The sequence below is a fragment of the Anas platyrhynchos genome, chromosome 1 (genome assembly GCF_047663525.1).
Source record: "Anas platyrhynchos isolate ZD024472 breed Pekin duck chromosome 1, IASCAAS_PekinDuck_T2T, whole genome shotgun sequence".
In the NCBI taxonomy this organism is placed as follows: domain Eukaryota; kingdom Metazoa; phylum Chordata; class Aves; order Anseriformes; family Anatidae; genus Anas; species Anas platyrhynchos.
In genome coordinates this window covers 11,675,376-11,747,464 of record NC_092587.1, presented here as the reverse complement: position 1 = coordinate 11,747,464, position 72,089 = coordinate 11,675,376, and the positions used below count along the sequence as shown (strand labels likewise).

The following is a 72,089-nucleotide window of genomic DNA, read 5'->3' as shown; positions in this document are numbered from 1 at the left end:
GATCTTTTCTGTAGGAAACCTGGCTATCAAGCAACCTCTTTCTGGGCAAAATGGTGATTCTGTAGCCCTCTCTTTTTCTTCTGTAGTTTTGACTACTAAATTTCATAAACCCTAAACCAAGGGCAGTGCCTGGTACAGACTGCCCTGGGAATAGGGAAGTTGGACCTGTGTCAACACATCACAGCCTGTATCTTGTCCTCTTCCTTTTGCTAGCTCTGTGGTCATAATGGGTTAATTTTGTGTGATTTAAAGTCAGCTGTCCTGTCTGGTGAACTGAGAGACAGTTTGCTGTTCATGTCTAGGCAAGGAAAGGTAGTGCCACTTCAGCCAATATTGTCTTTGGAGAATCACGGTGACTGCTTCAGAACAAGACCTAGTGTTGGTTTTGTATCTGTCTCCTGCTGATGACAGGACTGTCAAACTTTCCATAGCACTTAGTGAGATTCAAAGAGTCTTGTGGAATGCTCTAGTTTTGGAACTCTTTTTTTTTTTTTTCTTTACCTACCTTTTCTATTAATTACAGTATGAATAGAGAAAAAAAAAAAAAAAAAAAAAACACTTTATAATTAAACACTTATTCCAAAATATCCATTGCATGAACCATTTTTACTAAGGAGTTTGTTTTCATCACTCATCCAAATGTGTGATATTTCAACCTTTAAAACATTCTGTCGCTTTACTATCAGAATAGAAATAATCAATTATTCTTTTGAATCTAGAGCACATGCACTTCTTTGATCCATAATACTGTGAATGTGGAAAGGCAGCAATCATATGGATGCCCCTATAGATATATATCTCAGTGAAAAGCTCTTAGTGGCAACCTCTGATGGATAAGGTACTAACTATGTGTTTAGCCTGGAAAGAGCAGGGAGCTCTTTGTTGCGAATATTAACTTTTTCTCCCCTCCTTTCATACTTGACAACTCTTTTTCATATATTTTCTTATTAGGGAGTACATCAATGCTGCACATAAATAATTAATATGTCATTTTAATAATTCAATATAGAAAATTCAATATAAACATTTAGAATTAATGCAGCTATTTTTCAGTGCAACACTCACTTGTGTATTGCAGAATATTAGAAAAACTTAATATGCTGGTGTTTACTCAGGGAATGACTTTTGATATTTTATTATCTGTTAAAGCAGAAGGAAAAAAAAAAAGAGAAAAATTGAAGATGGTATAATTGTTATAGCAAACTAATCCTAATGTTATCATGCTCCATCACAAGTATTTCAGAAGCACTTCATTAATTATAATTAGCAAATGGAAGAAGCACTTAAATCAGAAGAGCATTGAAAAAAAAATATGTTAGTGAGCTATAGTTACGGAGGGTATGCTGACACTGGATTTTCAGCTGGAAGTTTGGTTAGATTCAACTGAAGAAATGAAAATGGAAATATCCCTCAGGTGAGTCACTAGAACACTTTGTACCTTTAGGGCAGGATTTTATATTGAAACTACTGTGCTATGGATGCCAAGAAGGGTCTATACTTAGTTTATATTAGCCTAGCAGTTTGGCCATTGGTAAGCATCCAGGAAACCTGACACAGTCCCCTTTGACTTAGTTCACCATAAATAATGGAGTGCATGAGCCACTGGTACATGCTCATCAGCAGTCACGGGGTTGGGAAGGAATTCTGACATGCAGAGGGTAAGGAGCTGCAGACAAGGGACAGGCTTTCAGCAGATGCCTTCAGGACACAGGCTGCCAGAAGATCTTAGAAAAGTGCAAGAGACTCTGATTCTACTCTTTGATCTAGATAGACCAGTTTTCCCCCTCCTTTTACATCCTGAGTCCCAAATTAGCCAAAACTTAACATCACCTTGCTGTGATATATACACACAGTGTTTCTTAACACCATGCATTGGAAAGAGGAGTTAGACCTCAGAGTAAGCAGGAGTCAGGAGTGTGATGATGAGTAGAGTATCCTGAAGCTCAGTTGAACTTCAGTATTGATGTCAGCCTTTACCCGTGTGTCCAAAATAAAAAAAAAATCAATTTGTCTAAAGCGTGTTGTATATGCAGTCAGAAAGCATAAGGAAAATAGTCATTTTCAATAATAATAATAAAGCCTGGCTTCATCCACTGCAAAAATTTAGATTAATGAAACCTGAATGTTAATAAGTTGAGTGATACTCCAAAAGCATAATGACTATGGCAATTGAATGACGCTTAATTGTCCACTTTAATCCTATTACATCTCAGGCAACAAGCCTGCAGATACAGAAATAGCAAATGGAAATCATAAACATATCACTCTGTGTTTTTTTTTTTTTTCCCACTACTAGCTTATTTCAAAATTCAATGTCTAGCACTTCATGTGCCTATAAAACACATCTTAATTTGTTACTTTTTAAGACTGCAGCACATTTCATTTAGCTGTGATCTTTCGGCACTTCCTAGTTATTATATGCTTGTGCCATCCCTAGGCAGGGCATAAGGCTGCAGTATACCATTCTGGTAATTCAGAGAATAGCATTTTTCTCTTTCAGTTGGCACTGATGATAAACCATTAGGTAATGTAACATGGTAATAGAAATATCACCTTTAAGCCACAAAATGTATTTCTTGACTCTATTATTATTAAGGAGACAAAACTCTTTCATGGCTTGCAAAACTCTATTAGAGCTCTGCTTCTGGATATGTGGTTCTACCTAGGTGCATCTACTAGGCTTCTCTTTTTGCATTCAGTTATTTCAACAAGTCATTTAGGCTCTTTTCATATTTCTTCAACATTTTCTTCTTTCTCAGTAAATTTCCAAGTAACTTCACAGAATTTATTTCTTACCTGTCATTTGATTCCTACTCATCATTCAATATTGACAATGATCAGAATTTTGCATTCTAACAAAGATGATAAGCAAAAGCTTGGGAGATTTTAGAGGAGACCTAAGGTAAAAAAACAGATTCTTCAGAAGTTTAAGATGTGAAGAAAGTATGTTTTTGGCTTTTATTGCCTGAAGAATCTGGTTAATAGGCTGCATATACCACCACCAACAAAAATGCATTATCAGTTCATCAGTTAATCTCTCTCTGATAAGAACAATAGCCAAAAGAAATAGCAGGGAAAAAAAAAATTGTGGGAATGGGAAAAGTCTGAATATGAGACAAAATAATTTCATTTATGTAAGATCAGATGTAATGAATCGAGGTATTTCATATGAGTAGGTTGTTTGAAGTAGTTTAGTCACACTGTATATACCAAAAGTATCAAAATAAAAAAATAAAAATAGAAGGATCCACTTATAAACAAAACTGAAGGAAATTGTGTAAATATAAAATACATTTTTCTGTGAGAACTTGAAGATCAGATTAAAAATTACAAAATACTCAAATTCTTATTGAAAATTACTGGAATTATTTGTATAGAAAAAAATCTAATTACTAGAGAAATTTGATGGGACATTGTTGAAGCAATGAAAAGAAGGAAGTCATCATGTTTTGTATGTGCAGTCAGACAAGAAAGGAACCAAAGAAGTAAATTATTTAAGCATATGTGAAAAAAAAGAACACTTAGTAGATCATGGGGAAAAGGCGCAGAAGAGTGAATGGAACTGGAGATTTGGGGTTAAATTCAGAAGGTTGATAATGAGCAGCTGTGGAGATGAATCCACTTGAGTCATAAATGGACAATATGAATATTAATTGCTACACACAAATTTACAAGCACTGAAATTTCCTATCATTTCTTATGTACCCTTTTTTAGTGTTTTTTTTTTTTTTTCTGTTTGAAAAATGCCAATAAATAGAAAAAAAAAATACATAAAAAGCAGACTTAATAATACATAAAGTAGACTTCTCTTGTTTTATGTCTTTTGTAATGACAAAGCTCTCTAGTATTGTGCTTTCAGCTTTTACAAATATTTTTTATTACACCAGAGCTTACATGAAAATTCAACTAGATGTTATGGGAACCTCATCTTCGGTTTCATCCCAACATATCAAATATCGTTGCAAAGTCAATGAAGGAGAAAATGATTTCTCTATAGAAATATTTTGAAAATCCTCCTGGATAGAAGATGTTATGCACTTCTGTGATATATTAAAACTCTTCTTTAAATGACCAGTTTTTAATCTTTTGTCCTTCAAATTTCTTTTCAGGAACAAAGATATGTGAATCTGGAGTAGAGTTATTTGATAGTCATGACCTCACCATGTGTTCAGAGTAAATCATGGGAAAGCTGCTTGGAATGTAAATGTTGTCCAGCTGGACTAGCATCTCACCCAGCCTTCTTTTATGGTTTAATTCTTTGCTAAGCTTTGCTTTCATGTTCTTTTTTTTCACTACTTTTTGTGCAAACTGACATCCTCCTGATGTTATTTCTTTCTTGGACGGGAAACAAAAATTCTCACATATTAATGCTGTTACTGCTGCTGTTATTAACAACATTGTAATTGTTATTTGAAAATCCTAGTAATTAATTCACACAAAATCAAGGTGTGCAGGACACTGTGCAAATATTTGTGCATAATATTTTACACAACTTGAAGGCCTGCAAAATTGCCAGCTGCCTATGACCTCAGAGTTCTGGGGGAATTCCTTAGACAAAGGAAAAACCCAAACCATTGCCATAAAAATACTTTTCCTCTCCTTCTAGACCTGCAAAGACTGATTGCTTGACCACTTGCGCCATATAGAAGGGCTCAGTAAAAGCTCATTGTTTTCTCATACACTGCATGTGGAGGTTTATTTAGCCTTTTCACAATCTATGAACAATTCTGCAGCAGGACTGTGTGCTCTATTCCTCCCTCATGTCACTGTTGCAAAGTCAATTGACATTACCTACTAGAAAACAGAACTATTTTCCCTCTACTGCCCAACTAGGGACAGGGTTTTCTCATGTTTCGTCTCATCCACCCTGGGATTCCACTGAGCAGTTGGGTGCATAGTGTGTTGATTGTATTACTTTCGCCATACTGATTCTCAGTCAGTAAGGCTAATCAGCCTCATTCTCCTCTTTGTCAAAATTTGTAGAGTGAGTAGGGACAGCCCCGCATTTCTGTCATCATATTCAGAGGGCTTCCACAGACGATATTTGCCAAGAGTTATGACAGTCTCTTCCTTTGTTTCAAATTTCTTTCCCCTTGCTGGGGGAGGAAATATTTAATATATATAGTACATATAATAATAGTTAGCTATATTATGATCTTAATTGTCAGTCTAGGTAAACTGAATATCAACATTCATTTCAGCTGGACTACATTGTCTTACATTCATGCCAGAGTCGAACCTGGGCTAGAATTTGCTAACATGGTGCAAAAAATCTTCCTTTCATATAAGAATGTTACCTTTCTTTCATTGCTTCTGGAGTTCTCTTCGCTCTCTCGGTATTGAATGTTGCTGATCCATTATAGCTTTTTCTTGTCCAAGCACGTCTGTTATGGCAAATATGATGCTTGATTACTTTGCTTTGTTTTTTTCCAGGCACTGATCTCATTATGAAGAAGACAAGCTACTGCTTCATGGTGACATTATTAAATGAGAACATAATGGCAAGAGTAGTTAGTCATGTCACACTGTAGAGAGAACTTGAGGAAAAGTTGTGCTTAGCAGTGACAATGAATGATTAAATATTTACCATATCATGAGCAAGAAAACAATATTTCTGGTGCTTAGACTTACTGCTTAAAGTAAAAAAAAATATTTTTGGTACAGCAAAAATATTGTCCTGCCAATGCACTTGTATTGCTCTACTTGTTAAATAAATGTAAGATTTTAAATTGGCTCGTAATGGAGGATAAAAATAAAATAATCTTGTTTCAATCACAAGAATAATTACAATACCAGGAAAACAATCCCTACCCTTTCCCTTCCCCCCCCCCCCCTTTTTTTTTTTTTCCAAGAACTATATTTATTCTATGATATATTAAAGTGTCACTGGAGCCAGCACTTCCTCTGGTCTAATCTGGTCAGAAATGTGTTGATTTGAAAAGGATCACGGTCATCGTTGAAAAGAAAAATGTCAAGAATTCAAATAATAGTGAATTGATGTAACTTGAGCCAAAGAGTCAGAACAATGCTGGTTTCAGTGTACATTAAAATCATGAAAAGAAGCATACTTTTAAATAGAAATATATTAAACAAATCTCTAAAGTATGAAAGCCATGAAAAATGAAATATACATACCTTGTGCAATTTTCATTTTATTTTATTTTATAATTTTCCATAAACAAACAGATTGTTTTTTAAAAGAGATTCAAATATGTTTAAACTGGTCATCTACCAATGCAGACTAAGGCACAATTCTTAACTATGCCCTTTGAGCCCACTTATACTAAGAACAAAGACACTGCATTGCTACAGAGAACCTCCAAAACACACCTGAACTGTTCTTGTTGAACAATGTTTAGTCCTCCTGAATAGAGACAGCTTCTCTTGATATATTCAGTCCAGATGACCTTGATTTGTAGGTTAGGATTTATAGCTGTGAACCAGGATCTACAGCTGAGAAAGAAAATGTGCTAATCAGAGTGGCTTTGCTGTGCCCCAGGCAGAGGTTAACACATGCGGCAGACATGCAGGGTCTGTGCCAATAAATACCCAGGGTAGTTCCAGCACCTACGACATCCTTTTGTTAGGCTTCCATATTAATGGCTACCCCCATAAGACTGAACACCAGCAGGAGCTGGAGAAAAAATATATTTTCCAGCTCTATAGGCTGCAGTGAGGTACCTCACATCTTAGACAGCAAAAGTATGTGATAGGTACAGAGCAGCTCTATTGCAACACAGTAAACAGACAGTGTTTCTTGGTAGTAATGACCCTTGTTCCTGCAATCAGAGCCCTGCAGATGTGCTGCAGCCTTTACTGGATGACATGGTGGAAAGATACCTGACATGGAGGCAGAATCATCTACAGTGATGCTGGAAGGCTCAGAATCCAGTTCTCTGTGTATGAGACAGGGCCAGTTAACCTGCCCTTCCTCTCCATCCCTTATATGCCTGGCTGGAATATATTTCAAAAACTTTGAACTTCAAATAACAGTGATCCAACTCCTAAGAAACCTGCTGTGCTGTGAAAAGTATCACCATTCAATTTTTTTTTCTAGATTGTTAACTTAGATCTTCTATGTCCTCATTTAAACCTGTTACTTCCTGCCCAGCTAGCAGGAACTATTTAGGATGGTTTATTCCCTTCCACTCTGAGGTCATTTTTATATATTTGAAAACTGTTATACAGATATACAATGCAATATAAATTTCCCTCTCTAGAATATATAACTCCTGTTCAGCCACAATTTGTCTGCAGGTTATATATCCAAGAGCTGTGATCTTTCTCATTGTTCTCTAATCTTTATCCAAGCAGTCTACGCTTGAAGTATATGCCCAAAATTAAGCACAGGACTCCAGCTACTGACTTATCACAGCTAAACAAAGCAAGAAAATCACTTCTTGCGACAGTGCTGTTTCAGTTTCAGGTATAAATGTTTGACTTGCAATAGCAAACCTATTACATTTCTCTTCAGTTTGGGAAACACTATTACACCCTGACCTGATATTGCTGAGCTTCTACATTGATTAATAATTTTACCACCTGTATTTTTGCTGTTGCTTATTCTTCTCAAAGTATAGAAATTTATTATTGAATTGTATCTCAAATATTCCAAATTATTTCTCTAATTTGTCAAAGTCATTTGGACTGAAGTCCAGACTTACAATATCCTTGCAACCTCACTAACCTGAATAAAATTAAAAATAAATAAATAATAATAAAAAAGCACTCTATGTTCCATCACCCAGGTCATTTGATGAACATGTAGAATAGTACTGGAAACACAGCAGAACTGTGAGGAATGTCATTAGATATGTTTTCCATTTTGACAGAACACTGATTATTCTCCCACTACCATTATCTAACCCATTTACACTTTCGTGCTCAGTTTCCTTTAGTCAACATCTTCCTGTCTTGCCTAAGTGAAGATGTGTGGCAAGATCTCTGACATCTTCTGCCTCTTCTGTAAGCAGGCTGAAAAAGTTATTTATGACTGTAAGAGGCAGTCTTCTTCAGAGAGGTGTGTTCTTGCTTTACTGTGGAAAACACGGAAGCTTCATGAGCTATTGCTTGCTATGAAAATTAGCCTACAAGACTTCTGTATATTTTGGCCTGTGACACAGAAACGATACACTGATATTACTGAAGGGTTAAAGAGACTAAAGGCACGCCACATGGGTTTGCAACATCACCATTGAAGTCATCTCTCTCAACATGTAGAAGGAGATTTCAAGTACACCACAAGTCTTGTGTACCCTGAACTATTCATCATACATGAACAACTTGCATTTTTTGAAATTTTACACACTGGAGGAACTTATTCCTCCAGAATGGCTACTGCCATGAGAACAGACAGGTTTCTTTCACTGACTCCTTTAAGATGCAGTCATTTGTCTCATCCTGAATTTATCTGTTATTTTCAGTAAACTATTTTTCTTCCTTTTATTTATTATTTTTATTTGTTGCAAAAATTCAAAGTGCAGCATAGATAATCAAGTAAGAAAAAAAAAACACTATTATTCATATGCAAATGAATTCAAATTTTGTTGCTACAGACAATATTGTTTTCTTGATTTTAATGTTTGCAGCAATTTGTTTGCAATAATGAGGTAGTGTTAAGATTTTTTTTCTTCTCTAATGCTACATACTTTTTAAAAGACAAATAGTCTTTAAAAAGAAAGAAAATAAGCAGTAAAGAAAAAAAAATTTGAAATAATGTACACTTTAACAATAGCCCTCCATTTTGTGATGCTACGCATGCCACATTTAGACTACATGGACTGTTTTAGTAATGGATTCAGTTAGAGCTCCAAGTTACAAAACCAACAGCAGAAATTCAGGTCATCCATCATGCAGTGTACATGTACGACCACCCAAATAAAAGTATAAGTGACAGTTGTTGTAGGATGTCAAAACAATGATCTGAACCTTTCCTACAGTAAAGATACCACTAGACAGACATGCATACTTCTGTTTCTGAAGTTGAAAGACAGTAGTAGTGGATACAAAAATTTCATTATTTTAGTTTTGCTCAATGAACCTTTAGAAATGTGAGTGCGCAAGAGTGAACAAATTCCCTTGTCAGAGATAAAGTGACAGAAAATATGAACTTAAAGAGTGCAATATACATGTATATACTTACATATATTCTCAAGGCTCTGAAGTCCTCCCAGTTGGGGTGGGAATGGAGCTGGACACAAGTTTAGCACATTACCTGCTGTAATTCTTCAACAAGTGAACAAGATTGGGAAAGATAAAAAATCTCAATAGATTAATGGAAGAGATATTAACATAGAATTTGCTCCTAGGTATAATTTTGCACTCATTACTCTAGTGATCAGTGCTGAATCAGTGATTGTGACTTTTAATAGATATCATGTTCAATAAATACTTTGAAACATTAGAGCACATTCAGAGTACACAATAAACATTTCAATGGGAGCTCAGGACAATGTTAAGCATCAGCTACTGAATCCTGTTTTTCAGTTACTGTCTTTGGTTAACTTTCATCCAAATATTTTAGGAGAGATTGATAAGGAGTTCTCTGGCTCCTTCATGCTGATTTTCACTGAGCAGGAGTCTGGAAGTAAATGCTGCAGTCCTGTACTGTGTAGAGAGGGGTTTGGTGGCATGATCTCAACTGTCAGTCCTAAGCACAGTAATGTCACAACTGTTAACGTATTATTAATAAAGTAGCTGCTTAAAGTTAACTTTAAAAGGGTATATCTAAATTTCTCGAATGAACTTGTTACTACTTCTTGATTTTGGTTTAATGAAAGGGTCAGTTTTGAATACTTAGGCTTCCAAAAAGTATTTAAACTGAGAGCAATAACCATTTTTACTAAGAATCCAGAATCCACCTAGAATGGTTTAGAACCAAAGTAACGACTATGTCTCAAGATGCTACTATAAGTGAGTGAGTATCTCTGAATGCCTTTATCAAGATTTTTTAGAGATTGGGCCTTGGCTTCATGTATTTTATCTTGCATTGCTAACTTGAAAGAAAATCTCAAATTGCTGCTAACAAGGTTCACAAAAGGCACAAGTAATGGTAAGTAATGTTAAGTATAGGTTTCCTAAAATAAACAAACCATAATTATTACTTGATAAATTGGTCTGTGAAAAATTAATTTGAGCTTCAATAAAATCAGCTGCAAAGTTACCCATTTAGGAAAGAATACAGAACCTGCTTACAGCTTGGGTAGCTCTATCTACATTAAAAATGGCTTTGAAAAAGGTTTTCTGAGACTATAGCAGAATGTTGTCTCCAAAACAATTATTTGGCCAAAGAACTAATGAAATCTTGGTCATAAATTTAGGAGTTTATCAAAAAGAAAATTACAAGCAGTGATCCAATCACCATTTAAATATCTGCATGTGAAACAAATCTGATAACAAAGGAGGCACATCTTTCTCACAGAGACATGTGTAAGAAGATACAATTGCTTGAAATAAAACCTGAAGAAGCTAAGTCAATAAGAAGAGCAAACGTTATTAACAGAAAAAGACATTAATCATTGGTACAGTTTAACAAGAACTGTGGTAGATAGCTTCTCCATCACTGGAAATTTAAAAATTGCTGGCTAGTCCCCTAGTCTGTGCTGCAAGCAGAAGTTAATCAGGAAAATTCAATTCCTTATTTTATGGGAGCATTCAGGTTATAGTGATCTTGTCTGTCTTTGCCTTATACAAATATATAATGCAACTTTATAAATGCAAAACAGTCTATCGTTATGCTCCAGATTTTCATCTTTGTACCAGCCATTGAGAACTCAGTACTCTGCTGTGCAACAACAAACAAACAAACAAACAAAAAACATGTTGCATTCAGCTCACACAGCTGAACAATACAAAAAGGCATTATTTTGTTTTTGTCTGTTTTTGATGTTGTCTTGATGTAATGCAAACATGACTGTAACTAAAATATCTCCATTCTTAATTGATGGGAAAATGTATCTTCCTATTAAAATACTAGAGTTAAGTAATGGTCTTTGCTGTTGAACTTACACATTAACATACAGCCATGGCACAAGCTGTTCATAATAAATGTTTGGAAACATACATTCTGATATTTCCCTTGGGGCTGTGAACAAGAGCATAGTTCTCTTAAGTAAGTTTTACCACATAAAGGAGCAGCAACTGGTAAAAAAAATAGTGTATTGACTTTCCTTTGCATATATCACTGAACTGCGATCTTTCTTGTTAATAATATTAATGCTGTGTTAAACTTGTGTATCTATTCAGAATATGATCACATTGTGAGCTAACTACTATGGCAGTAGTCTATAGTAAGTGACACTAGAGACATATTTCATCTGAGACAATAATAAGGGTTGGGATAAATGAATTAAAATAATTGCACTGTCAGCAGTTCATAAGCATATTTTTGGAAACTTTTAAAAAATGTATCTCCTTTTCTTCCAGAAAATTTTCTTATAGAGTAGGCTAACTTGTGCTGCTGATCAATGATGTTATGGCTATGAGATATTTCCACTCTGCCTATGGAATTTATATGTCTGTTCTTAGAAATATGATTCACTAATGTGATGCCATGACAAGAAGTGACCCTGTGTGATTAGCCTTTCAGAAAAGCAGTAAGTGAAGGAGTCTGGGAGCTTTCTTTCATGGTCTAACATGCCAGGAAGCTCAGTGGAAAACTTCTTTCAAGGGACAAGCAACTTGCATCATTTAGAAATTGCCTTCTGCTAGTTCTAGCTAGAACTCAGAGCAAACAAAAGAGGTAGTAAAACTCAATTGCCTTCTCCCTGAATGCATTACAAATACAGACAGCTATGATCCAGAATATGAATCACATAAATATCACCCAGAGTGTTCCACCTGGTGTCGACAAGTTATAGTACCTTTGTCATCATTTAAAACATGCAACTTATCCTAAACTGTAGAGAATATTTCTGAATGTATCACTGCAAATTAATACTAGGAGGTATTCTTCAGCAGACTGAAAATTTATAAGACCTTTCTACTGAGAATGAAAAAGACAGCTACCATGCTAACAGATAAATACATGTGCAGTCTGCCAGAAGCTGCCTGAATATATGTAAATATATGATGATTAGCCAGTGTTCGTGGTACAACATTTTCAAGAGGTAATAAGGCATTTTTTCATCTGATTAAGCAGTGAATATGCAATAGTAAAAGGTCAAGTCAATGTGAGTCCGTCACATGATGTTCTAACAGCATCATGCCGATTTAAGAGGGTAGGTATCATTTAAAGTAGAAACTCATTTTCTCAGCAATCATTTTCCCTAATGTCTCACAACACAAGAGACACATTCAGGGAGTAGACAGAAATGTAAGTCATGACTTCAAGGCAGTTTTCATTTCAGACAGGGTGAAATACTGAGAAAAGTCTGATCAGGCACTTTCAATCTCTGTGCTGACAGCCTGTTTGACCTTGAAACAGCACAGGGTGAAGTGCATGTAACAAAGGGCAATTTGACAAAGCATACCTGCCTTTGAGTTTGAATTTTGTATTTAAACATTATTACTTTCATTTTGTAGGTGAGGAAGCTTAGGCAAGCAAATGACATGGCTACAATCACCCAGTGACTTACCCAGGCTAAAAAGCCTGCAAAAAATCTTCACTGTCAAATATCTGCATTGACTGCATAATTATGAGTTCTCAGTATCACTTCTCCTTCATCTGCAACTGGTGTAGAAAGTGCCTACCTGCCTGAAAAGGGAGTCTTCTGTAGTGTAGCTGTTTTATTGTAGATTGCTGCAGATTAAAACAAAGGGTATGATGGACAAGACTGAAGTCCTTTCAGACCCCTCTACCAGTGGACACATTTCTCAGAGCTGCCCTCCAGGAACTGCCGGGCCTACCTGTCTTAATACACCCTGTTTCAACTCCTTCCATGTCATTAAAATTCTAGCCAGACAGTCCCTATAGTGAGATAGAGCTGCCTGATATTGGAAAGGCATTGTTCATATCAGCAATTCTTGCAGGGATGGGCTTAAACATGCAACTTCCGTCTTCTGGAATCAGGGTGTTAATAAAAAGAAAGCACATTTTACACATCCTGCTCAAAGTTGGTAAAGAGAATTACAGTGGAGTGCTATGCAGTTGGCTCCACCGTTAAGCTGAGCTCTGTGTATATGTGCAATGCAGTAGTGCAGTTTTAATGAGAGCCCCCCTGAAAGTTATTACTGAGAAGCAAAGTATTGCTATGCAGTTTTATTGCCAGATCATAGAATTCATCTTCTCTCCCTTGGCCTGAGCTAAGCACACAGTAGAAGAAGCCAAAAAAACCCTTTTCATTCCAGCAGTGCCTTTGGAATGGCTTTCTTGCCTTGAAGGTTTGCAGCTTTAACTCTCGATCAATTTCTATGTCTGATTAGGTGGTCCACATCCATGTGTCTGTTCTATTGGTACAGAATTTTTTCTTTCCATACCTTCCCCACCGCAGCAACACCCTGGCTGTCTGCCAGCTCCTTTAGCTGATTTGGTCACTGCAGCATGTGATTTGCATTGTCAATTCTGCAGCATGAAGAAAATTTAAGTGCTCAGATCACTGCTGGGGCAGTCATGGCTGTTGTTCCAACAATTTAGACTTAAACACTCAGGTTTTGTTTCTTAAGATGCTGTCACACAGCAGAAATCAGCATCATTGTCTGCACTGGCAACTGATGGAGGACGAGGGGGAGGCTGGCAGGAGATGCAGCTGATGAAGAGCCCAGAATGAAGAAAGGAAAATTTGACAAAATTGATTGGGAAGAAAGGATGCAGATGCTGCTCTTTTGATTAATGAAGTAAAAGCTGTTAAGAGCTGCTCTAGTTAAAGACTGCTGAACTTCTCCAGCAAATCACATACTCAGCAACTCAGTATGTCTAGTATGAGCACAACATGGACAGTTTTTCTAATGCTAGGCAGGAGTAAAAGGGCAATAAAAGGGCATTGCTCCATTCAGGTTACTGACCGCTGACCTCACTTTCAATCTCAGTTCTTCACCTTAGGAAAGAACTTTGGGGTCTCTCAATGTCTATGTCTTCAGCAGTTCTGGTGGAGTGTCCTCCCAAGGAATATGCATAAATCCACTGAATTCTTGTCCTCCCTCTGGAATTGACTCACTGCATGTTCTGGAACAAGTAATACAATCTCTGTTTCAGTCTCTTCCACGTCATTATCATTACCACGACTAATTGGCATGTACACTTCATTCACAGAGGTATTGTGGCAAATCATTAATTAATGTTTGAACAGAATTCCTATAATATCCAATGCAATCTAAATAGGAAATATTTAACATTCCAGTAGAAATAAGAGGGACATGCAATATAAGGAATTTGCTGTGGCAAGAATCTATTTCATGAGCTATGTCTCCCTTTTCTGAAGCACTGCAGTTGTGGTCAGATAATCAACTGCTGTAATTAAGTATGATGATTAAGTACCAGAGAGGAATCTGGCCCAGATCCCTTGTTTTTGAAGATAATTTGCTAAGAAAATAATTGATCCCTATTCAGGGGATTCTTTTTTTTTTTTTTTTTCTGTGTTCCCTAAAACTTTTCAATATCTCTGTGTTCCTAATATATCCCATAAAGAATGCTCAGCTTCTGCACATGATCTCTGTTTTCCAGCTGTCAGATTTGAAGCTGTAAATATGCTGAATAATGAGCTGACATAGATGTCTATACTGCTACCTAATAGTCCAGATTTTCCACTGTAGGGGTGCTTATTTGAAATTTCCCCCTCTGTAGAGCTACCACTTCCAATGAAATTTATGAGAAATTATTTTTAGGCCATAGGCTCGAATGTCAAATTTGGTTGAAATTGGCCAATTGTTTCAAAAGTCCTCAGGAACGATAGATGGGTTGGATGGGTTGGCTAGAAACATTGAAGCAAGCATCCCTGGGATGATCAGTCCCCTGCTATATGTGCTGCTATATCAAGGAAAATGAATGAGAGCTCTTTTTTTTTTTTTTTTTTTTTTCTCTCTCTCTCTCTGAAAGTTAACTTTTATGAGCCATATTGTTATTTTCTCTTAAGTAATTTCTAATGAAACAGAGTGTGACTAAGCCCCCTTTCCCTTTTAATACAGTACAATCTGAATTAGAGTTTTCTTGTACATCCAGTAGCTTTCTAATCACAGGGCGTTACTGCAAAACAGGAAAGTGTACTTGACACAGACATGCACAACAGTGAAAATCATTTTCAGCAGAAAACTAGACTATCTTTTTATTCATCACATAAGAGCAAAGAAATATGTAACATATTTTTGTTCTTTATAGACATTTTTGTTCTTCATAGGCCACCTCTGCATTTGCATCCGTAAGTGAGAAAAATGATGTGATATAATAATAATCCTTATATAAGGATAATAATCCTTAAGGAATTCATATATTCCTGAAGAAAATTTCTCCCAAAATTCAGTCCTTTGAATGATAAATACTTTTGTTAATGAAATATAAGGATTTTTTTTTCCTGTATCTGTAAACTAGGAACAGCTTAAACTTCTTCAGGAACAGGATACTCAGCTCAGTGTGATGATAGGTAAACAAAGTTTTTGATTGTATGAGGTGCTGAAAGTTTCATAGCTGAGAACTCTGGAGGAAATACAGTTGACTTCTATGGTTGGCTGCAAGAAATGACACTACCATGCATTCTCTGCTTGCAAATAAATTACTCTATTACCTTAATCAGGCTAGTCAGAAATCCTCTTTCTTCTAGTACAGAAATACAGGCTTCTGCAGCTGCTCTCTGCTGGAGGAAAGGACACTCACAACTTCTATCGAGCAAATAAATACACTTTCTGGAACTGAATGAAAGAGGTTTTGAAGAAAGCTATTTTTTTCAGCAACTAGTAAGTGATCGTCTTTAACTTATATGAAACGGTTCTGTGTTTACACAGAGGATTCTGCTTTTGCTGCCACAACTTGGATGCACACAACTTTGCCAGTTTGCTAAGATGCATCACTTCAATAGTTTTTACATTGCCACTACTGTTGTCCTTTTTGTCCATTCATGCCACTGATTAACTCCTTCTTTCTGCACTTATTTCATGTTATTCCAGCAGGACTTGTCCCCAGAACCCCACAGCATGCTTGGTTCTCTAGTGCACAGCACATAGCCCAGGCTTACACTACAAAACCACCCCATAGGCTTGTGGCAACTTTGGCAACACCAACACCATGCTGATGTCTTTAAAATGAAAATCACAAAAGTTTAGGGCCTCAGTGTCACTAAGTGATGGTGGCTAGTGGAGCCCTGGCCAAACAGTGTGACACAGGTAGCGTGTCATAGAGAGGGCAGCCTAGAGCAGCACAGGTGTGAGCAGCTGTGTTACTTGATGAGGGACAACTTTGAGGTGAAAATACCTTCAGTAGTAGACAAAGCATGACTTTCTTTATCTGGAATACAAGTTCACTGCCTTTAGAGTGAACCCTGATCATGGGTTTAATATAAGTAGTTGATGAAGTCTGATGATTGGGGTGTGAAGAGATGTGAAGCTTGAGGCCACAGCCGTCATAGTGGTGTCAATGCAGCTAATCACAGTTATAGATGTTGGGATTCTGTTAGCATAGGCAAGAGCTTGTGTAAAGTCAAGAAGAAGTGGTTCCTCAGCAAGTTCCTCAACACTCCAGTGCCACCAAGCAACAAGGACAATTGTGAAGCAGAAGGAAGCCTGGAGCCAAATTTCCTTCTGCATGGCTGAAGGCTGGACCCAGAGAATGGGCAGCAAGTTGAAGAGACAGGAGGGGTGCCCTGATGCTCCCTTCTGCTCCTCTCCCATGCAAAATTCATTCAGGAAAAGCTTCACCCTGGAGCTATGATATTCTTCTGGCCCTGAAATTTGCTGTCTGTCTGAAACTTGTAGCCAAAGGCAGTCTGAGTACAGGGAAAAGCTGCACTATATGGGCCCAAGGCTACAAATAGATATTTATTATCCATCCAAGATTTATAATTGAAGTGGTTATTCCATCAGTGTGATAATGGTCCTATTGCAATTTTTATCACTGTTTCTCAGCATATCCAAAAGGCCTAAAAATGTAAAATTTATCTCCTCCATCCATATTCCACTGCACAGTCTGCCAAGGTGTGTAAGCCCCTGTGTGCTCTGAGGGCTTCTTGTGGGAAGCTCTGTGTTATCTCTGTGCTATGCCTGGGCCAAGAGGTTTCCTGGCCATTAGCCTAAACCAGAGTCAGCGAATGGCAGATTTCTCTAAGCTTGCCAGATACCTATTTAGTATCTGGTGTAGCCTTGCAACTATCAAGACTTGCCTGAGGCAAGAGATTGTTTTCTTGTCTGAAAAATGAAAGGACAACAATTTAACCATATGTTGTAGGTCATCAATACTGTTCTAAGTCATGAAGCAAAAAATAAAAGGAAATTAAATAGGGACAACATTTACAACATTTAAAAAAGGTTTGTATTAGTGCAAAAGGACTATGTAAATAACTTTGTTCTGCATTGACTCTGTAAGTATTTGATAGTTTGGACTGGTTAAAGTGTCATTTCACCTGTCAACAAACCTCCATTTTTAATTGAAAATGTAGATAAGGTTCCTGAAAAAGTTATTTTATTTATCTTAAAGCTTTACCTATTCAAAATATCAAAAATACTTAGATTTGATTGCACTTCATTTACAGTCTTAATTGAAGAATAAATAAATAATAACTAAATATTTATTTATTTATTTATTTTCCCATAAATAGAGGGATTAGAAATACAGGCAGAAAAGCTCATTTTCAAATGAACTGAAAAAAAAAAAACTGAAAAGGTACCTTGGGGCACACTCAGAAATCTCAGAATTTTGGACACCTTACTTTTAATCACAAGCTCAGCATATTTAAAATTATTCTTGCTTATAATAAAAATTTTTGCTTATCTCATAAAGTAAACTCAAATATATGAAAAAAAAAAAAAAGTTATTTGAGATAGATTTGAAATTCTATGCTCTTTTTATCAGCACATTGCCAGAGGGAACACAAAATACCTGATAATCTATTTCCTCTTACAGAGGATTTTTGATGACAGTGGCATTTTCTTCGCCCTGTACATATGGGGCCAGGTGTTTCTGTTTTCCATCACATATTGCAATGGGAGGCTATAGTGCTTCACAGAACAGGGATGGGTGCATGCCAGCATGGCTTCATCACTAGCCCTGCATCTGGCTCTCTGCAAACAGGAAGGGAACAGCAACCCCAGATTCAGAAGTGTTGGGTAGTGCAGAAAGGGCTTAAATCTGTACAACAAGCCTTGCTCACTAGCTCTTGAGCTTTTGTGTAGCTAACCCTATGAACAGCCCCACATAAATGAACTCTATTAATTCCAGATCCACGTTAGCATATTTGCAAGGTATTGCACACTCTGCTGGTTACATGCTTGGATCTGTGCTACCTTAGATATATGTACAATGCTCCACTGCATGAAACAGATTTTTCTGTATTGATTCTGATTGATAAACTTCATCTGAAGTGCCTCAGGTCATTTGCTTAAGGAACTAGGACTAGACAAATTTGTTTTGCAGGTGTGAGCAAAGCATAGCTGCCCATAAAACCAGGAGTTTCAAAGGGAGACGGCAGCTCAGCTGTGCTTGCTTTATTAATAAACTGCAGCCACACACCTGCAAAACTCTATCTTTTTGTGTGCTGAAATCTTCCAGCTCTGGGACCACCCATTGAAAATCAGTGTTTTGGAAAATCAGAAGAAAAAAAAATTTATATTCCCAAAATTAATTTCTTTAAATTAAATAGCCTTTTGGAAAATAATAGAAGCAGTGTGCAGCAGTGCAAAGGCTGGACCATCCAGAACACAGCCGTGTGTCTTTTTGATTGTCAGAAATGAGGCTCCAGACTTAGACACCACGTTTAGTTGTTACAGAGTCAGTGTTTATGTGTGTGATAGGCTTAGACAATTACAGACAATAGAAACCTAATCAACATAGTCAGTGAGTCCAGAGAGCTTTTCAGCTTTCCAATGTAGTTGTCTGTTCTCAGATGAGAAAAATAAATCTAGTGGCGAGATTCAGCTGCCAAAACATCGGTGTCTGGTGTCAAATGCTGTGTGGTCTGACCTGCGAGGACTCCAGCTGCTGCTCCAGCAAAGCACTGGTCTCCCACTGGGATGGGGTTGTATTGCCCAGTCCTGTGGAGATGTACTGCACCTATATATCTATGGTTAGGCAGCTGAGCCCTGTTTCATGGACTGTATCAACTAGATCTTCATTAGCTGTAGTATGGGTTGATAATCCCGACTGGTTTGTAGACACTATGCTGTAGACACCTTGGAAATTTAGGTGGAGGTGGTTACCACCCTGGTTTCATATGCACTTCTCATGGGTATGTCAGCTATAGTCAGAACAGCACAGGAATCACAGATCTTACTGGGTCAGACAGCTGCCCAGCCAAAGTGAATGGTACAGTCTGGGAGTTTGTGCTGGTGCACCATGACTCTGTCATTCATCCTAACATCTTAATCTTCATTAAGATGAACAGAGACCACAGAATGTGTATGGCATTTCATCAGAGTTCTTTAACACTGTGTACAATTTCTCCAATGCTCTGTAGGAGGGTGGCAAGTTTTTTTGGTGGTGGTGGTGGTGTTTTTTTTTCTGTTTGTTTGTTTGTTTTCCCAGGACTCTTTTTTCCTGTAGGTTTAAAACAACGCATCTGAGGACTGTGTCCCTTTGTGAGACCGATCGGTCTGCGTGCAGACCTCAGACATGCTGCTCCCAGCTCTGAGTGATAACTTGGGATGCCTTAATAGGTAGACAGCCCTACATGTCTATGCATCCAAAGACTATATTAGACACTACATCATACTGAGAACATATATCTTATTGATAATCAAGATATTTTTCTGATTCACTGATTTCTGAAATTCAATCTTTCCTTTTGCAGTTGTGATTGAAATCTGAATTTGCAGGTGCATGTGTTATATGAATGACTTTACTGTGCTCTGCAGAACTGCCCTGACATTTTTATCAGGTTCTCATATAGCGCAGTTAAAGGCATTGCTGGACTGAGATCTAAAATGCTAACATCAGATCCAGAAGCACAGGGGTTTTCACCAGAGCTCTGACGTCTATTTCTTTACCAGGCATGACTCTGCTTAACTTACAAAAGCTGACAAGAGCTCTGAGTTGGGAAGATTGATTCTTTCTTCTTTATTTTTTAATTAACCTATCCTCTGCTGCACTATCTAGTTAATATTAATGTGTTCTCCTTGAGCTCTGCTACTTACCTATTGTGCTACATGATCTTCCATTGCCAAACAATTAAAATACTCTCCCCTCCTCCCCTTTTTTTTTTCTTTTAATTTTAATTAACTTACTATCTGCATTTTATGAGATAGAGGTATTTTATTTTCCAAATCTAAGTACTCAAATTTATGCATATAGTGAAAGCGAGCAAATATTTGGAATACAAAAATTGTCTCTGTGGTTGTTCTCATAGAAAACCCAAATATTTGCTTAGCTCTAAAATGAATTAATAGCAATTGGATAGTTTGCTTTCTGCTACTTATGGTAAGTATTTCTGACAGATGAGTAAATGAATGAAAATTGCAGAGAAACCATATGTTTTATTTTAAAATTAGTTTGTCGGAAAATAGCCAATTGCTCATTTGAGTAATTTTTTTTTCTAAACTTAAAAAAAAAAAAAAAGAAAGAAAGAAAAATTAAAAGAAAAGGTATCCTTACATATCCTATAAGTTTTCCACTTATATTGAGTATTTTACCAAAAGTAGATACACATTTTTAAAAATGGTACAGAAAAATCAGTAATAATGACAAATCTGTTTCATTCCTCATAAAGAGAAAAGAACTTTCAAATTTAACATTTGCCAACATCTAAAGAGGTTGTCTTTTAGATACATAGCATGATATTTTGTACCATATATATATACTATATAATTGTACCTTGATTTTATGGTGCTCTATACTTAAAAGAAAGTGTTTAGTCATTGTAAAAGAAGGAAAACTACAAATATTTCATGGGACTGAATACATTTGACCATCTACACAGAAAGATTGAAAAATCATTCAAACTTGATGGGAAGTGAATTTTGAATGCTCAGATGCATACAAATACAAAAAGAATAAACTAAGTGATCTAAAATTTCTGTGTGCAAAATACATTATTAAAGATATTCTTATTTTTAATCACATGCTCCAATCCTACTGAATTTAAGGTGAAAGAAAGAAAAAAGAAAAAAAAGACCATGAAAGTGAAGCTCAGTCTATCAGACTTTCAGTGGAATAATGTTTTTACTTAATGGACATTGAGTTTATTGCAATTTTATGTTTTGTAAATAAATAAATTGATGCAAGATTTTCAGTTCTGTGGAACTAAATATTAATGCAAAATAATTATTATGTGCAAATAAAAGTATATTGCCAGTTTTACAAAACACAATATAGGGATAACATAAGACAAGACCTAGTAAGGTCCAATGAGTTTATTTCCTGGCTTAGAGCTGTAGAGCAGATCTGTGGCTGCCACCTAAAAATATCACTGCCAGTCTGCACAGAGCAGCCACTGAAAGCTGGCAGTCTGAAAGGACATGTATATAATAGCACATTCAATATCTGCTATTATTGTAATGTCAGACAATGTGCTGTCTTTAGGCACTTGCCACTTGCAAAAGCACTCTACCTGAGCACTAAGCCCCAGGGAAATGACTTTAACTGAAAAACTTGTTCTTGCTGTATTGTGTTAGACATAGTGATGACAACCATTTGCAGGAGTTAAATGAAGTTCAGCTAGTGATGGCTCTGATTTTAACCTTGTTTTAATCTCAGATTATAAGAGATCCTCTTGCTTTATAGCAGAGACTCAATAGAAGGGCAATTTCAGAACTTTGTACTTCATTTATTGGTAAGCAGAAGCTGAGTAGGAAGGTGAAACCTGTTCACACAGAGTTTACCAAACACCAGGACACTGAATAAATGATAGTTAAAGCTTACACCTTGGTGGTTTGCAAACTGACTGACTTTCAGAGCAGCTCATTTTTAGTTTTGCCACCTCCGCATACTGAGCAATATTATCTTTTGTGTATCTTTAGGAATCTGGTGCAGTTACCCTAGGGACTCATCAGATCATTTTTGTCCATAAGACTAGGAAGGAGAAAAAATGCCTAAAGTGTTTTTACGTTTGTAGATCTTCTGATTCAGGTTCCTTAATTATTTACTTGCTTTCTAAGAGTGATATGTTATAAATTCTCACTGATATGGGACATGCCTGTGGGGGAAAAAAAAAAAATTACTTCTCCCACTGATTTTTCTATGAATATAATCACACTTCTGCTTTATGATATACTTTAGCAATAATGGACTGAGTTGATTGTACCTGTGATACTAAGTAATCACGGGTAACCCCGTCATGAAAGATGTTATTATGGTATCTTTGGACTGCAATTTGGTGGGCATTTGCATTCAGCTTGACTACACTTTCTCCCTTGCCGATAATTAATTGTCAGTACACTGCAGTCCATTAAAGATGTGTGAGACTTTGAGACACAGCTTGGATCTCATATTAGCACTGGAGAGGCTTTATCTTACAAAGCAAAGAGAGCAAGTACTGGGTTTACAGGTAATTGAACCGCTTATCATTATCATGACTGATTCATATAAGTTGCTGCAGCAAGCAATTAAATAGTACAATAAAATGAAGGGTGTGATTTTGGATGAACTTTTAATTATAGTTGGAAATGTTCTAATCTGAATGAAATTCATGAATTAGCTGTACCTCCTTCCTTTCCTTCTCAAGCCACTTTTCCAGGTGGCAGATTCACCCCTGATATCTGTTGGGGTGGAAGTCTTTCTTTTATCTCAAAGCCTCAAATCACAGGACTTTTTCCACTATCTGAGATTTCACTTTCAGCCACTAGTTGGTTTGGCTCCTAAGCAGACTTCCATTCATGTAATGCTGAGGATAAAAGGCAGCTCTTTGGATCAACATGTAACTCCTGTAAATATCAGAGAAGGAAGAAAAAAAAAAAAATGAAGACAGAAGCACAGTTGCACAGTTAAATTTTATCCTTCCCTTGGCAATTTTGGAAGCCTCCCCTTTGACACACTTGTTCATCTAGGACTTTAGGCAGGGCATAGGAGATATATTCTTCAAGCTCTCGGTATATTCCTGATGGTGATCATGAACTCACTGGCTAGTGTGAGTTGGGTTCCATATATTTGTCTCAGGATAGACAAATTGTACTGAGGCTGTTGTAAAACCATTGGCTTCTTGACAGTTAAATCTGGAAAATGTAATAATATTAAATAGCTTGGTACAAGATTAACATTAACTGCCTGACACTGTTTTAAAGGGAGACTTCCTTGTACAAGCTGATTAATAAGTTTTCATACACAACCAGAGCTCAGCAGTTACCAGAGCTATCTATCTACAATAGCAAACGGCATCTAAAGTCAGACAAAAGGCATGTAGAACTGAGAACTGATTTATTCACAATTTTAAACAGAACAGCATGTATGTATACCAGATGTTACCATCAATCCAATCAAATAGGCTGATTGGATTACTCAATTTTGATAAGTGAAGTACTGTAGTAGATGTATTTGCCCAAAGAACGTATACCTTGAAGTATATTATTGTTCTTTACCAGTTTATCATGAAAGTCATTAAATTACTAATTGTATATTTAATTTATTGCAATTGGTATCATTGTTCTAAAGGCTGCCATTTTAAGAGCTGTTTTCTCTTTACAATTTACTGTTAAACAAGACAGAAAACAAATTGCTAACTCAGAAACATGTAAAATATTTTTATATAAAATTTCTTCCGTTCCTTCCAAATATTTCTGCCCATCTTAATGAAATGAAAGCTATATTCTTGTCCTGCCTGGAGACTTTGGGATAACTCTTGTAAATCATAATAAATGACACTTCAAGCAAATCACCATTATCAAAAGATTTGTTTGTTTGGAAGGAGGCTAGCAAAGAGAAGACAAAGGATAAAAATTCATTTTTCAGTAAGCCCTGTATATCCAAGTATTTCACAACTACCAATAAAGATATTTGTTGTCTCTATGAAGCATGTCCACATACTTTTTTTCAGTGTTGCCTTGAACCTAGCAAAAACTGTTCATCTTCTTTCTTGAGACTTTTTTTTTTTTTTTAACTTCTGAAAATGTTTGCAATGGCTGTGCGATTGCACCATATCAATCTGTTGAAAACTGGCTTTAAAAGTATCATTTGATTGTGCAGAAATCATTACCAAAGCACAAAAGCTATATCCTGAAACAGTGCTTGTGGGTTTGGACCGCAGTGTCTGTGGGTTTAGACAGCATTTCCCATTAGACATGAAGTATTATCTTGGGCCATCATGAATTTACTGAGTACAGACTACACTGAACCTGTATTCATTTGCATCCACAGACAAGCATTTGCCTGGAACTGGGCAGAGAACATACAAGTCTGTCAGCTACCTACAAACCTAATGTGCATCATCCTTTGAATATAGCATTACAGGTACTGTTTGCACTAAATGTTGATCTTTGCAGCTCAAGTGTTGGTCTAAAAATGGTGTTGATGTTATCAGTATACAAAGTTTTGCTGTTCATTCTTAAATTCTCCTCCATTGTTGCTAGGAAGAATCTACAAGTATTTGTGTTGTTTTCTTGATTATTGTAACTTCTGTTTAAAAGAAATAAACAAACAACAAAAACAAAACCTGAAATGTTGCACCAGAACCATAATGATTTGCTTATTTTGGATGTGTTTTGATAGAGTTCAGGAATTTAATCTCTTTTAGTTCTTTTTGAGTGATGGCTGTGCTGAAGTTCTGTCCCTGAAGGCACTGGAAACCAATCTAACAGACAAAATCGCACAACGTGTTTATGAAAAATACCCACAGTACACATCTCTCACATGTTCTTCACAGGGGCCTCTCTAGGAAAAAAAAAAAAAAAAGACAAATAAAAAAAATGAAATTTGCTGCTCTTGCCTTGCAGCCTAGTAAGATCTCAAGCTTGGGTTATGAACACCAGTGGGAATATTGGGATAGTAAACTGTACTGAGCCACACTGTTCCAAAGCATAACACACTAACTAGCAAGATCAGTGGCTCAACCTCCAAAAATTTCAAGAAAATTCTGACTGAGGAGATAGAGAGATAGAAGTGGAGAGTTATCTGTGATAACATGAAAAGTAAAGTTAATACTGGCCATAGTTCTTGAGACTTCGTGGAAATAAATAGCTAGTCTCAATTGGACTCAAGTTGGTCCCTAACTATGTGTGACAGTGAGATATCTCAGTAAGACTCAAATCTTTCCACATCTAATTTTGAAATAACATATATAACTAGAAAACTTCTTCCTAACCAACCCATTTTTGGAGCACACTAGTGGTTGACTCTCTTCATAATGTTCCTAAACAATGGAAGAGGCCTGGAACTAGGTCCCCATGTTTCTGCCTGGGTTTTCCTGGGTTGAATTGAAACAACACCTGTTGCACAGATGCCATCTGTGAGATAGTGAGCCAGTGTGCTGTAGACCTGTTGAGCTCACAGTGCAAAATCAGATCAGTTGTCAACTGTGTGTAAATGGTCCAAATCTTGTTCTCATATTTACAGAACATTTCCAGGGGAGGGAGGCTGTTTTGCCTGTTAGTCCCATCCAGGATCCAGGAATCAGAACTGGAATCAACCATCACATCTCTCCAGATCTGTTCTGTCAAGATTATAGTTCTGCATCAATTCGGAGGCAGATCAGCAGCCAGTTCTCTGTGATCTAGCAGAGAAATCAAGATGATGTACAGTGAAGACTTTGCTTGTGGAGTAGAGATTTGGATTGAATCCTTACCTCTTCATTTCTCAGACATTCTGGTAATGTGTTAGGTCTTTAGAGATTTTTGTCCTACAAAACAACACATGAGCACCTGCTCACAGTTTAGCAGTTTACACAGTTTTATTCCTCTGTGAAAGCGTTTCATCTGGACTTCAATTATTAGACTGCATTTTAATACCAAAATATTCACATTTCTCTCATTTTACTTTCTGAAGCAAATATTACCAGTGATGACTTTCTCATTTTTCATTTCAGTGGCTAAATTTGAGTTGAATCACCTAAAATCCTTTGACAGATTTTGTTAAAGTAGAAGAGTTCACAAAGTAATTTGAATAGAAATGAATATGAGACTAAATGGAAGCTATGGCATATAATTATATTCTTTGCAAAAGATAATATCAAGCATCCATTTTACCCAAAGCAAACAGGAAATAATTGACACAATTTTGAGACCTTTACTGCAACAGTGATACTTAATTTGGTAAGTAGCTACTCCAAAAGAAATGAAAATAAGCTTAGAGATCTCAGTGTAAAAAGGAGTGACAGTATGTTAACTGAATAAGATTTATGTAATTTTTGAGAATATGGACCAGTAAATAATAATGATAATTTTCTTATAAGTTATTGTTTAATCACCATTTTGTCTCTGAGGAAAAGTAGATCAATTCAAGATAAATATGTAAAAGGAAAAAAAAAATAGAGTTTAAGCAAACAGAAAAATGTAATGATCATTTAAAAAAACATACTGATTAAATTAATGATTTATAATGAACTGTAAAGTCTCTGGTTGCAATATTAACTAAATGAGTATGGTTTTACTCTGTATTAACCCACAGCCTATTTTAACAAAAAATATGCCACTGATCTATCAGATGTCATAACCATGTATTCATCATTACTAATGAGGTCTTGCAGAGGAGTCAGTATAGACTTTGGACATTTTTGTTTTTTCTTGATTTAGGTAAGGAATTTTGTCTATATCCAAGACTGAGATGTCTTTTTCCTCCTCCAGTATCCTTCATGAATCTCTTTGATAGACGAAATATTATACAGAGCCATTGACATAACTTGGATTTAAGAATCAGATTTGGGTAGTCTCAGCTGCCTTTGAGAGAGGCACCTATTTTCTTACTACTGACTTCAAAGAAAATTTGGCTTCCAGATTTATCTGCTCTGGATTTCACCTGAGGCAGATGCCTGAACTGACTGATGTGAACTCTCCTCTCTACAGGAGAGAACTTTACAGAACTTTGTGGCACATTTTACCCACAGATATTGCTAAGACAACACATTTCCTCTTAGCTATCCTGCCTGAATTTTGCACATCAGATTTCCATTATGTTCTGGTTCTGTTGTCTAGGTTATGACACATGGTTATAACAAAAATATTTGTTGGCAATCTATCTTGTCACAACCAGACACTTTCATGTTAATTGCAGAATATAGCACTAAAGATGTCCAAGAGATGTAAAAAGGATTTGAGAGAACTGGAGATTTTGTACATAATTTTCAGATTTCATTGTTCAAATTTAAGTTCTTCAGCTCCTGGATAAGCAATACAAATACCTTAATTTTCAAGGAAATTGATACAATTAAATGGATTCCTCTTTGAGGAGTCTACCCATGCATTATGTATGAAATTTAGGCATCTACCTCTGAGAACTCTTATAAAAGTTTATTTTGGCACCTTATCTTGCCACTCCAGTGTTGACCATAGAGATACCTTCCTTAAGATGGACAAATAATAGCAGATCTAATGAGCTTTACGTTAAAACAGCAAAGCCCATCTGTTTGCCTTACTCTTCCCACAATGGCACTAACAATAAATAGCACACCCCCCTCCTCCCACTTCTCAATATGCACTGTGAATGTGGGACTCTACTTCCCACCAATGAAAGAGAAGGGATGAAACCTTTGTGAACCATCCACCTGCCTGTTCCCTGGCATTTCACAACCATATAGCATGCACCTGAAAATGAAGGTGACTGGTGTAGCATAGCCATGGTATACCTAGTGATTATATTTCAGCTAAGATGACTCTATTTCTCCTTAGAACCCAAAGGAATTGCTATGACATAAATTGCTATGTACAACACTGAAGAAATTCTCCATACCGATCAATCTAAGTGCAATTTATGTGCAAGAACCATGAAATGAAGCTAAGTTATTCTGGCACCTAATAAGTGAATGAGATGACATTTTTCTCTGATTGAAAGCCCACAGTTCTTTAATTATAGAGCATCAGGCCAAACCTATCTTCATTTCATGCATTTTGGGTTGACCATAATGGTTTAAATTTTCAGCTTGCTTCTTCATTCTGAGCCCCTTGCAAAGACTTATAAAATGAATCTGACAGTGCAAATATTACTCTGTTACCTCTCCAAAAGCATGGGGGAAAGAACATAATATCCTTCTGACCCAGGAGGGTGGCTGATGTTGCTTACCAAAAAGGGTTGTAGGGTAGTAAATGATTTCAAGTATTTGTTTGTGATATTAACTTAAGTTTTAAATTGTGGATGCTAGCTGTAGATGATTTGCTACTGTGTCCTGATGTGATTTATATTGCTGCTTTTCTTCTCCTTTTTTTTTTTTTTTTTTTCATAGAATCATAGAATGGGTTCGAAGGGACCCTAATGGTCACCTAGTTCCAACCTCCCTGCCATAGGCAGCGATGCCACCCAATAGATCAGGTTGCTCAGGGCTGCATCCAACCTGGCATTGAATGCCTCCAGGGATGGGGCATCCACAGCTTCTCTGGGCAACCTGTTCCTGTGCCTCACCACCCTCTGAGTGAAGAATTTCCTCTAACCTCTAATCTAAATCTCCCCTCTTTTAGTTTAAAACCGTACCCCTTGTCCTGTAATTATCTGATTGAGAAAAAGGTTGCTCTCCAACTTTCTTATAAACCCCCTTTAAGTGCCGAAAAACTGCAATGAGGTCACCCTAGAGCCTTCTCTTCTGTAGGCTGAACAGCCCCAGATCACTCAGCCTTTCTTCATAGGGTTCCAGACCTCTGATCGACTTCATGGCCCTCCTCTGAGAGTCCTAAACTTTCCAGGTAGTTTGTTGTTCTGCCAATTACCTTGGTATTTCCAGAGGTCCATGCATAAATCAGTAAGTAAAAAGACCCACAAAATCAGTTTTTCCACTACCCATGGCAACATTATTCAATGAATTTTCTTACTTGTGTCTGCAGAATGCCTCTGACAAGCCGTCAGTATCACACCAACCATTTCACAATGCTGACAAACTGCTTCCAATGTACAAGGGACATCGAATGAATCAAAACAATTGGGAAGTGTGACAATGACTTCACTCTGTCAGGAAGATAGTTTGAAGGACATAACTGAGGTGATATATTTTAATCATCAGGGTAACAACATGTGTTTTTTGACAAGAACATTTTGTATTAGCCAGAAAAGCATAATCTTTATGGCAGGTTAGATTATACTGATACATGAAATGCTGTAAATTAAAAATGTGCCACTCATTTTAACAATTAATATCATAATTTAAAAGCAGGAGTTTGCTACAGCTCTAACAGAATTTTCATTTTATCTTTTCATCCTTTTTCCTTTTTGTATTGAAGTATGCTTTCATAGTTCTTATTATTGGAAAGTACCTGGCTTCAAAATATTGACTCATATTTTATTCCCTTAGGAAGGTGCTACCATTTCATCCAGAAACAGTTTAGAAAGGAAGTAAATTTTCCATTGGATTTTTGGATGGGTTTACTCTCACAATTAAAAATAAATGAAAACTTTCAGAGTACAATTTGAAGTCTGCTCTCTCAATAAAATGCATGCAGATCCATGCTGGCAACTTCTATTAATACTAATGCAAGTTATTAGGTATATCTTCCCCAGGCACTGATGGGAGAATTTCCTACTTATTTGCAAAGTGGAAAAGAATGATCCTCCTGTGATATAGCTTCTGGAAATGTGAATTAGACATAGTTAGGAAGGAAAATGAAAAAAGCTGTTTTAAGATGATACTGTAGAAAGGTAGTGGAAGTTAGAAAATCAAGGGATATGGCAGAGTACTAGATGAAATAGTGACCTTGGCTGATATATGTGTGGCAGCAGGTGTTTGTCTTGATAAATGGCTCTTGTAAATCAGGGGGAATGTTGTACCATCCCATCTCAGATGAAAAAGTTTAAGCACTCCTGATGAACTTTATAAATGCCAGATAGCAGATGCTCTTTGGGGCTGTTAACATTTGCACACTTTATTATACACCTGAAACATAGAAATCACCTTGGCAGAACTTCTGAAGCTCAGTGTAGAGTCCCAGCCTCCATTACCTGATGAAAGAAGACATATGCCTGACATATCATTAATAAGAACAAGTTTAAATAAATTGTACAAGTGTCAGAGGAATTTTGCATGTACTTTTGTGCATTGTATGTACGGCTCATTCACAGTATGAATGATTTGTGGGCAGTTATTCAGCAAGTCTTGTTCCTTATGTTTTCACAGCTCTTAAGGTATTTGATTTGCTTTTCAGTAACTTGTTTGTGCACAGGTCTATTCATTTTATCAAAATGGAAGTACATGTGTGCTATTTCATGCTACTGTATTGCTACTATGACCTGATTTCTCATCTGATTCAGACTGTATCAAACCCCTGTCCCGATTGGCTCAATATTGCTGTGAGAATAACAGGTAATCTGGGCATTTGCTTTTCATAGATCAGTTTGTGTTTCCACAATCTGATAAACCATAATGACACTTAAAATCTTTCCTCTTTACCTACATTTGGGGTAAGGCTATGCCCAAAATATCATTGCAAGAAAATGTATATTAATTTTATGTAAAATGGTGGAACTATACTTTAAATACTCTGTTATTCACTGGAGAGATTTATGCTTGTCCTCCAATCACATTATAGCTGATTTCTTTAAGACCTATTACTTAAAATGCACTGTAAAAGATAAAAAGTGAAGATCACAGTTATCCATAAAGTCTTGCAAGTTAATTGACAGATTTGGAGCTTCTATTAGCTATTCTCATCCAGAAAGAACTAGCTTGCAGAGAAAGTTAATAATTTCATAAGTTTTTAATGGACGTAACAAGAAACTTCTATCTTAAGGAAGAACTAGAATAATTTGAATGGTAATAACTTCACAATTCAGGATTTCAAAGTGTCTGTGGAACAAATATGGCTAGTATAATTGGTTAGCCATGCTGACAATGCAAACTGTTCTGCAACTTTAAGGCATGGAGACAACAAAAGACATCAAATTATTTCAAAATCACTTTGTTACTGAGCATCGCAGCAGGAGACAGCACGTGTGTGGTCTTGATCCTTCTGACAGAGTAACACAGAAGCAATTTTCCTTGATATTTTCCATAATGATCACTTCCCATCTTGATGGAAATACTTTTTTCTCTTAAATATTTCAGATTTTTAACATGAATATTTCTATTTCCTAATAAATATGAAAACCAGAGTCTATTTTTCAGAAGTCTACATTCTTTGCTTATGCCTTACTTTCCTATTTTCATGCAAATCAAAGTGACATTGAAAATGCCCATTAATATTACAACCTTTGTATACAGACTTGCTCTGTGCAAAAACTTTTAAAATAAAATTCTGATTTGGAAAGCTTCAGAATTTTCCATTTCAGAGTCATAAAGAGACTTCACTTCCCACCTGGGCAGCAAAGAGGCAATAAAAGATTTAGAAGAATAGGGAAACATTTAAGCATACTGAGAGCTTAAAGCTCTGTTAATTAAGGGATGCTTCTGCTTTTCATATACTTTATTGAATCTTACAATTATATGAATCTCATTTCCAACTCATGATTTTAGTTGGAGATGTGTAAGACAACCATGCACATGATGGTACTACTCCTGGTTAACTGGGGAGGTCCCAGTTGACTGGAGATTCCAGACTGTGACTCCCATCTACAAGACGGGCAGGACGGAGGATCCAGGGAAGTATAGGGCTATCAGTCTGACCTCAGTGCCAGGGAAGGTCATGGAACAGATCATCTTGGTGTGCAATCATACGACACGTACAGGACAACCAGGTGATCAGACCCAGTCAGAATGCATATATGAAAGGTGGGTCCTGCCTTACTAACTTCATCTCCTTTTATTGCAAGATGACCTGCTTAGTGGATGGGGAAAAGGCTGTAGGTGTTATTTACTTGAACTTCAGCAAGGCATTAAATACTGTTTCCCACGATATTCTTCTGGAGAAACTGTCTGCTCGTAGCTTGGATGGATGTAGTGTTTTTCAGGGTAAAATAACTGTCTGGATGACCTGGCTCAAAGGGTTGTTCAGTTTTGGGCCTCTCACTACAAGATGGATAGTTGCTCAAGCTTGTGCAGAAAAGAACAACTAAGCTTGCAAAGAGACCAGAAAATAAGACAACTGAGGAGCATCTGAGGGAACTGGGGCTGTTTAGTCTGGAGGAAAGGAGGCTGAAGGGAGACCTTATAACTCTCTACCAGTACCTGAAAGGAGGTTGTCACAAGGAGGGTGTCAGTCTCTTTTCTCAGGTGACAAGTGATATGATGTGTGGCAATGTCCTCACATTGCACCCAAGGGAGGTTTAGATTGGATACTAGGAAGAGTTTATTCATAGAAAGGGTGGTCAAGGCACTGGAACAGGGTGCCCAGGGAGGTGGTTGAGTCACCATCCCTGGAGGTATTTAAGAGACACATAGAAGTGGTGCTTAGGGAAATAGTTTAGGGGCGGACTTGTAGTGTTAGGTATATGGTTGGTCTTGACAGTCTTGAATGTCTTTACCAACCAAAATAATTCTATGATTCTATGGTATCAAAATATGTAGGTGTCATAGTTGAGTATTTCTGTTAGAAAAGCTTTAGAATGAGCTAGGATCATAGATCTGCTAGAGAGATGAAGAAAAACAAGTTACTTAAGAAAACAAAACTTCTAGTTATACCATAAAGCTCAGTTTTTGGTCACATATGAAAAAGATTGTTTTTATTAAAGAACTTAAGCCATACACTGAGTCTGAACTATACTGTATAGATATGTCAAGCAGAAATCAATATAGCAGAGCAAACCCACTCAGAATTGTCTGGGCACTGAAAGGGATCATGACTATGCAGTCAAACAAGATGAGAATGTATTTGAGACTCTCACAAGTAATGCCTTAACCAAATGCATATCTATTTAGGGATGGACTCAAAAATCAAGTTGAGAAAGCTCATGTTTGGGCAGACAGTAGCTCATAATTATTTCTCACATTCTCTGCATGTATGTTCAACTTGTTAAATTCTACTTTGAATTTCAAGCTCTAACTATCCCCATACCACAACCACTGAATTTCACTTGAATCTAATTAGTTTCACATGGGTTTTATATTTGACATAAATCTGGCCCATATTTGTTGACAGGACTGATAGTACTGGGCTATGTTCCAAGCAGGCAGTGAGACCCCAAAGCTGAGGGAATTTCCCTGGCTGCTGGTTGCCTGGTAGCTGACACATCCCTTGTGCCATGTCTTCACTTTAACGAGCTTTTCCTCATGGTCACACAGAAACAAAGTATAGCTCAAAACAATAAATCAAACCAAATCAGGAGTTACAGCTCATCTTCAGATCGCAATACCAATGAAAACTTAAATGCTGCAGTGACATGGCACTGCTGCATGTGAATGCAGCTCTGAAAAATAAATATGCAAAAAATATGATGCTGTGTTGTTTTTTATGGTGATGAATACTATCATGATGAATACCTACTTGGAAAGAATAGGCATCATAAAATAACTATTTTTAAAACTAATGCCATATAGATGAAAGGGACAAATCATTATAACCTAAGGCTGTAATTGGCCGGGTCCCTTTCTGGCCTGGGACCCTTCCTCTGACACTGGACAGTAACAATCGTGAAGGGCATAGGAATAGGGCAAATAACTCCCAGCCTCTAGCAATTTACACCATAGAGATTTGCAGGTGTCTTCATGTCTTACAGTCCTCAGTGGGTTTCTTCATTACCTTTGCCTAGTGATTTTCTAAACACCTGAAAATGTTTAGTGCCCAACAATATCCTAGGTGAAAAACATTTAACACATTTGTTATAAAAAGAAAAAGGTAGCAATATAATCAAGCAGTAGTAAAGCTACTGCACTCATGGATGATGCTGAATGCTAAACCTCAGCTAGGTGGACATGGATATCTCCTTTGGGGATTCGCAGCTGTGTCCATTTTCCAGCTCTTAAGCAGCAAATTCAAGGTTAATTCTTGCTTTACAACCAAGAAGGAAAAGAAATCAAGAGCAGAGACAGAGCCCAGTTTTCACCTTGTTGTCTGTATCCCTGTTGTAGTCATATGCATTCAGAGTTCAAGCAAACAACTTGATATAATTTTCTGTCTGATCTGAATTCCCTTCCCTCACGTAACTGGAAAACTTCCTTACTTTTAGACTAAAAAATAATGTTTCCTCCTGGCAGTGCTCTACTCCATACAAAGCACATCAACTTTCAGCAAAAGCAGGCTCTGCAGTTCAGGTGTGTCCAGTGAGAGATGTAAACCACAGACAGGAATATGTTTCTTAATTTTCCTGTTTTGGCCAAGAGCTGGAGAGCAAGCGGTATGCAGCAACCTCCAAGCATTAATAAATGCTTCCCTTGACTTATGTGAGGCATCTAGGGTTAGCCCCCAGACAGACACTGCAGATGAAGAAAGCAACACAACTGACAGAAGCAATTACAGTGATTGGTCTGTTGCAGGAACACTTACTACAGTCAGATAGGTAATATTTGCAAAGTAAAATTAAGCAAATTAAGGTTTTTTAAGTGTCAGAAAATTTTGGAGAGATGGCTGAATAATAAGAGTGTTTTATTTTGCATTCCAGAGCTGTCAGTGGCTGATACGAGAACACAGGTTGGTCTCATGGAAGGTTGATCTCCAGGCACATCTCAGTGTGCTTAAGATGGAGGTGGCAGGGGCACTGCCCAGTGCACCACCATGCCCAGCACCTCATATCCCAAATATTCTTACTGGTTGGTGATTGGTTAGTCACAATTTTATAAAACTGTCTGATTTTCTGCCCGTTTTCCATGCAAGAAAGTGTTCCTATATAAAAATATACATATCTATATATACATCTACATTTATTTTTCAATATATAAATATATAAGTACATATTCATATATATAAATTCACATAGAAGTAGATGTACAAATATGTATAGGTATGCATTACATTTGTGTGCACATTTTATATCTTTAGATATTTAGATATTTAACATAATGAAACATTTATAAATTCAATATATATATCCTTAAAAGTGTAGGTATAAAATGGATAACAACTAAAATGAACCAAGGCTACAGACCTGTCACAGAAGACCACCAAGGGACCCTGCACAACTCCTGTCTGGACAAAGAAGAGCGAAGGCCTCAGAGGGTCCTGCTGGTCCCCACCCCAAAGGACACTGTGGAGCGCCTGGGGCTCTGTTAGGGCATGCCAGGCACAGGCACCAAGTCAGCTGAAACGGAAATCCAGCACAAAATGCCAACAGAAGTAGAACATGTGAATATTCATTGAATATGAGCCAGCAGTGTGCCCTGGCAGCCAGGAAGGGCCACCGTATCCTCGGATGCATCAAGCACGGCATCGCTAGTCAGTTGAGGGAGGTGATTGTCCAGTTGTACTCTGCGCTGGTCTGGCCTCACCTCGAGTACTGTGTGCAGTTCTGGGCACCACAGTACAGGAAGGACATTAAACTGTTGGAGAATGTCCAGAGGGGGCCGACGAAGATGGTGAAGGGCCTAGAGGGGAAGACGTGCGAGAAGCGGCTGAGGGCACTGGGTCTGTTCAGCCTGGAGAAGAGGAGGCTGAGGGGGGACCTCATTGTGGTCTACAACTTCCTTGCGAGGGGGAGTGGAGAGGCAGGTGACCAATTCTCTGTAAACACCAGTGATAGGACCCATGGGAATGGTGTTAAGCTGACGCAGGGGAAGTTTCGGCTGGACATCAGGAAGAGGTTCTTCACCGAGAGGGTGGTTGCACACTGGAACAGGCTCCCCAGGGACGTAGTCACTGCACCGAGCCTGACTGAATTTAAAAAGTGATTGGACTGTGCACTTAGTCACATGGTCTAAACTTTTGGGTAGACCTGTGCAGTGCCAGGAGTTGGACTTGATGATCCTTATGGGTCCCTTCCAACTCGGGATATTCTATGATTCTATGTGAGGACAGTAAGAAAAAGCTCCAGAAGAGACCACATAGACCAGAAGAGCAGGCAGATGGACCTGTGACTCAGAAACTGCACTTGCAGATGAATTTTGACAGAGGGTGGGTGGTATGCATCTCTCTGCCCACGGCTGTGGGGAGCTGCCAGCTCCCTGTGAGACCAATATGGGGTGCATCCTGGTGCTGCATGTGCTTCCTTCTCCTTGGGCCAACAGGAACCTTATAGGGAGCTCCAAAAGTCTGGGCTGATTGAGATAGGATGAAGAAGTCAGTGGTGTGCACTGATCTATTCATGTTCCTGTCCAGCAGCACAGCCAAGGAAAGAGGAAGGGGCACGGCAGGGGTGGCAGGCGGGAGTTATTAGGGAGGCTGTTGAAGGCCATCAGCACTTAGTAGTGCCTCCTCACCCTGATGGAGCTTTGCTAGTTTCTGTCTGCCCCTCAGGACATGCTGCTTTTGCTGAAACCCCTTCCTATGCTGGAAAGGACCAGTGCATCTGTTTTTGAGCTCCACGCCACACCTACTAGGTTCTTCTTAGGCGCATGCTGGTTTCAGGTATGTCTCACCGTGCCCTTCAGGAGCTGATGTGTTTAACAGTTCCACCCCACCACTGTGAGTCATCAAAATTTAGTCACTGTCTCTGTTTCATATCTGGTTGTCCTGAGAAATGGCAAGTAGAGTGCGCTAGGGTCTTGATGACCCACTACTGCAGGTTTCCACAACACATGTAATTTTTATAGTCCTTTTCCTGATGGCGTTTTGCACCATGTGTTCACATTCTCCCTCCATTCATATCAATATAAGCAATTTTACTACAATTTTCCACATCCTAAGAAGATTCCCAGGCTTCTATTTCTAATACACTGTAGGCACTTTGGTACCAGCTGTCAAGAAATGACAGCTACCTCTAATGATTCATAAGTTTTCTTCTCAAAAGTCCCCAAGCCTCTGCTGTTACCTCTCAGAATTTAGCACTATATTATAAATTTTCCACTTTCCTGGCACAGAATTGCAAATGAATATTACAATTCATTTCCTTCTATGCAATCATTTTGTCTATAAATTCTAATCTGATCTGATCTTCATATTCTAACTATTTTATTGTATTCTCATGAGCTTTATGGTGTGCCTCCCTGCTTTCTGATTGTACATTATTCATTGTACATTATCCCTTTTTATCCATGAAAAACTGGAAAAAAAGTTTGAGAGGATGGGAAAGAGACATTTACCATTGCCAAGACAGACAGAAAGAAATCTACTGAGTAATGGAAAAAAATGGTTTCTTTCACTTTTAAGTAATATTGTAAACGCTTTTCCTGTGAGTTATAATACTCTTTCACTGACTCTCCTGCTACATATTATCAAGGGTTATCTCACTGGCAAATCATAAAATTATTGGTTATAATAGAGACGTCAGTTGATATCAGATACAGATCTTGATCCAGGTTCAACATGCCAGATTTATGGTTGGGAGCAGAAGCTGACTCTCTCCTGAGATTAGCAGCGTAGTGATCAGTGCCTTAAAGATAACATGAAATTCAGTTCCACAGATCCATTGTTATAAGAAAGCTGGGGTGTTCAGAGGAAAACTGAGCTGTGCAAGAATCAGGCAGATATTCTTCATGAGTTCACATTAATAAGAATAAAAATATTTTCTGTACATGATTCCATCCCAGAAGTTGTCTCAGATGATTTAAATCATTGAAACATGACTTAAAAAACTACAAGAGGTTTGTATCTTCACTCATGTAGTCTGTTAGTAACAGCTGGATAAATATTATTTCATAACACAAAAAAATTAAGCCATTTCAATCATTTATCATCAGACTATTAAAACAATTTGGAATACTGTTTCAGTCATTAGAATGATTATGAAAATCTGCTGATGAAATTATGTTATAAGACTGATTAAATAACTCAAGAGGCCTATACAGGCCTTTGTGTTAGGATCTGTTGTCTTCTACAGCAGCCCTGCCATGGCATCCATCTCCAGATACCAGAGTATGCACAATGGTTAAATAAATAAATAGTTAAAATATGTTCCATATGATTCTGTGTGTCCCTAGTACATCCTTTTAAAAATGGGAGTGACGTTTCCCTTTTTCCAGTCACCAGGGACTTAACCTGACTGCCAGGACTTTTCAAATATGATGGAGAGAGGCTTGGAAAATCCATCAACCAGTTCCCTCAGGACCTTGGGATGCATGGCACCAGGCCCCATAGACTTGTACCTATTCAGTTTTATCAGATGGTCTCAAATTTGCTCTTCACTTACAGTGAGATGGACTTTTCTTCTCAGCCTCCATCTACAGGATCAGGGAAATGACATTTCCAGAGATGTGGGAGGCCTCAGTGAAGACTGAGGCAAAGCAGTTGAATATCTCAGCCTCTCTATGTCGTTACCAGTTCTCCCTCACCATTTATTGGAGTGGGAACACTCTCCTTGGCCTTTCTTTTCTTGCCAATGTACCTATAGATATTTATGTGGAGAAAAAAAAATACATATATATATTTAAATGGACATATCTTTAGATGTGAGCAACTCCCAGTGCAAGGGAAGGGGGTGACCAACCAGAGGAAGTCCTTAGCTCCTGTGGGTGTGCTGGTTCCAAAAACTGTTCAGTGGAGAATGACAGTGTCACGGAAACGTGAGCATCACACAGGATGGAATGCCTACCCTGAGTGCACCTGGGTGAAGCGGGCAAGGTGTCGGGTCCTGCCAGACAACCACAGGCTTGCCTGAGGGAACAGGTGTGTGGCAATTTACAAAATGGTGGCTCCTGGGGGGGGAAGAGGTGGAGTAAATGAACCACAGGACTGGCAGAGGGGCAGGATGGGGCAGTGTCTGTCCAGAAATTGTCCTTGGAGTGGAAGAAGGGAAGAAGGAGACAGCCATGTCAGCCTGGCCAGGCTGCCTGCAGCTTCTCAGCGGTCTGATTTCTCCTTGATATCTGGGCTCCATCTTGGGTGCCTGCAGACTTTGTCCCACATGGGAGTGGTGAGTGGCTGCACTGCCTCCAGAGATACTCGTGTGCACCTAGCCTTCACCAAGCAGCTGAGAAGAGAAGGCCATCCTCCTGAGGTCGAGGCAGTTCCCTTTCATTTCCAAGTGTCTGTTGCTGCCTTCATGTTTTCCTGCTCAGCCCGAGTGGAAAACACCCCTCTCCTGTGGCAGCAATAGAGTTTGCTGGTTCCATCTGAGCACAGGGTGTGCTTCTGTCTTGTATTGGGTCAACCAGGTGCATTCAGTCATGGAGGCTATGTTGCATCTGTCTGTGTCTGTATGTGGCACCATGCTCTGTGCGTCTCTCCATTCACAGTCACAGAATCACAAGCTGGCTGAGGTTGGAAGGAACCTTTGGATGTCATCTAGTCCAATCCCCCTTCTCAAGTAGGGGACACATAGAGCAGGTTGCCCAAGACAATGTTCAGGTGGCTTTCAAAGATGTCCAAGGAGGAAGACTCCACAGCTGCTCTGGGAGGTCTGTGCCAGTGCTTACTCACCTGCACTGTAAAGAAGTGCCCACCTGAGTAAAACCACCACAGATGTTCACATGGCACCTCTGGTGTTTCAGTTTGTACCTATTGCCTCTTATCCATCACTAGGCACCACTAAAAAGAGCCTGTTTCCATCCTCTTTGCACTCTCCCTTTAAGTACTTACATTCATTGATAAGATCCCCCCTCAGTCTTCTCTAAGTGAAAGAGAAAAGCTTAGAGAAGCTGTTTACAGAGTTCTGAAAAGAGTTCACAACTCTTCACTCCTCTCTTGCCACTCTTTTCATTCTATATCACAGTTCTTTGAGTTTTGTTGAGTCTGCTCAGTCTCTCTACTGCATAAATGGCTTTATGTGGACTGCCAGGTAATGGTGAGAGATGCTGTGTCATGCATCCCTGTATTCATAAACTGCAAATTTTACCACTAGGAGAGAGTAAACCTCATTTCTCACAATCATCAGCTAGAAATTCTCTAAATCTGGATCACTCAACTTGCCAAGTCCCTCAGCAGATTTTTCTTAAAAAGGAACGATGTTTCTTGATTAAGTAACAGAAGTTCAGAGCTTCTTGCCTACCACAGTCCTCAAGTGTGAACTTAGAAAGTTACTTATCTGTTCTGTAACTTGGTTCTTTTATAAATTGGAGATACAGTTTTCCCTTGTCCATTAAGCTTTTCAGCTTCAGTGGACAAGGATATGTTACTAGGGGGCTATAAAACACCCTATGGAACGGTTATTCGTATTCATTTTCTATGTGCCATAATAGGTATAAAGGATAATATCAGTACATTGTGCTCTGGGATCAAATTGTGTAAAAGAGAAGAATGATAGCACAACTCCTCTGTCGTATCACTTCACAGCTGTCTGTGCTCTGAGAGCAGAGCAAAGTATGAGTCATTGAGGTGAGCTACATCACCTCTGTTTGTGTTGTTCAGAAAGAGAAATAAATTAACCCTGCATATATGAGGACATACTGATAATTAGTGTTTGAGGCTTCTGTAAAAATTACCAGGTCCCACTGTTAGCAGAACTCAATTTCTGTGCAAACCAGAAATGTGGTAGCATTTCTCTTGCAATGGCACTTGGCAGAAGTGTTGCTACATTGTGTAGTAATGAATTCCAGGCTACCTAATGGTGAAGATGGGCTATAAGAGATCATAACTACAAATGGGAAAACAGAAAAAACTGGGAAACAGGAAGGAAGAATAAGGCCTGTCCTTGCCAAGACAATATGTGTTAGCTAGCTTAAGTTCACATCCTAGTATGGACACAATGATTTGTGGTGTTTGCAAACACTCACTTGCAAGGTAAATATTAGGAGAGAGCATCAAAATTTACCCTGCCTTCACATTGGATGGCTAATAGCATAACCAACAAGTACTGTTACTAAGCTAGCAGTATTCCATGTTGCCACTTCCTCAAGGTAGATGTGGCTTAAAAATGCAATGTTCAACATCCCTGAGTTTCACTAAATAAAGTGGAGAACAGGATATTCTGTGGCATTGGAGACTGGGCTCTGTTCACCTTCTCAACCTTCTGTAATTGGGACTAGTGCTGGATAATGAAGTTACCAGACTAAGGGACTCATCAGTGTGGCCTTTTTTTTTTTTTTTTTTTTTTTTTGAGGAGCAAGAATGTGAGCTGCTGAGGATCAGCTGTGAATATGCTATTGATTTCTCTCCTACTGTTACCATGAATGAGAAATGCCTTGTAAAGCATTCTCATTTAGCTGGAAATGAGAGGGTTTTTTTGTTTGTTTGTTTGTTTGTTTGTTTGTTTTTGTTTTTGTTTTTGTTTTTTTTTCCAGCAAAGTGCAACAGCACCACCAGAATGCTTCCAGCACAAGGGAGGGTATTTTCTGCAAGGGATAGTTTTTGGTCAGCTGCACCATTGAGCCAATACAGAGCTCTGTATTTTTTAGCCTTACCTGGACTAAATTGCTAGATTTGAAATCAGTAATGTTGATCGTGCTATACAAATGCCACCACAGGTGTAGATCCAAGCCAGAGAAGAAGAGCATTTGTCTGAAGTGGCACATGGCAGAGTTGTCTATGCCAGCCTTCCCACTGGGCAGTGTCAGGCAGCATCAGATGGATGCATTTGCTTAGGAATTCCCACAGGGCAGCTAAGCAGACGAGGATAGTAAAGCCATGCAGCACTTAAATTTGAGCTGTGCCTGTTGTCAAACACCACAGCCTATTTCCAGTTTGAAGTGTACTTTGGGGAGGTTTGGAAGTGAATGGGGTTATGTTTTCCCTGGAGAGTCAAGGATTTGATGGGAAATAAACAGCTCATTTTGCAACCTGTGCTACCTTTTCTGTCTTTTAATAAAGTTGCCTAAAGTTTTGGACGCTGCTCTGAGTTATTTTACCATTTCTAAGGAATATATTGAAACATGAGATAAAATGCATCCAGTACTATTTCAGTATATTTCAAAATCAGAAATGTAACATGCTTTTATCTTAAAAGATGGGGCTCTTCATCAACTTTGTATGACTCTTGAACTGCATTTGTTGAGTTTAACATATTTTTTTCTAAGTGTTCACCTTATTATAATGTATGATTCTTTTGGCAGTGTAATTGTACTAAACTGCTTAAAAAATCATTTGTCTTGCTCCTATTACCTGTACCATATCAAAGAACAGCAATAACTAACCAGATGTTGCTACATATACATGTATTCATGTCTGTTTGTGAAGCTTTTTGTTTTAGACCATTTTACAGAAACACTATGTAAAACAGTATGATGGTGAAATAGGTCAATGGGAATAATGCAGCATTGTATTTTTATTGCTAAGATACTTAAATAAATAACTGTAAGCACGTCTACTTTATAAATATGAAGTCTGTGCCTTAACAGCAAATTGTTTCTTACAATCATCCTCTTCAAAAAAAGCACACGAAAATTTATTCTCTGTAGCTATTTGTATACTCAGCTATAATATTAGGTTAGTGTTTAACAGCAAATATAGCTATGAAAGCGTTTCCAATTCCCGTCTGAATGTGTTAAAGAAATCTAAAGGTTATGATACAGTGCCCTGGGCCTCAATGTGCTTTAAAAAGTAACAGTAGAAGGGTTTTAAATTTTACAGAGGAAATGATTCAGTAATAGCATTTTAGTTGTATTAAGTATACAGATTAAAATAAATTATGGATGTAGCAGTTTCAATAAAATGTGAAGTGTATGAATGTGTAATTAAACATACATGAATAGGAAGATACTTTACCTCCTTTGACTTTGCAATTTTACCAAAATTCAGGGGGATTCAGGGATTATTTCCATGAAGATGAAAAAATGATAATCGGAAGTATCTGCTTTTGAATGAAACCTTGCCTATTTACAGAAATTCCAGACAAAACCCTGCTTCTGCCAACACAGTAGGAACAAAGCCAAGAAGCCACTCCCCTCCATGTGGTTCTTAGGCTCTTTCCAGGCAGTGCCAAGGATGCTTTCCATGCCAGAAATGCCTGTACAGTATCATAGCTTTTCAGATTTGTTGCATTTTGGTTTCATATTTTTCCTGCTGGCTTTGTGCCTCTGCCTCTACAGAAACACACAAACATAATCTAATCAGTCCGCTATCTCCATTACTATGAAACATGAGGACACTTAATTACACCCCTCCTTAAGAATGAACTAGAAAACATTCCAGGCAGAGCAAAACAATAGATTAGTATTCCATTGTAAATTATGCCACATTTTTTCCTCATATTTCTGGTGGTTTGAAATGAATCATACCCTGACATTTTGCTCTTTCTGGCTACTGCAGCCCCATCTTCAGAGCTGGTAGAAGAAAAGTCTTTATCATTGTCACCATTTTACCAGCAAATGTCAACTCTGAATCTTATTGTAGGAGGCTGGTTTCATTATACCCTACTTTAATTGGGACCATGCTTGTTCTGTTGTCATCTGTGCTCTTCGGAGTCCACCTGAAAGCTAAGCAACCCTCTGTAAGTGTCCTCCCAAGAAATGGAATATCAAACAACTTATTTCCTAACTTGGCTCCCTCAGGTCAGTGTTTGAAATAAAGAGGAATGACTCCAAGTCATTATCTGCAGTTGGGGATCATATATTCCTTACCTAAATCATATTTCAGCAATTTTAAAGATTCATCACTTTTTTGTTTGTCATTTTAAATTCCAAGGTAATAAATAGATATTGTTCTCTTCAGGCAAAACCTGGTTTTGTATTTATATTTTATTTCTTTCCTTTTTAGCTCTTTAGAATTGGGCTGGGGATGGATTTTGGAAATGATGGAGCTTCAGATTAATCTTCAGCATTGTTTTTGCTGTATCAGTATCATCTAGAACCATTTCTTGTGTCTACCCTGTCTGAAACCCATGGGATCTGTAACTAAGAGAAGATGGTGTGAAATGACTGTATAGAAGGTATCTCATGACCCAGAGGTACAATGTAACTCCTATGGCATGAACTTTGTAACTATAGCAAGCACGAGCTCTTCATTTCTACCTTCAAACACCTGAAAGTACACAAGAATTTTTCCTATGAAAATACTTAGGCAACCTGAATAACTGGAACAATATATTTAAGGAATTTCCTAGGAAAATTTATTTTCCCCATTATATCAAAGAATGGCTCAACTTAGAAAAATTCTTAGACTTGGAAAGATTCTGCAATGCAGAAGAATGTGGGAGGAATCTTAGTATGAAAAAAAAAAAAATCACCACCAAAAAAGAATGGATAAATCAGAAGAATTATAAATGTTCTTTTTTTTTTTTTTTTTTTCCTTTTCAGGTGGTAAATACTTGTCAAAACTGAAGCTTTTACAAATGTATGGCAAAATGTAAGCCATTATGCATTTTCCTCTCAGAGTTTTCTGGTGTTATTTCAGCAATATTTTAAAGATGACAAAAAAGTAAAAAATCTCTTTTAAGATCTAAAAGGTAGTTTTGTTCTGGGTGATGGAGTGAAAAAAAATGGTCAAAACTGAAATTTTTAGAAACCAAGGTAATATTTTAACTGCTTTGAGCTCAGTTCTTCATAGTGGCTTTGGCCTCTATAAATGTATTTAATTTTTGGTTTTCATTCCTTTTTACAGTAATTATTTTCTAGTGTCTTGAAAATTTTCATTGATGTTCAGCCTGGGGAAGACTCCGGGAAGTCTTATAGCAGCCTTCCTGTGCCTAAAGGGTACAAGAAAACTGGAAAGGATTTCTTACAAGGGCATGTAGAGGTAGGAAAAGGGGTAGTAGCTTTAAAATGAAAGAAGGCAGATTTAGATTAAATATAAGGAATAAATTCTTCATCTTGGGGGTAGCACGGCACTGAACATGGTTTGTTAGACAAGTTGGTGATGACTGGAAGTATTCAGGCCCAGGTTGGATGAAGCTTTGGGAAGCCTGGTCTAGTGGGAGGTGGTGTCCCTGCCCATGGCAGGGAACAAGATGATCTTTAAGGTCTCTTCCAACCCAAACCATTCTATGATTCTATGATTCTATGATTCTGTGATTCATCAGTTGTAAACCTATTTCACAGTTGCATCTGCTAATCAAGTCAATTGTTGTTATTCTTTGGAAATTAATGATTGTGTTATGTATCTGAACTGTAGTATGCATGCCACAGACAGTCAACTAATCCTATGAAGCTACAAAAGAGAAAATCATTAGAAAATGTTAAATTAACCCAATGTTAATTTTTAATTATAAAACGTTGTGCTTTACTTTAACCTGGTCTGATTCTCTATTTTATTGCATATGTACTAAATGTTGTTGATAGATAAAAAAAGATGCTGTAAAGCTGATCTTTTGCTTCCAAGAGGGATGCTGGTCTCTCTTTAACCTAGCTTCTATTTGCTAAACACAAACATACTGGTAAATCAGAAATGTCTGTAGGTACAAAGAATATTTAAACCTGTTCTTTTTTTCTTACTCTATTAATCTATATTCCTATATTAATCTATAGATTATATTATATTCTATATAATATATAATATATTCTATATAATCTAATGTTAATCTATATTCAAATCTCTTTTGAAATTTATCTGTGCAATCCTGTTTCAAAAACCAGGCTCTGTTAATGATTCCAGAAACATTCCTTCTTTTTGCCTTGAAATATATCTCAGAAATTAAAATGCCAAAATTTTGCTAAGTGCACCTTCTACCTCTTCCTTCCATTGTGAGTCACTTTTGAGTAGTTCATTGCAGAAATATAATTTTCAGTAGATGGAAATACCAATGCCATGTTACATAAATTAAAAATATTTCAAAATTACTTCAAATCTGAATAGACTTGCTGGCTTCCCATACATTTACTGACAGAATTTATGTTTTCCTGTAAAGCACATTGGAGTAATCAAGGAAGAGCTCTAAAAGTATTACATATTTTTCATCCAAAACTATGCAAAGGAAGTAGTAGTATCACACAATTAACAAGTGTTAAATCAGGAGGCAGTAATATAAAAGTTTCCAGTTATATCATGGAACTAATATGAGACAATATATCTATATTTACCTTACCTGAATTTCATTCTGATTAATTTTATCTATTTTCTTAAGGTATTATTCATGGGAAGTTTTTCTTTTTGTCAATGAAACAAATTTTTTTGAAGAGAAGATTATTGAGTGAAACATACAGTGGAAAATTATTTATTACCATTTATTCTAGAAATGTGGAGAATGTTGTGTTGCAAATAAAAAAAAAAATGCAAGTAAAGTAACCATATAATTATGAATATTCATTTGATCTAGACAAACTATATTCCTGTACAATATTTCTTTAAAAATTTAGCATTTTTTCATGTTTTTCCTTTCCTCTAAACTTAATTTTATTTTCCTAATTATTAAATGATTTTTTTTAATGAATTTAAGGTGAAAAATATTAGGCAATAGAAAGCCTAGAAGTCTAGTTGTTCATTGTCCATACACACTTAAATGCATTTGTCTGAATAGTGTCTTCAACATAAGCAGAATGACTGACATAATTTTATAAAATGTGTTAACTGGTAATATTTTAAAATATTCATAGATTTAAGTATTTTCAGGACTGGGCCATGACCTGTTCAGTGCCATAAATCTCTAGATACTTAGTTTTTTTATTCTTTGATTTTGCTATGTAATGTCCGTAAGTAAAGCTCCCATGTTTCCTTAGCATATTCTGACACAGAGTGGTAGCAGAATGTCTCTTTGCGTTTTTCATCTTGTAATTCATATTAAATTTCTCTGAATAATGCAAACATATAGAGTTCTGTGGCAAACTGACTAAAAGTCTTTCGAAATCTGAACTGACTGATGTAATCAAAATTTGCTTGCTAAATCTGATTCCCTCCCAAAGCTATTTATACATTTGTTAATGTCTCACTTTGTGTTACACTAGATAAGTCACTTTGCATTACAGTTGTCTGGTGGAACATGTCATAAATGGCATAAGCAGGTGTGACATAGTGGAAAGTAGTAACTGGGACATGATATTCTAAAAAGTTACCCTAAACCACTATGCAAGAAAATTCATACTGCCTTTTTTTTCCCCAGTACCTGTATCTATATAATGCAAAATAATTATGTAATCTATTTAAAATTAATGAAGCTTTAGTACCTTTTAGTACCTTTTGATGTACTAATATGCAGATCATCAGATATAAGCAGTGTTTTGGGCCTGGATCATGTGGTGAAAGCCATAAAAATGTCAGTGCCTGTATGATGTGTTAGTTCTTATACACTTACTGCTGTATATCTGCTAGTAAATGGATTGGGTCTTACATTGATATCACTTATTTTATATCACAGGCTGGAAGACATGTAGCTGTATAAACCCTTGAATACTGGTGTAACAGGTTTTCTCCTTATATTTATCATTACCCTTAAATCAACACAATTCCCTAGTAAAGACAAATTTTATTTGAATATGTTCTCTCATATATATGTAACATGACAATGAAGACATCATAGATTTCTCTTCATGATCAGTTGTGTTGTCACAGGGATGTATATGAATTTCCATTTACTTTTATTGTAATGTCATTAATGAAAACTGTTTCATGTAAAAACAATTCTGAAACCCATGGTATGGCCTGAAACAGTGCAATTCCCCATGGTAATGACACTGGGCCTCCACAAACCCAGCAGAAAGATGCTTTTGGGAAGTACATAACTCTGTAGTCCTTGGCTGCTTGAATTTCTTTCATAGCTTGCCAAGGGCAGAACACCACAACTTTGTGACTGTGTCCTTTATGAACATGGCAGTTTTCACTTGCAAAACAAAATGAAGTTATTAGGTAAAAAATATCCTCATTTTAGCAACAATTACTTTCATACAACCTTTACATAGATAACATTCAGAATAGAGGCCTCCATTTTTACAATATATTTTTAAATGAAAGGGGTTTTGTAGCTATATAAAGTGCATTTGTATTGCTTTAAGGTATTTTCTTATTGAATGGGACCACAGAAGAATTTTTCATAGGGAGTTGTGCACTGTTTTGTGACACACAGTTGGTGTTCATATCTTAAAACTGAATACCTAAATTTTGTTACAATAGAAAAACAACTATTTCATGTGGAAGGTATTCATTACCAATCACAGACTGAGACCTAGCAGGAATTATGTTTAGCATAGTTGATACTAGATATGTAATTGGATCAATGATAAATACAATATGATTGAAAAATATGAGGAAAAAAAAAAAAAATGTTTTACAGTAAATAAACACCTGGCTACTGTTATCTCATTACACAGATTATTGTAATCAGTTCAGAATAAGAGTAACGCCTTCCTGTGGCTTAGTTGTGAAAGGATTTACATGTTTTTTCAAAAGGTCTAAATAGGAAGTATTTGAGCACAAATCATTTTGGTACAACACAATTTTTAATATCCAGTTGCTAAGGTATCTGATTTTTTTATTTATTTTCTTTAAGAAATGTTAGAACAGCAGGATATGCTAATTAACCATAGGATTAAGAGTTGCTTACAGTGATGTCACATGACAATCCAGTACTTCTCTTTGTACCACATTTTCTCTCAACAAACATTTTAGCCCTCTGGAATGAAAGGAAGGAAAAGGGAGAGAGGAAAGCCTAGAAGAGTCAGTGAGTATAGATAAAACAACATTAAACAGGCTACATGAAATATGCACTGCTTTTCTGCAGATAAAATAGCTGCTATATTTATCAGTGTACTCTTGTGTTTTAAAATTTCTTAGTTAAGTCAGCGCTCATAAAAGGTGCAAGACTGACAGCAGAAGAATATGAAGTTCTTTGTCTGTCTCCTGGAAAAGTACTGAGTAGGCAGCAAAGTCCTGGTTCTCTTTTCCTTTAAAATTATTTGTCATTTGTGTCACTGTTGAATTTACTGCGTGATTTACCTTTGATTGACAATAATTCAAGGAGTATATGCCTCTCTGCACTGTATTACCATTATATATCAAATATGTAGGAAAGGCAATATTAAAAGAGAAAAAGTGGTTTCTGTAGCTATTCCATGTCCACCAACACTGGGCTGTAAAAAGAACCTGATGTGTGCAAGTGCAAATCTGTTCTTTCTCCCACGTGCAGGAAGAGGATGCTGGCACTTGAGTGTGACACAGGGCTATACACAAGGTCCCTCAGGCTTGTATCAGTGGAGAGGATGCATGGCAGGCAGGCTGCTGGAGGTCTGGAGATGCAGCAGAACACTTCCCAAGGTGGCGTGGAAGAGCTGGAGACAGTATGGTAACTAGAGCTGCCATTCAGTCCTTGGGCTCTATCCAGATACTCCCTCTGGGTGTTACTGCACCCACAGTTTTGCCATGTGGATGTTTTTCTCCAAGAAAATGGGCTGAAACTGCAAATGTATCCCACAGAGCAGGAGAAAGACAACAGTCCCCGTTGCCTATGCCAAAAGCTTAATAGGCATCTTAAGTGTTTCTATGATAGATGCTGATCTCCCACCAGCTGGTGCATAGAGTGCAGTGTGTGCCAGATGGGGGTGCAGCAGTTATCCCAGCATATATCTTTCTTATCCACTTCATGGTATTTTGTCTCAACTGCCAACATTTCTGGAGTAGAGGATTCATCTGCCAGTACTCCTGCTCCTCTCTGTAGTGTGAAGAAAAGATTCATATTCTTGTTGATACACAGTTTCACACTCTAGATGCACATTTTGATGATGCCCAAAAGGTTAAAAGTGATTGTGAAGTGATAGGGAGCCTTTGTTTCACAAGTGTAGAGAACAATGCCAATATCAAGGAAAAGGGGAGTCAAAAGCGTGGGGCTGTGGATTAGCCAATGCCAAAAGTAATGGGCTCCAGATGTCAAGCAAACCCTATAGATACTTAGAGGGAAGCAGATGGCAAATTTCAATACATTCTGAATTATGAGGAATGTGCTTTTTTTTTAATGCACTGCTAAAATCTGGAGTGAAAAATTGCAAAAGCAAATAAATCATCTGCCTGGATTGTCTGTCACCAAAGCAGGAGGAATGATTTGGCTGCACACTGAAGCAGCACAGTAGTTGTTGCAAACCTGTTTTTAGAGTTCAAAACCACATGGACCATTGGACCACATGAATTAAAAGTTCAGCTAAGCTTGAATGAAATCCCAAGATTTAAACTACACTTAGATTTTTATTTTTTTTTTGCCTGAGGGACTCTTCAACTTCAACATCCCAATTGCTCCCACAGCCTCTGACACTGCTCCATCTGCTCCATCTGTTGTTGTCCAGTTAACACTGAGGGAGGTTAAAGCTGTGCTCTAGCCTGCTAAAAGTGATTTTCTAACCTGATTATAAGGCCATTCATAGAGCTAGATAGAGCAGAATGGTCTTTCTGTATTATAATCAACAGCATTTTATTTATTTATTTTTTAGGTAGTTGTCTCCTGACCCTCTCTGCCTGTCAGTTAGTTAATGAAGATCACAGGCCCTCTGTGAAATCTCTCTTGTTAGTGGTAGAAATATTAGCTGAGGTGGTGAACACATTTTCTTTTTAGTTAGGAGCTAAATCTCTGGTTCTTCAACCTAACTAAGCCACCCTCTGGAACTATGTGCTTATTTCTTGGGAGAGATTCATGGGTAAGAAAAGAGTCGCTCTGTTTTCTTGAGACTTCAATGAAATAATTTATCAATAAAGACGTACAGGAAAAAATCTACGTGTTTCATTCAGATTTGGACTCAAGACAGTAATTCAGATTCTGGGCTGAATTTACTTGTGGGCAGAATTAAGGCAGTAGCTTTCTGCTCCTTGCCAAATGCTCTTGGGTGTAATTGAATGACAGGGGATGCCTGCAGGGGATGAAGGACTGCTGCTTATCATTGATTCCCTTCTGCAGGACTTATTTCTTTGAGACACTTTAGCCTGTGAGGATACTTGCTTAGTCAGCAGCATCACTTCCACCTGGTAGCTTTAATTTCAGTTGCCAAAGGAAAATAACAACAAAAACAACAATAATAATAATAATAGTTTTTGACTCCCGCATACATGTATATCCAAAGCTGCTTATAAAGGGTCTGAAGGAAGTGAAGGAATGAGTGAGTGGGAAAAGTTCACTGAAGGGTGATTTTTTAAGCCAGATTTTGATCTTAAACCAAACCCACTGACTTACTTCCCTTTTATCCTGCAGGAAGATGTACTTGAGTCTCTCTTTAATGTCATTGCATCAGTTTAACTCCATTAACTCCATAGAGGAAAATTGCTGTTCTTTGGATTAGCATGGGTGTGACTCCAAGTGAATAGAAAAATATATGCGAGAGGGATTTTTTTTTTTTTAATGCAGAATCTTACCTTGAGGAAATTTAGAGTGACTGATGATTTGTGCAAAAATGGATTCAAGACTTCTGCATGAGTTTGCAGTCTTGGGAGTAGGTAGTTGAGAGGGAGTAATCACAGCTGTGAGTACAAATTAAGATTAACTTCATAAACACAAAGTTTCAAGTGAGATTAGAATCAGTCCCTTTAGCTTGGAAACACAGACCAGCATTTTGCTAAATTTTGGATCAAGCCATATAGACTTGACACCTGAATAAGAATTCACAGATGCCACCTAACTCTTCAGGAGGAAGCACAGATATGTGATAAAACCAGAGTGACATACAGTATTACAGAATGCTAAATGCATTCCCTAACTCTGGAGGAGTTTAGTTCACTAGGAAAAGGCTTTGCATTCCAAGTAAATGAGATCCTGCAGCTCTGTAAGGAATGGCTTTAATTGAAAAGTCACATTCTTTGCCTCTCGTGTAAATAAATCATAGTACTTGAATTTGGTCATGGCCTTTGTCCAGCCTGAGGCCAACATCAGTCCAAGGTAATGCTCTGAAGGTTAGAAATAGCATAGTGGACGCAGTCCTCACTTTAACATGTTCTGTAACACTGTAGGTAAGGTACATGCAGGGATATCTCAAGCTGAATATTTACTTCATGCCTAGCTGACTTGGATTGAAATCCACATGTGTTTATGGATGCTTGAATCATTAAATAGTTCACCGTTATATATGATCTATATAGCAGATTGCTATGCCCAAATATTTAAAAGCAGGTAAAGTGACCCAAAAGAATTGAACCTTACAGTTTAAAGCGGCAAAGGAAGTAATAGAATAGATTCTTTTTATCATTGTTTGAAATCATAGAAAAAGATATCTAAAATCCCACAGAAATTCTTCTTTATCATTACAGCTGTTTTGCTATTTGCTATGTAGACGTGCTCTTGGCAATACCATGGGGAAATATATGATTTTTCCATATCTCCAGTCCCCAAATATTCTTAATAAATTAGGGAAAATTGTTAATGAAGTTACACTTTGAAGCTTCTGTGATAAATTTGTAAGAGGGATTTAGTTAATCAACGGTTTCAGACCAATTTATATGTTGGAAAATGTCATGCTTTCCATAGTTATATAAACTTACAGCTACATATTTACTTAAATGTTTTACATAAGAAAGTACTTATGGAAGTTTATGTTACTTTTCCCAAGAGCACAATCCTATCAAGTCATCATTCATTTCCCTTAACTTTCTAAAATTTAAGTATGCGGTCTAAATCAGTGCTCTAATCTTCCTTTATAGCTAACATACATCTGCAGTGCTGATTTGAACAAGTTTCTCCACCAGCATTTTAGATGACCTGTTCACAATGACACCTAACTTTCACATCATCTCCAGTAACTAGTGGAATGGCAGAATGCTGTGTTTGATTGAAGACTGGGAAGCCTTCTGCTATATGCTGACAGCAGTCAAAGGGAACTAGTTCAAACAGAAAACATTCCTCTTGAACCTAAGAAACACAAATGGGATCAGAAATTACATCCCTATGGTATTCTCAGTAAGCAGTATTTCATCATTCATAAGCACCGAGTCTATGTGTGAAAGAGCAAGAACTTTATTATGGAAATGTAGAAAACTACATGAATGATAACTAAAATACACTCCATAGTAACTTTGTCAGCAATTCCTTTCCATTCTGATGATCATGTAACAGGCAAATACCCTTAACCGTGTAATTTTTTTCTTTTTAGGGCATGTCTACACTACCAAATAATTTACCTCCTGAGTTCACTGCAGGCACTGGATCCTGTGCCCTTACTGCCTGTATTGCATAAATATTAGCTTACTTTTGGGATTTCTTTTACAGTGAACCAGCTGAATTCTCAAGACAAAATTGTGTGCAGTCCATGCCAGGACTGTTTCCACCCCACACTTACAGGGTTGCACCTCCACCTGCTCTGTTCATCAGTGACAGATAAAAGTCCTGATATATTCCAGGGCTTGAAATGCAATAACCTCAGTACTAGATTATTAAAAGTCCGATTAAGTGGCATGCAGCACAATTCAGTGCACATTTGAATTAAATTTCACTGGAAAAAAAAATCTCACAGGAAAAGAAAAAAAAAAAATATATATATATATATATATATATATATATATATCATATATATATCAAATATATATATATATATTACAGTATATTACAGCAAGGTTACTACCTAGGCAAAGCTACCCCAGAGCCTACTTAAAAAGGGCTGGCCCTGATCAGCAAAAATATTTTCTATTCTGCATCAGGGCAGTGGATAACTCCTTGGGTTGGATTAATTTAGCTGCAGGGATGCAACCTGAGCATATCAAGCCCTGCACCTCATTTGTAAGTAGGTAGTCACGTGAGGTGCAGGCAAGCAGACCTGTCTTCAACTCTTCACACTGTGCTGCTCACTTGTATTTTTTCACTACATAAAAAAATGCAGAATTCAACAAGCAATGCTGCTCATTTCCATTAAAGGCTCACATTGGTGACCAGAATCCTCTACAGATGTAAATCAATTGCATACAATACTTTGAGATAAGAAAGTAATTATCAAAAGCAAAAACAATTTTTTCCCTTACATAAGTTACACTGTTTAATCAGTTCTGAATTTCTTGCTGTTTGTGATAATTCCCAAAGAGTTTTGGAGATGACTGGGAAGCAGACCCCTCAAAGTAAGCTTTTTCTGGAAGACATTCAAAGTCTCTCACCCATACTGGAATGTGCTAGAAAGCAACTACTATCTGGAGTTCTAACTAAGAGGAGCTATGGAGAGGAAAAAACTATGATGAAACAGGTGTGGATTTTTGTTTGTTTGTTTGTTTTAACTGAAAAAAAAACATTTCGTAAACACTAGAAGGTTAAGTTGAAAGACATTTTCAACAGTTTTAAACAGCATTTAATTTTCTTTATTTTTGTTTTGATTCTATTTTTATTTTGCTTTCTTTTCAACATTGCATTATTCAATTATTTTTTTTTAAGTTTGATTTAAATGGTATCATTGTATGTTATATTTACAGTGACAACATGAACCACCTTGACTCCAATAAGAAAGCATTTTGATAAATCGTAGAACTTTCTAAAATGTCTAAAAGTCTTCATATTTTTCTTCCCCATAAATTTAGAAACAGATGTACTCCAGTGGGTTTTAGGAGAAATATGAAAATGTCAGAGTCTTTCATTGGAAGGAAAATTGTTTACAATGATCTTAATAGGCAGAGAAAGCAGGTTGATACCTGTCCACCCACTGGTGGGAGTCCATCTCCTTACAGACAGCAATCCAGTCTGGCCCTAGGCAGATGGGATTTGAGTTACCTCACTGAAACAGGGATTGTCCAATACACCAATGTCCCAGTGCACATTCTTGTCACTCACAGTAACCACAAGGAGGTTTAATGCAATGTAATGAAGTGATACAGAAACTTCTTTGGCAACTATTGAGATCGAAAGGGCTGAAGGGAGCTGAGGTTCATATTTAATAAGAAGATTCAGCCATAGGAATAGGAAGCATTTTAGGAACATAGTCAAGACATTTATATGTCATAGAGCTTTTGGAGGAAAATCATCTCTCTGGTATAGGTAATGTTCAGATTTGTCCCCTAAGTCTTAGAAACTATGTAGTCTGAGCACAAAAAGGGGTAGGCACAGGGAAGTACTTTTGGGATGGGATTTTGAGGCACAGATTGAGGAAGATCATGTAGGAGGTTTCTCGCAGTAAAAGGACCTGTCAGAATTTATCTCCAAAGAAGCTGAGGGCCTGCAGCACCATGGCGTGGGAACAACCCTCACTGCCACAGGCAGGTGAGCACCTTCTGGGCAGGAGGGCTGTCCTTGGGCTCAAGGACAGTGTAACTGCAGGGCATTAAATCTGATGTATAGACAGATGAGGAATGCTGTACCACAACTTCTCTTAACCAGTTTTAGCCAGAGAAGGTATCTCTCTCTTAGTTTCTGTGCCAATGCATTACATTTTGCTAGTACCGGTAGGAAAATGCCTGCTTGGCTCCACCCCAGAGGAGGCAGCATTTCAGACAAGTGGTCCCTGTGGCATACTAAGCCTGATGGCTTGTAAAGTACTCTGGAATCCCTCCAGGGGAGAAAGTGGATATTTAAATGTAAACTGGTTATTATTTCTCCTATCTTCACTGCTGTATCTCATGCAAACCTTTAGAACAAAAATAATTTCATAAATCTTGATTAAAGTAATGTCTAAGCTTCTTCCAAAATGTTTCTCCTAATAGCTGGTCACTTTAAACAATAAAAATAAATAAAAAATAAACTAAAAAAAAAAAAGACTTTCAAAATAAAATGCTCACTTTTCACAGTTCTTATAGTCCCTGCCTGAAAGGGGCCTACTAATCTTAAAATAAAGCACATTGGGGATCCATAAAACTTCAAGGTATGTAATATATTTCAGAAATACTGTTCATAAGCTCTGTTTTTTTGAAAAACAATATTTGTAAGCACAAGATCCTTCTGTCCGTGCACATCACTCCTATCTCCCTCTGGCACTTGCAGCAAAATTAAAGGGAAGACTCCAAAAACCTGGGCAAAGGCCAAACATCAGCCTAGGACTGAACTCTGCCATGAGTTCAGCAGCACAGAAATACTGCAGTTCCTTTTGCTTCTCTTCCCGCAGCTCAGTGATACAAGCTATGTCATGTATTTTAAGACTACCAGCAGAAGGAATTTTTATCGTTTGGGTTTGGTGAGAATTCCTAACAAAACACAGCAACAGCTCTAGGTACAAGTCATTGCTATGCTGTAAAAGTGCGCAGACTATAAAGAAGACTGTTATTTTTTGTCTAGTGGTTATATTATAGGAAGAGGCTGGTAAACTGAAAACATTTCATTTCAAGGCTGGTCCATAGAATGCTCTTTCTCTGTGTAGTGAGGGTTTCCCTGTGCTTTGAGGTCTGCAGTAAAGACCCTCTGTAAGTATGAAAGCACTGCTACTGTGTTCATTTCTAAATAAGCCTCCTGAGAATTTTTGCCCCATTTGATACACTGCTGGGGAATGCACTAAAGAGGTAGAGGCCAGTCCTCTTGGCTTCCATGCTAAGGTTTTATTCTCCACTGCTTTTGGTCCTTTGAAAGGCATCGCATCGTGGCATGACCTGAGGAAGGTTCAACCTTGATTCTTGCTGATCCTCTGTGTGAACCTGCATGGCTGGAAACAAGCTGAGGAAGTTTTGCTTTCATGGGGAAGTTTCTTAGAGGTGATCAGAGAGTAGTGAGCTCTAGCTGGAGCTCTCAAACCACACTTTTGACTTCTGCAGCAAGGACACTCATGAGCATGGGACTACTATTAGCCACCAAAGGATACAGCCTCATAGTAGCAGTACCTGTCTGAACAGAATCCATCGCAGTCAGAGCTGCTGGTGGTTCCATAATGTGGCAGTGTGTGTGGTCTCTAAATGCCAGAACATCAAGCAGCAATTAGCAAAGTATTTTATGTACTTAAAGATGCAATCCTTTCTCTATTAAATTGCAGGACTCCTACTGAATCCCAGCACTGAGCTTTGAATCATGATGGAAGTAACCATTGCAGGAAAAGTAGTCATTTATTCCTGGAAGTTTAATCAGCTCAGGCATAATTACGGTATGTCTGCTGTTACTAGATTATTTGCTAACACACATGTGCGTGCACACAGCCTGATAAAATACTCACATGCTGACATTTCTCTGAGATGTTGACAAGCAGTACGTGCAGGCTGAGGCACAAGGTGTGCTCCTCTCCTAAATTTATTGTTCTAACTCTCTGCATTGCTACCAAGGACCGGGAATACATTAGGTCAAAACCAAAGGTTATTGAGCCCTATGGCTGCTCTGACTGAGAATGTTTTAAACGCCTCATTGCAGAAACAAAAGGAAATTCCTGCACCAGTGCTGAACTGACCACTGTGTATCATTCTATGCATTAAAAATGCTGATTTACTTCAAGCCCTTGGTTGTGGAGTGCTATTTGATGATTTTTATTCCTGTATACATCATCCTAAAGCTATAGCTCTGTGGTTAATTTGCAGTTAGTAGGCAGATTACTTTTTATGATTTACTCTAAGACATAGATTTTTATTAGCAGATGCCGAAGGACAGCTGGTGTGGGTTTTTTGTTTTTGTTTTGATTTAATTTTTCTGTTGTTGTTTCTTTGTTTTCATTCTTTGCACTTTAAACAAATAGTGAAACAATTCAACAATGAAATTTAATCAAAATACAATTGCACCATGAAAACATTTCTATTTCTATGTTATATAAACTTATATTCTTCAGTTATTTTATTATATGGTATAAATAAGCAACTATGTACAGATCAGCAATAGTATTTGTAGGAGGCCTTAGATATTCAATATTTGATTCTGAATGCCTGTGAAATAATCCCTTGCAGTAAACATTAGGCATATTTGTAGTAACCATTCCCTGCAACTCATTTCTGAATAGCACCTCCACTTAGGAGCTAAAGTATGCCAATTTAGGCTCAACAAAATGCTAAGGGAGTGACTAGAAAACTGCAAGCCTCTCATCAATCTGCAGTGCTTACTTTCCCACTGAAACCATGTTTCAGTTTCTGCATATGCTCATAACTTAAAATAGCACCAGAAAATGGTAAAATACTACAAGTCCAGTGATGAATATATCCCCAGGTGTGCTCAGATCATCTGAACATTTCTGTTTACAAAGCAGTCAGCACCATTGTTTAATAAAATATAAATCAGTGTTGCCTTTCCCTTGATAAATGTAAAAAGACAAAGCGAGTTGTGTAGGATCACCATAATCACAAGTTTATTACTTATGGAAAATAAGTGCTTGGCTTATGCTTGGCACTGATCCCTTTTCAAGGTGATAAAGGATAAAGTTACTTAAGGGATTGATCTAGTAGACAGAAAATCAGCTCTTGCCTGCATGCCAGGAGAAATTCAGTTAGAAAAAAATCTGCACATCCTTGTTGGAGGCAATGATTCAGAATTAAAGCTGCATAAATAATAGAGGATTCATTGTGGGATAAATCAGAATGTTTTGGTTGATTTCAGTATGAAGTATAAAATGGGTTCATTTATGGGTTATTTAACCTTCTTCCTAAACCTTTTTCCTGCAATTGCTGTCAATTTTAAATTAAAAAATATTGTTTTAAAAAAGTTAGCTATTTCATTTCATAAACATAAAAAGGCATTTCCTCCTTGAAAATTCATTTTAGCATTTGTCATTTCCCATCATTTAAATAGAATCTTTCTACTGAAGTACTCAAAATAACATCTCTGCTGAATGCATTATTCGGAGGAGAAAAAATAGTCATCTACTCTTTTTGATTCATTGCTGGTAAAACGCTAACACTAGAAGAGAAGCTAAGAAGACCACAGTGTGTTTTTTGTTTGTTTGTTTGTTTGTTTGTTTTGTTTGCTTGTTGTTTTTCTAATACTCAGTATTTATAGAACTGTGCCTATCCTGACCCACAGGGGCATGACCATATCTCTGTCACAATTCATTTCCACAGACGACCATCATTAATTGTCATTGTCAGTGCTAGACTGGTAAATGGCAAATGCAGGCAGCTCATCTGGGCACTGGAGTGACTGATAACTTGGGTCAGAGGCCCAATATTTTAAGCCCAAATACATGTATATAAACACTTCTGATTAAATTTAGATATGGGAATACAAGAACTATCCACAGTCACAATCACCTTAGGTCTTTTCTAGCTGTAGAACAAGTTTGAATCACTCTCATTTATACCCATATAATCTGAGTGTTTTCCAGAGTGATAGTTTATACAGCTATGGCAGAAAACAAAATAAAACAACAAAAGTGGTGTCAGAGAAGCTTAATTTTTCCTGAGACTGTTTTTTGTGCTTTGCCAAGTACACCTTTTATTTGCAAAATGTTAATATTCCATGTTCATCATTAGTGCTTTTCACAAGCTAATGAGTTATGCTTTGACACATCCTGATAACTGTCCCACACATCATCTTTACTCTTTATATCCCATTACTCCTAATTACTGTTTTGTGCAGCTTGCTAAATAAATATTCAACATCATTGCAATTTTATTAGCCAATTAATTTTACACATTACTACCAACACATTTTTTTTTTTTAAACTCAAACTATATATGTTTTGATCTTATAGCCTTTTTGTTATAATTTAAGCTTTCATCTGCTAGAACAATTTTACTGCTTTACTCTGAATACTCTAAGTTTGACACAGATTTCTGGTAATGATGTGTGCAGGTGTGGCACTACAGATGTGAAGATACTAGAACGGCCAAGGGAAAGCATATCAGTGTGTTGCTTTTTGATGCCTTGTTTTAGAATCAACAATTTTTGTGTGTCCTGGTAGCAGTGCAAGCTCTCTGCCTATGTGCTGCTGCATTTGGGCTTTTCCCATCCATGTTACACGGGGGGGATTGAAGGCCTCACCCTTTCTCTTTGAATTCTTTTCCCCAGAGTGAGAAGCCTGACAAACTCAGTGGGGGAACATCTTTGTTTGTCTTCTCTGAGTGCATTTCTGGTCCTTGCATGTCAAGCCACCGCATGGGCATTCGCACTATAAAGACCAACAAAAAGGATAAGATAATGTACATATAATTCAACACCACATAACATGTTCTCTGGTATCCTCCTTTTGACTTTGGGATCTTCTAATAAAATTAAATCAATGCCAAATTTGATACCTTCATTTATACATGAACTTGGACAATAAAATGAGTGTGAAGTGGGATATAGAAAGCTGGATTTTTAAAGCACAGCTTATGAAACTGAAAACAGCTGAGTTTTCATGCCCTGTGCAACAGAGGAAAAAAAAATCTTTTTTTTTTCCAGACCAATTAAATTCCTAAGACACTCATAAAAAATTGCTTAATATAGAATAATATTAACATTTCATTTATTGAATACTTATCACAATATATGTATTTACACTAAGAAAGTTTAATAGTTATTAAATAACTACAGAAAAATTATTTGTACAGCTGGTAAGTAGAGATACTCCAATAACCCGGGCCTTCTATAGCAAAGGAGCAAGCTATGGGGCTGAGTGGATTATTTTTCCCACAGCAGAGACACATTGTAAAAAGTGTAGTTTACTGCTGCAAGAAATCTTGTTGACCAAATGTAGAATGCAGGTTTCATTAAAGCCAGAAATGAAAGTCCTAACAGCAGGCCCTGGGTAGCATCCTCTGTGAATTGGTATTGATTCTGGATATCCCATAACCATCTACATCTCTGGATAGCCTGTAACGTACAAGTCGCATTTAGTTACTGGGATCTAAATCTGTTCTGCAAGTAAATTAACTGAGAGCTAGTGGACTGGTTTATCAATTAATTCTCACTTGAAAAGTACGGGCATCAATGCTGCAGACACTTTTGGATAAGTCCGTGGCACAGGGCCAGCTCAAAGTGTTTTGTTGGTCCCCGTGGACAGGGAGATTGAGGGGAGGCACAAGGAAGGGGAACGGATGCAGCATTTGGAGGAGATCCTGGTGGCCCCAAGGAGAGCAGCTTTCTCTAGCCAACAGGGCTTTTCCATTTTTCCAGTGGAGCTGTGGACCCTAAAGGGCAAAACTGACAACAGTTCGCTTTTCACAGCTACTTATTGTAAGCCCCTTAGTAATTGTTCATGGGTGCAGCTGACAGTTGAAAGCAAGATGGCTTGGAGTGGGGCTCAAGGTGCAGCTGCACAGCAGCTGGGTATCATTGCAGCTGCTGAGATGCTGAAGTTCCTTATGACAGCCCTCACTGGGCCTTGTGTTGGGTCTGTCTGAGCTGGAGTCACCTTTTCCCTGCAGCAGCCCACACAGTGCTGTATCTGGAACAGCACTGATATCACTCAAGTGTTGTGTCTATTGCTGTGTAGTGCTGGCACAGCATCAGGACTCCTTTCAAGCCCCCAAGAGCCAGCAGGCTGGGGGTGGGCAAGTGATGGGGAGGCGACATTACCAGGGCAGCTGACCTAAACCAAACAAAGAGATATTCCATAACACCTGATGTCACATTCAGCAGTAAAAAGGCAGGCTCTCACATGGGGGAGGGGGCTGTTCCTCCTGAACAACCACTACTCGTTTTGAGGCCCTGCTTCCCAGGACATGGCCGAACACCGCTCGTTGATGGGAAGTAGAGAATATTTTTTTCCTTCTCTCTGTGCTTCTGTGCGGACTTATTGTTTCTTTTGATTCTTTTCTTCTTGTTCCCTTTCCCTTTAATTAAACCTTTCTCATCTCAAACCTCAAGTTCTCTGTATTGTATTTTCTCCCCCTTCCTCTCTGAGGAGAGGGGGAGTGAGAGAGCTGTTGTGGTGGAGCTCGACTGCCCACCTCAGTAAAACGACCACAGGCCTCCACCTCTCTGTCCTCCCGTTTCACACTCACAGGGTGTGCCAGGGGCGAGAGGGTTCCCACAGGTCTGGTTTCTCAAGGCCAGGCCTAGGGGATACTGCTGTCAGCAGAGGAAAACCAAATTAAAGGCTTGATAAGTGGTCAAATTGAAGTCCTTGGTTTCCAAAAACACTTGGCTGAGGAAGGGGGCTGCAACTCTTTCCATGCCATGCAGAGCATGCATATGCAGAAGATGGAGGAGTTAATTCTTAGCTCCTGAGAACAATTCCTGTTATCTGCATTTGCATTGTCTGCTACCTCCAAGTCCTTCCCAGAGGCTGCAGCAGTACAGTGCTACGACAAAAATCACAGAGAAGGGAGTACTAGCTCCAATAAGCACAGGTCATTTTCAGTGGTGGGACCGTATTCAGTTTACACCTACATGAAAGTTTTCTGAAAGGTTACTGTGATGAAATGTGAATTGCTATGTTTGTTTCTATAATATTTGCAAAAACATCCCACTGTTTTCTGTTTTATCGACCTGCCATTTCCAGCATTCAATGCAAATCTATAATTGTTGCATTAATAGAAACTGAGTTTGGGATAGTATGATGTATTCACTGAATTTCTGCTTAGTAATTAATTAATAGATGTCTTTTTGTAACAGACTTTATATATTTTAATATCCTCAGCTGTCATCTATCATAGGCTTATAAATTTCTTTAACGTGAGACAATTTGAATTTGCCAGTCAGATGTTTTGTATTTGCATGGGCTATGTCAATTCTTAAAATAATATGGCCAGCATTCCCCATAGTGTGATGATAGTTGTCTGTATATTTGACTCAAAATTAGTAATGCAGCTATGTATTTAAACAAGTTCAAAGGTCCAATAATATCTTCATATTCAGAATAAGAACAAAGCTCCCACTAGGATTTTGAGTAACAATGACTAGGTGTCTGATTGATATATTAATTAATTATGTGAGTCTGGCTGTGGTATATCTAATTAACAGCTTGTCATTTAACCTCTTAAAATCTAATTCTTTGTTCTTTTACTATTCAGTCAGTGCAAAAATTCAGGGAGAATATTCTGCATGAATGGTCAAGCATAATACCAAGAACTATCTTCCAATTAAAAAGTCTGTAACTAACTGAATTTGACAGATAACAATCAAGCAGTGGTAGCTCTTTTCTAAAGATTTTTTTTTCCTTTTTGGTCTTTGGACATGTTTGATTTACATTAAATCCATGCAAGTAATAAAGTACCAGGTGGAATACATTATGGGAGGAAAAAAAAAAAAAAAAAGAAGAAAAAAGAAATAGTTAATCAAATGTTGCATTCTGAGGCTAAACAAAATTACAGATATGCACCTGTTTGCCTCTAAAGGTGTGGCTATAAGGAGATGCTATTGCAAACACATTAAAAATTATATATTAGACCACAGTTATTATTCCATGTCATCTTTCCACTTAAGCTCTGAGCTACAGGCAGAAACACAAAAGAGATGAGTGTATCTGAGCCTTGTTTTTGTTTCTGGTCACTGCTTCTAGTGCTCCTTTGAAAGAGAGGCAGAGTGGCCACAGTGGTGAAAAGACAGCAGGGACAGCAGCAACTGAGAAGACAACTGAGAAGACCACAAGAAGGGTATGTCCTTGGCTGCAATGACGATGTCCTACACACTGAACCATTGTCATGCATGGATACACTTGGCTGAAGTGGCACTGGCTGAAGTCTGACTAATTCCAAAGTTGAGAAAATATTAAAGTTTTAAATTTGTGTTGGTTTTTTTTTTTTTTTTTCTTTTTCAATACTCTGTTTTCTTTTCAAAATGTTTGTTTGCTTTTAAGAATAAATATTTACTATTTTATGACTTTAAAATTATATAGAACCTTAAGAAAAAGAATCATATCAACATAAACTATTCCTTTTCTCTCCAGGTTGAGCCACTGAAGTATAAAATCCATTATTTTCAGAGATCTAGTACTAAAGTGGGACAAGGGGAAAAGCAAATAGAATATTTCTTGAGTTCCCTTTGTGTCTGAAATGTCTTGAAAGTCAGGTACTGCAAGTAAATGAAGCATGTCTCTTACAACGTCTCTGCATTTTTCTGCCAGAGTGCTTGATAAAGCACCAATAAACATAATTGCCTTTGCATATCACAGATACAAAGAGCAAAAAATATGTGCCCAAGTATGGCTCCCATTTCCCACTGAGTTACTTATGCATCCTTCGTCATTCTGTGTGTGATCTAGTCAGGAGCTGTATCTTGGGATTCACAGCGAGTCTCATCTGAGTGCTGAACATTTATGGGATTTATTGCCATTTTTATAGATATGGTAAATAAATATAAAATTGAAAAAGTGCCATAAAATATAAAACTCATCAGCAGATGCTGATTAAGGAGAATTATTACATAAGCTTTATATATTTTCCATTTAAAATTTAGCTTTGCTGTTTTTTTAGGAAATGCTCGATATGGGCGAGGTATGACACAGCATATATATAATGGAAGATTGGAGAGTGGGATGATAGAAGAAATAAATGGCCAAGTAGATTGCTTCTTTGGAGTGATCCTACCTCACCAGCTCTGAAGGCTGCATCTGCAATGTGCTACAGATCCCCCCAAGGGGCAGTATCAATATCCACTCATATTGCCTCTGTCCAGTGCTAGGTCTAAAAGAAAGCAGATGGCAAAAAGAATACATAAGATCCCAGGATTTGTGGGGATAGATGGAAAAAAATCCTTTGAAAGACCTTTATATCAGACCATCATTTATGAGACACAAAGAATCAAGTGGAATATTGCAAATGATTATTTGGTTTGACCTACTGTGCTGCAAATAGCACTTCTCTTATGGTGAGATTCTGTAGCCAGACTCGTTGGCTATGCTCACTTTCATCAGATAAAAAATTAAACTTTACTTTGATTCCATATAACTGCTTTTCTGGGTCATCCTCCAGCATGTCAGGAGCTGAAAGGTACAGCAGGTCCTCAAACGGTGTAGGAGAGCATGGAGACATTCAGGAGGCAGAACAGAAGATGCTTTTGAACACATCAGACTTTGTGGCCCATGCCAAAGGGACTTGGGTGAATCTTACCAGCCCATAGATATATTTTGCACTTGTGTTTACACACTGCAAAATCTTATTGCAAATACCATCCTTCAAAGATGAAAAGTTCAGGAAAGAGATTTTGCTGCCTGGACTGTTTTATTTTCAGTGCTGATCCCCCAGTTTGTGCCTCCATCTGCAAAAAACAACAACAACAACAACAACAACAACAACAAAAAAGAAGAACTGAGGCTGGATATCTGTGAATCAAAACAAGAAGCAGGATCTGGGGACAAAACATTCATACAACAAATTCTGATTCCATGAGCTTTGGCTTGGTGAGCTGAGCCACAGCAGAACGCGTGCTGCCTTTGCACTCAACTGCAAGCCTGTTAATGACTGCATAGCCAGAAAGAGTCTGTATTTCTGCAGCTGAAGCTATAAGCTATGGCTGGTACATGCAGTGGTTTTGCTGCATTAGGAGCTACACACTCAGCTATAAATATAGACTAATTGCTAATGGGCAGGAGCATTAAATAGACTGCAAGTTCATTTCCTGCAGAACTGATTAATTGCCACGTGCATTTTTCTACTTACAGGGTTAAATTTTGCTGTGTTAAAATTACACGGTTTCAAAGTGATTGGCTTTCTTCTAAGACAGAGCAATTTGGCTGCAGCAGAGGGTAACATAACCGGCAGCACTCTACTGCAGCACTGCCTCAACTGCAGTATTTCGCGGTTACCGGTCAGTATAAATCTACAGCTGAAGACTTGATCCAAAGCCATGTTTCTGTCACTGATTCCAATAGACACTGACTCAGGACCTAAAAAAGAAATCTGTGGTGAAAAACTCAACGTCAGAGCACATGTCCTACACAATACAGCTGACGATTCCTATGCTCAGAAGCTGATAGTGTAGGGCTGCAATATTGATTTGTGTTACTGTATTTTATAGGTAGTATGTTACAAGATTAATTTTGTGCTACTCAGCATCTGCTTTCTCCTTGGGAAGTTTTGTAAAGAATTCTGCTGACTATATAGAATCGACTTTCTTTTTTTTTTTTTTTTTCTGCCAACCAGCAAAACGGATCCTTTATACTCTGCCCTTCCAAAGTATAGCATGACAGATACTGTTAAGATGATTATACTACATAGTTATATGTACTTCTGTGTTCACAGACTAACACCTACAGTCTTATTCATATAGGTCAGCATCCTGGTTCAGGTTTCTTCTCTCACTTACTTCCAGCCAACATCATTGTGATAGATTATTATTCTACTAGGATAGGCTTTGGCTCCTTCACAAAAAGTGATATAAATCTATACCTTTTTATAAATGAGTATTATTTTTTCTTGCATTTACCCATGCAAGATTTACCCTTTTAAATGGAAAAAAACAGGTTATGGATAGCACAGGTGGAGATTCATTTACATAAATAAATGTATAAACAGTTCTATAAAAAAAAAAAAAAAAAGTGTGATATTGCATGAATAAAATTTGCCCAGAGGGAATTTTTTGATTTAGTTGTCTCTAAGTATCAGTGCAGTTATATCTGGTAATGATACCTAATATCACCAAATCAATGCAGGCAAGATTTTGGGTACTTCTGATTTGGCTGTGCCTCTCCTTGGGGGTCATTTAGGAGCAGGTGGTGCGTGATGGATGCCAGGAAATGCAATGGGTCCTTACACAGCTTAACTCCAGGCACTGCAGTGGGCAGGGATCACTTCAAAGAAAGAGAGAAGTACATTGCATCATTTCAAAGCCTGTCACAAATTCTTTTCCTTTTCATCAAAGGGAAGGAGCTATGACCCCATTTGTTTCTGGACAGAGCAGTTTTGTACGGGGTTTGAGTGAAACTGTGCTTCATTGCACTGTGAGGTTCTGCATGCTTTTGTTCCTGCGCTATGCAGCAGGACATAAAACTCATCCTCTTCAGCTTAGTCATTGAACTAAAAGCAACAGAGATGTGAATAGTACACGCTCAGGGAAAATGAGAAGTGAGGAAATGAAAGCATGGATGCTCCTTGAAGTTCAACCTAGGTTTTGTCTCAGAGGCTGGGGCAATCTCTGATGCTTTCCAACCACACCTGAACATGTTTCCCATGAAGGCACTTATACAAGTATTTCCTCTAACTTCCTTTGAAATTGCTGTTTTTTATGACAGCAAGAGCCGTGCTACTTTTCTTCATGGAGACCCACATAGTGACAGGGCTGAGAGAGGGGCAGAATTATGGTGCCAGAGGTTACAAAGGCTAAGCATACCATCTCTGAATATAAACCTTCATGCAGGTTTGTGCAGGAAAAGGATACTGATTTCAGCCCTGCAAAGGTCTGTCCCTTTTAGTTTGTAAGGTACCCAAGAGCTAAGACTGGATGACAAATTTTAAGGTGAATTTTCTTTAGGAATCTGGAAACATGCAGTTTTTAATCCAGAAAAAACAGAATAACTGCTCTTCTCCTTCAAGAACCTGTGTCCTTCTCATAGCATATGCTGCACACCATGGCACAGAGGACAATTCAATAAAGTTAGTAGTGTGTGAACGGAATTGTCAGGGCCCTTATCTCAAATGACCAAAATGTACACATAAGTAATCCTTCAACCCTAGACATTGTAAATAAAAGAGGTCAAGAAGCCTTGGCAAAAGATCTGTGGCAATGTGCTATGATCTAGGTAAAGACTGCTGTAAATCATTTTGTCCGACAATCACTCACAAGCAGAAATGGTTTAAGATCACTAAGACAAGAGTAACCTTGGGAAAACAGCCTGCAAACAACTGTGGTAAGTCTTTGGAGAGGAGTACGATATGTTTATTACCACACCATAAATGAACATGAACACAGTACTGCAGAGATAAATAGATCATAAATCTGCTTCTACCCTCAGCTAACAAGGACCTTAGTGCCTACCAAAGCTAGATCCACTGCAACTGGTGATTTCTCCCTCAGAGATAGTCTCTCTCTATTTTGCTATTCTGTGAGCTCAATAACTCGAGGAAAAACTGTCCAGTTCTGTTTTTCTGAGTTTTCTCAGTATTATCTTCCTGTAGGCACCTAAATTTCCAAATCATGAAGGTAAATAAATATTTGTTCTCTTCTGTCTGTGGCAACTATAGGCCTTATATTGTGACAAATCTGGTTTTTGTTTGTTTGTTTATTTGTTTTGTGGTGTTAATCCCTATTTCTGCGTATCTTCCATTCTAAAAATTGTTGAAGCCTTTCAGCTGGCATTGAGAGGGCCTCACTGAATTTTCCTGTGTGGGAGAGCAGGGTTACTGCATTCTTTACTGTCATTTATCATCAACTGAGTGATATGCATTGCTCTTAATTTCAAATTTTTATAAACTTATCTAGAAGGCTTACTGTTATTGCAGGCTCTGTCAGAGACCATCTAAAAGGAAAATGATCTTCCCTAATCCATGCTGAGTATCTCCTTTTTGTCATGTTTATCATTCATTCCATGTACAAATCTCCTGCAGACATGTAGGGAACAAATATGCAGTATGTAACAGAAGATAACTTTGAATATGCAATTTCAAAAAGTTAAAACAGCAGGATTCTTGAACGAACATGAAAGATGATTTGCTATCAGAAGAAAATAAAAATGAAACACATGGTGATGGAGCACACTTTTTATTGTTTGGGCTTTTTCTGCAAACATGTTTGTTTGATAGTTACCAGATCTATTCTGGGTCAGGACTCTTAATGGGCTTATCATTAGAGAAACAGTCTGAAAAGAAAGAGTATACTATTAAGTGTAGTGAATTGCCTTCTTCCACTCAAGTTAGGAGCATCAACCTTGTAGCAGGACGCACTAGTAAACTTCAACGGAATTGTAGAGGAGATGAAACTCAGGGCAGGAGCCAGACCTACAAAGAGATCAATGGAATGACTTCCACTGGTTTCAGCACATTTGGAGAAGACTTTATTATGCTCCTTGATTTCTACCATAATATGTTCAAAATATTATGTATCAGCATTCAGTATGACTTGTAATCTCATAATAAAATTGGAGAACAGGTTGCTGAAGACTGGATCTCCTAGTAAATATTATCTTTGCCTTCTGAAAGATAATTCTCAATTACATCCTTAATTACTTGCAATTACGAAATCCATAGTCATGAAGTCAAATGCTGAAATGCTTGTTTTGTATTCTGGTAAAATCATCTTTAACGTCAGGAAGTCCAAGAATATCTTTTGATCTTAACTATGGGTTTGTTTCCTTTTATATCAATGTTAGCAGCTAATAATGAGACAGGTATTAATTATATTTTAAATTACTAGGTTTAATGTACAGAGGTGGGACAAACTGGTACTTATGCCAAACCTTGCTGGCAATTATATGTAACCTTGTTTTAACCCTAATTCCATCCACTATAAAACGTAGCGTCAGTGTGGAGACAGTAAATCCTTTATGGATAGAAGAAAGGTTCGTTTATCTTTGTAGAGTTGCTGTAAAAGAACCTCCTCTGAACAAAAAGTTATTATTGCAATGAAAAGTGGATTTAGGGGTGCTCATGAAAGAAGCTTTGCAAAAAATTATTAGTTTCTTTTCAAGATACTGATTTTTATATACCTTCATTTATAAATGTTCATAATCTTTGATGCATTTTTTTTCTGTTTGTTTGTTTTTTTATGAAGAAATATTAATTTATTTCAGCAAGGAAGGTGATACCACATACAGAAGGTAACATGCAGTAGGTGGGAGCGTGACTATGTAGACAGGGCATTCCTCCAGAAGTCAGACAGACCCTGTGTAAGAATTTTGGGATGAAGGGATGATTCCCTGACATTTTATACCACATATTTGTTGTCTTCCTTTTTTTTTTTTTTTTTTTTTTTTATTTTATCATTATTACTATTAGCTATTTATTTTCATGTTTTGTTTTTTTTTTCTTCTCTTCTTGATAACCAATTTCTTTATATCCATCAGGGCTGGGTTGCATCAGAGATTTGGTTACCTGTTTCAATATCAGTGTGTCCCTGCTTTGAGCTGCAGAAAATAATAATTAAAGAGTGCTTAAGACTGTATTTGGATCTGTGTAGCTATGGGGAACACTTCTAGCAGTCCAGAGACACTAAAATTCATGTGGGTAACAGTCACTGCCGAAACAAATTACTCTGCCTGGCTAACAGGTCAGCATTCAGACAAATGGTGAGTTAACTAAATGGTTGGTGACATGGGGCAGAGCAGTAAAAATATAACTGGCTAAGCTGGGGTCTGCCAAGGAGCCAACACTGTACACACGGGATCTTCCCTGCCCTGAGCCTGGTTCTGGAATGTGCTGAGTGAGCAGATTTTGTTGCTTCTGTGCAGTGGGTTTGCTGTCCCTGCTTGCACTTATTAGCCTGGCTAATTTATGTGTTTTCATCTGTTGGTTCCTTGTTATTCGGATTTGTTTGTTAATTGTAAGGATTTGTGTTTCAGACATATTGTAATAAAAGAAAAGCTGTCTGGTGGAACACAGCAGCTGTTTAGCAGCTCATACGAGCAGTACACAACCAGTGATGATGCAGTGTGAAGAACAACTCTCTGCTTGAAAACCTGGAAGAACAGAATAAAAATAAGCTGCTTGAGGCTGTAGAAATCCCTGTTCTCTGAAAACTATTGTAGGTTCTCTAAAGGTCCTTCAATGAGCCATGAATTTACAGAGATAAAAGCCAGTACCTCCTAGAAATCTATTCCAGAACTGAGCCTGTGCCCTAGCATGGTGCAGGGGCTCCAGTGTCACAGATCACAAAAATAAAATTAACAAGGTTTTTCTCCTGAGGGCCCTCATTTGAGCATAGCAGGATCCTGCTTAGCTTGTGGAAATCTGTCAAGATCAGAGTTTGCAATGGTTTACTTTAATTTCCTCTGCACTCGGTATAATCGCTGAAATAACTGAGCTAGCTACAATTATTGGCCATGCAATTTCATGCATCTGTGAAAATTTATTAAAGTACAAATCCTTGCATTTGCTCTAATTTGTGCTAATGAAAGAGCTTGGCACATTTGCTAGTAAGTCTTATGAAGAAGAAGATTCAGAGGGAATTCAGGGGGAATCACTGTAATGATTTCAAATTAGAATAATAAATTTGACTTTATCACATTAAAATTAATAAAACTGTTGTTAGTGATTTGACTTTCAACTACTCTGCCTCTAATGTGGAATATAAAGATGGATCTTTTTTCAAGAAGTTTCTGGCAATCCACAGTTGGGACTTTTGATCAAAGCAAAGCAAAGCAAAGATTTATGTCTCAACATATTTCTTACTAGGAAATCTGACTCTGAAGAAATTATTAGAAACTGTAGGGAAGTGTGTATAATAAAAATGCAAAGGCTATCTGGATGCTGAACGATTACAAAGTTTAATGAACATTTGGTTTGCAATTTAAATTATGATCTGAACTTATCATACAAAGTTACAGTTTTCCTCCAGTATTTTTCCTTCAGTATAATCTTAAAATAAATAAATAAATAAATTAATTAATGTCTCTCCTGTACTAGTGGAATAGATGTATTATTTTTCTTTTTCATACCTAAATAACATACTGTTCCCAAGTTGGTTGAAACTAGTCTACAAGGAACATGAACTCCATTCTTACATGAACTGATTCTTAACCATGGACACTCATCTATTGTGTTGTACTTCACTGTAGTGAAAATTACTTGATAGCAAAAGCCTTCAGATGTGCTTTTTCCTTGTGTCTTGACAAACATACTAAATTTCCACCTGAATGAGGACAGAAGAATCTGAGAAGTGCAAAACATATCAGCTGTCTACTGAAATTCAGATGCATCGTATTCTTCTGCAGCAGATGGCACAAATAGTCCAGCAGAGGTAGAAATTGCAAGCACTGCAATTTCTAGGGCCATTGAGGGCTCTAGACTCTCTAGACTACAACATATCTGTCCATAGGGCTTTAAACCAAAAAAAAAAAAAAGATTCTGATTGCAATCATAAGCCAAACAGTCTTACTTTGGTACAAGATGGGAAAGTACCTCCATTCTAGGAACAACTAGAACAAGTAGCTATGGGATTGCTTTTAGGAAACAGACTGCTACTGCTCCTGGCTTTAGTTCTTTCTCTTCTCCTTCCTATTAACCTCAAAATGTTCTCTTCCTCTGTCTTTTTACCATCTCACTTTAGACACCTCTTTTTCCTGATTCCAGGAAGATCAACTTGGACTTTGCAGCTGATGTAAATTGAGGGGAGTCCACACTGGAAAGGGGCAGAAACTGCAGAGCTCTGCAGATCAGGAGGGTGCTCAGGGGGAGGGGAAGCAGGAAGTATGAAGAGGGAAAATAGGTAGAAAAGAGTAGAAAAGGGCTGGTAGTGTGTAAAATTGGGCCGGTCAGTACCCTTGCCTGGCATAGACCTGCACTTGATCACCACAATCTGTCTTATCTTCTTATTTCTCTCATTAAATCTTGTCTTAACTCTCACTCTCTCTTTATATTCATTTTTTTTTTTACCATGTGTATGTGTGCTGAAGGGCTGTGTGCCAGTTTCTGGGGAGACCTGTGTGCTCATGAGTGAAGTTTGGTGCCATCTACCCAAGACAGGCTGGAAGAGTGGAAAACCCTGG

At 37.6% G+C, this 72,089-nt stretch overlaps 2 long non-coding RNA genes across 2 annotated transcripts; one reads left to right on the top strand and one right to left on the bottom strand.

Annotated features, from left to right (window-relative positions):
• Window positions 1–22,721: 22,721 nt before the first annotated feature.
• LOC140001412 (uncharacterized) lies at window positions 22,722–38,597 on the bottom strand. The gene is made up of 4 exons (XR_011806629.1): window positions 38,513–38,597; window positions 38,216–38,410; window positions 28,948–29,080; window positions 22,722–22,929 (listed from the first exon to the last, which is right to left on the bottom strand). It is a non-coding gene; the product is annotated as an uncharacterized lncRNA (long non-coding RNA).
• LOC140001411 (uncharacterized) lies at window positions 38,582–63,209 on the top strand. The gene is made up of 3 exons (XR_011806628.1): window positions 38,582–38,691; window positions 56,652–56,759; window positions 63,015–63,209. It is a non-coding gene; the product is annotated as an uncharacterized lncRNA (long non-coding RNA).
• Window positions 63,210–72,089: the final 8,880 nt, after the last annotated feature.